Source organism: Chiloscyllium plagiosum, chromosome 13 (genome assembly GCF_004010195.1).
Source record: "Chiloscyllium plagiosum isolate BGI_BamShark_2017 chromosome 13, ASM401019v2, whole genome shotgun sequence".
NCBI classification, from domain to species: Eukaryota; Metazoa; Chordata; class Chondrichthyes; order Orectolobiformes; family Hemiscylliidae; genus Chiloscyllium; species Chiloscyllium plagiosum.
In genome coordinates this window covers 60,762,412-60,822,050 of record NC_057722.1, presented here as the reverse complement: position 1 = coordinate 60,822,050, position 59,639 = coordinate 60,762,412, and the positions used below count along the sequence as shown (strand labels likewise).

Genomic DNA, 59,639 nt, shown 5'->3' with positions numbered 1-59,639 from the left:
TGAGAAAAGATTTACAAGCATGTTGCCAGGGTTGGAGGATTTGAGCTAATAGGAGAGGCTGAACAGGCTGGGGCTGTTTTCCCTGGAGTGTTGGAGTCTGAGGGGTAACCTTATAGAGGTTTACAAAATTATGAGGGGCATTGATAGGATAAATAGACAAAGTTTTTTCCCTGGGGTCGGGGAGTCCAGAACTAGAGGACATAGGTTTATGGTGAAAGCGGAAAGATATAAAAGAGACCTAAGGGGCAATGTTTCCACGCAGAGGGTGGTACGTGTTTGGAATGAGCTGCCAGACGATGTGGTAGAGGCTGGTACAATTACAACATTTAAGAGGCATTTGGATGGGTATATGAATAGGAAGGGTTTGAAGGGATATGGGCCAGTTGTTGGCAGGTGGGACTAGATTGGGTTGGGATATCTGGTCTGCATGGACGGGTTGGACCGAAGGGTCTGTTTTCATGCTGTACATCACTATGACTCTACTGAGTTACAAGTAGGTAACATGGGTTCAGGTCCTACCCCAGAGTATTAAATATAAAATCTAGGCTGGCACTCCCAGTGTTATACGACCAGAGGTGCCATCTTTTAAATTAAATGTGAAACCAGATCCTGTACATCATGTGGAGGTTAAAAAAAATCCCATGGCCACTCTTTGAAGAAGTGCAGAAGAGTTTTCCCTGGCTCCTGGCCAAAATTGATCCCTCAAGCAGCATCACAATACAAATAATCAGGCCATTATCATATTGCTGTTAATGGGAGCTTGCAATGCATTTCCTATGTTATGACAATTACAATATTTCATTGGCTGGAAAGCACTTCAGGACATGCTGAAATTCTGAAATCTGCTACAGATATAGGTGTAAGTTAGCTTGCTGAGCTGGAGGGTTTGTTTTCAGACGTTTCATCATCATGACTAGGTAACATCATAAGTGCGAATCTCTGGTGAAGCGCTGGTGATATATCCCGCCTCTCTATTTATAGGTCTTGGTTTCATAAGGTGGATGATGTCATTTCCAGTTCTTTTTTCCAAGGGAAGGGAAATTGGGTCTAAATCAATGTGTTTGTTGATAGAGTTCCAGTTAGAAAGCCAGGCCTCTCAGATAGCTTGGGTGTGTCTTTGTTTTGCCTGTCATAGGATTTGCGTAATGTCCCAGTCAAGTGGTGTCCTTCTTTGACTGTGTATATGGAAATTAGTGATAATAGGTCGTGACTTTTGGTGGCTAGTTGGTGTTCATGTATCTTGGTGGCAGGTTTTTTGCTTGTTTGTCCGATGTAGTGTTTTTTACAGTTCTTGCATGGTATTTTGTAAATGACGTTAGTTTTGCTGGTAGTATCTAATGGATCTTTTAGGCTCATTAGTTGCTGTTGAAGTGTGTTGGTAGATTTGTGAGTTACCATGATGCCAAGGGGTCTGAATATTTGGAAGTCGTTTCTGTTATGTCTTTGATGCAAGGTAATGTGGCTATAGTTTTTGGTTGTGTTTTCTCTGCTTGTTTGGGTTTGTTTCTGAGGAATCGGAGGATTATGTTTATTGGGTACCCGTTTTTCTTGAAAATGTTGTATAGGTATTTTTCTTCTGCTGTTTGTAGTTCTTGGATGCTGCAATGTGATGTAGCTCATTGAAATTATATATTGATGCAGCACCGTTTGTGTGTGTTGGGATGATTGCTCCTGAAGTTAAGTATTTGGTCTGTGTGTCTTGCTTTTCTATGGAAACTGGTTTGAAGCTCTCCATTAACTGTATGTTCAACTGTCACATCTAGGAATGGGGGTCAGTTGTCATTCCCCTCCTCTTTTGTGAATTTTATGCCGGTCAGGATATTGTTGATGGTGTTGTATGTTTCCTCTAATTTGTTCCATTTTGTGATGACAAAGATGACAAGGTTTGGGTTGGATGGATGGGAAGGCTGTTTGTTCTAGTGCCAGCCTAGATTTTATATTTAATACTCTGAGGTAGGACCTGAATCCATGTTACCCACTTGTACCCTCCTCTTTTGTGAATTTTATGCCAGTCAGGATATTGTTGATGGTGTTGTATGTTTCCTCTAATTTGTTCCGTTTTGTGATGACAAAGATGTCATCCACATAGCTGACCCAAGGTTTGGGTTGGATGGATGGGAAGGCTGTTTGTTCTAGTGCCAGCCTAGATTTTATATTTAATACTCTGAGGTAGGACCTGAATCCATGTTACCTACTTGTAACTCAATAGGTGAGAGTGCAATCAAATTGGCCAAGGTTAACAGTCCTGTAAACATGATTTGAAGATTTCAGTGTTGGACTGGGGTGTACAAAGTTAAAAATCACACAAAACCAGGTTATAGTCCAACAGGTTTAATTGGAAGCACACTAGCTTTTGGAGCATCGCTCCTTCATCAGGCTGTAGTCACTACCACAGTTGGTGTTGTGTGATTTTTAACTTAGTCCTGTAAACATTTGACATTTTGAGAATTCAAATTCATCTTTTAAAATGTATTGAAACCTAACTGCATCATCATAACTTGGAACTGTCAGTGTTGGAATGGGGTGGACAAAGTTAAAAATCATACAACACTAGGTTATAGTCCAACAGGTTTATTTGGAAGCACAAGCTTTCAGAGCACTTCTCCTTCATCAGGTGATTGTGGGGCATAAATATGTCACTGATAGACCAATGTTCCTTTCGGGAAAGAAGCATGTTGTCCCTATCCAGTCTGGGCTTGCACAAAACTCCAGTCCCACATCCAACTCCTAATTACAATTTGTAGTGGTCTAGCAAACCACTCAGTTGTAGTCAATCACAAGAAGGTTCACCACTATCTGTTGAGAGGCAATGTCCTAAGGTCAAGCCCTGAGGTAGCTGAGCTTTGTCCAAGTAAAATGTACATGGAGCAGATTAATTAATTAAAAGCATGACTAAGTCATTCAGTCACTCTAGGCTGTTGTCTCATTAGCAAAGATCATTTCTGCTCTGATGTGGCCTCAGTTCTGCCCTAAATTCTTGACTCTCTTGTCACTCAAGAATCTATCAAACTCAGCTTTTAAGAGTAGTTATTGACCTTACCTGTTCATGATTATCAGCATGAATCAGAGGCAAAACAGATCCTACAATAAGTCAGTCTCCCTTACCTTAGAATGGTAAGGAATTAACCAGGCCTTCCACAGAATTTGGCACGCTGAACAATCAAGGTGTAGGCAGGAGGCTGGAAGAACACAGCAGGCCAGGCAGCATTAGGAGGTGGAGAAGTCAGTGTTTCAGGTGTAACCCATCTTCAGCACTGTGGTGGAAGTGGGGGGAGCTGCAGATAAAGGGAGTGTCAAGGTCGGGGTGGTGAAGTGGGAATAAGCGAAGACAAGTAAAGGGTACGACCTGTTTGGTAAGTGGGAGGAATGAATCTGGTTGGTGGCGGGGGAGGGGGGGGTGGAAGGGAGGTGGAGGGACTGGGAAGGGAGTTGGGGATAGGAAGAGAGGTTGTTTGAAGTTGGAGAACTCAGTGTTGAGTCCTCCAGGCTGTAGGCTGCCCAGTCAGAAGATGAGGCGTTGTTCCTCCAATTTGTGCTGTGGTACGTTTTGGCAATGGAGGGGGCCAAGGTTGATCATGTTGGAAAGGGAATTGTCGGGGGAATGAAAATGGGCAGTGACTGGGTGGTCCGGTTAGCCCCTGCAGACCCAGCTGCGATGATCGGTGAACCGTTCCCTAAGTTTAAGTTCGGTCTGTAGAGAAGTAGGTTGCAGTAACCTACTTTACTGCATCAGGTGCTCCAGGTGTGGTCTTCCCTACATCGGGGAGACCGAATGTAAACTTAGGGAACGGTTCACCAAGCATCACAGCTGGGTCTGTAGGGACCGACCAGACCTCCCAGTCATCGCCCATTTCAATTCCCCTGACCACTCCCTTTCCAACATAACCATCCTTGGCCTCCTCCGTTGCCAAAGCAAACCACAGCACAAATTGGAGGAACAACTTCTCATCTTCCAATTGGGCAGCCTACGGCCTGGAGGACTCAACATTGAGTTCCCCAATTTCAAATAACCTCCCTCCCCATTCCCTAACTCCCTTCCCAGCCCCACCTCCTCCCTTCCATCGGTCCCTGCAACCAATTGGATTCATTCATCCCATTGACAAACCAGGTCGTTACCTTTTACCTGTCTTCACCTATCCCTACTGCATCACCCTGACCCCAACCCTTCCTTTATCTGCAGCTGCCCCTACGCCCACCCCGAGTCCTGAAGAAGGGTTACACCTAAAACATTGACTTCTCCACCTCCTGATGCTGTCTGGCCTGCTGTGTTCTTCCAGCATCCTGCCAGTCTATTTTGGATTCCAGCATCTGCAGTTTTTTCGTCTCTGAACAATCATTGTGTATCATTCAGAATAGTTTGGAAACTAGCCACTTACAGATTCAAAGAGTCAATTTTAACCTCATCCATCCATTGACTACCAAACAGTGTTGGGTACAATGTGGGTTTCATTTACACATCATTGAGGTCAATGTGTAATAAACTGCCATCCAACCCATTATAGTAATTTCCCTCTTAGAACATTTTGATCAGAATTACCCCCAAAGTGTGATGTTTGCTCCTGGGGATGATTCATGATGAATGGACAGCTGGATAGACTATCAAAAAGCATGAAATAAGTATCTTCAGAGAGGAGGTGGTAACTTGAGGGGCAAGTGTGCAGATGTTAAAATCCCTAAAAAAAGCAATATAATTACCATAATCACCTCTGAAGTAAACCTTGATTGGATGGAAATTGGAGACAAGTTGGTTGGGTTTTATCAGAAAACGTCTCCTCCTACTCACTCAGCCTTATCAACCAAGGTCATTAGTATAAGAAAGGCAGCCACTACTGGTTCATGGTTTTTTATCGGAAAATTCAGCAGGGTTGGAACCAGTCTTACAATGCCAACTTGTTTGTACACTCTTCAATACTCAGGTCACGATTCTTCCAAGATGTGCTTCCAAATTAAGTGTTTATAAGGAGTTGTGTTACATCAATACACTGGAGCTAGTGAGAACTGCAGATGCAGGAGAGTCGGAGTGGATAAAGGGTGGAGCTGGAAAAAACAGAGCAGGCCAAGCAGCATCAGAGAAAGAGGGTAGTTGATGTTTCAGATTGGAACCTTTCAGCAGTCCTGATGATGCTGCTCTGATGCTGCTTGACCTGCTGTACTCCTTCCAGCTCCACTCCTCATCCACATATTACTATGTTGACAACTTTTAAATCAATACATTTTTAAGGAACATGTTGACAAAAAGAATGTCATTAATGCTTAAGTCAAGTTTCAAAATTGAATAAAAGGGGACATTGACTGTACAGATACAAAGTTGCCTCACTGAACCTTATGCAGGAAACACCGAGTCTTTGTAACTCATGGTAAAAGATATAAAAGTAAAGATGGTGAACGTTTTTAAGAGACTGCTTTACCTCACTGGAATATTGTGTCTAAATCTGTATACTGTTACAATTCTGATGGGTGCGGTGTGCAGGTAATCAAGTCCTACTACTCCTCAAGACTTCCCAAAGTGCTGCCACAAAGCTGTTTTTTTTCCTAAAAGATGTTCTTTTACTCAAGGATACCATGTCCTTGGTTTTTTCAGAGTGTTCGTCAATGGTCCCAGCGCCAATTAGACTGGTTTGGTACAGAGATTAAAGGGTATTGAGAGGCCTTTTTGTTTACATGTAAATAGATGAGAGTTCAGGCCAAAGTGGTCATGCTTTAGAAGTGACCTGTATAATGAAAGGGGAGTGGTCAGCTCTCTAACTGGGCAGTCCAGTCCAGTCCAGACCTAGTTGGGAGTTCAACAGTGAGCTGTGTGGAAACTCTCTCTCTCTTTCTGCCCTTCTCACTTCAACCTGTAAGCATCTGTTACATGTCTTTTACTCTTTTTTTAAAGGGGATTTGCTTATCAGGACTGTTGTATATAATTGGAATAGCATAATTAAGTCTAGTTTGTTAAGACTGAGTTCTGTCGGAGTTCTTTATTTTGTTCTTTGTGTTGCATTGAGTACTTTGTGAATACATTTTTGTCTGATTTAAAATCTGTTAGTCAACCTCGCCATCTTACTCTGGATAATTTTCACTGTACACTTACTGATACAAATTGTAAAGTTATAGTCTGGGCTGCCTGATAGAGAATGTTTTGAGTTGTCTGGCCTAATCCATAACAGATTGAGGGCGCTTTGCGGGATTTTAAACAGCGAGTGGTTGGTGCTAGTGTCTTTATTTCGGGTGTTGGTATGGTTGTGTAGACAAAGCTTGGGATAGTAATGGCTCTTTCAGTTGCCAAAAGTTTACTGGACGTGGATGCGGTGACTTTGGAAATTTTGCAAATGGTGAATAAGACCAAGCTGTAGGAATTAGCAGAGAAGCTGAAATTGGAACTGCCTGCTTTGGTGAAGAAAGGAAAGATAATTACATCAGTAGCTCAGCATGTTAACTTGCTGGAGAAACCATCAGAATCTATGGAGATGGCAGGAATTCCATTACAAATGAAGCAGCTTGAGTTAGAGGTGAAAGAAAGGACAGCAGAAATGAAACAGTTTGAGTTATGATTAAAAGCAGAAGAGAGGGAAAAAGAGAGCAGCAGAACAGGGAGAAAGAGAGAGCAGCAGAACAGAGGGAAATGAGAGAGCAGAGAAAGAAAAAGAGAAAGCTTTTGAACTTCAAAAACTGACACTGAAAAAGGTAAGTCAGCTTAAAAGGCTGGCAATAAAGGCTGAAGATAACCTTAGTGAGGAAGTAGTGTGAACTCATGTGGAAGAGCAGAGAGTTAAAAGGCAAGGTTAGCAGCTGAAGTGGCTGATGATTATGAGCTGATCCACAAAATTCAGTTTGGCTTCCAGAATCAATTTCAGTCCATGAGGGCTAGAAACTGGGGCAAAGAGAAACCCTCACATGGAAAGGGAAAGGTAGATCTCAGTGAAGATCATAAGGATAATTTACCATAGGGTAAAAAAGAAACCCTTGAGGGGTACAAAGAAGTTAAACAGTTCCAGTGTTTTCAATGTAATAAAGTGCCACTCGAAATCACAGTGTTGGTGGGCTAGGAGAAAGCCAGATGTAGGAAAACCAGATAAGCCTGGAGGTTCTGTTGGAATAGCAACAAAAAGCTCAAGGGAATTTAGACAACTGCCTCAGAGTGTACAAGATGATCAGAGGTTGATTAAGGAGGAACTATTGCCAGAAAAGGCACTGGTAACAGGAATTAATGGTGAGACCAAAAATGCTAAATTATGTAAAGTGAGGTAGAGAGTCAAGAGAAGAGTGGAGAATTTGTGGTAAGAGTACTGGACAACCTCTCAACTCCAGGAATACAATTTGTCTTGCAAATGATGTAACTGATTCATGCTGCCTACTCTAATTGAAAAGCAAGTGGAGATGCAGGCAACTGAAGACATGAAGGATGTTTATCCAGGAATCTTCCTTGATTGTGTGATCACAAGATCATAGAGGCACAAGTTAAAGCAGGAGAGATCAAAAGGCACAGAAAAGGAAGCTGACATACCGTTATCCGAGACTTTTTTTGATCAGAGAAGTGGTGCAGAGCATGAGCAAATAGGTAAACATACAAGTATCTTTAGCTCTGCTAAGCTGATAGAATTGCAGCAGAAAGATGAACACTTAAAACAATTATATCAAAAGACATTTACAGAGAAAGGGAGTGAATGAATCCCTATGTTATTACTTTACAAATGATGTCTTAACGAGGAAATGGAGACCATCATACATTCAAGCAGATGAGAAATGGGCAGAGATTCATCAAATGGTTTTGCCAGTAGGGTATAGAAAAGAGTTGCTGCAAGTGGCGCATGAGCTACCACTTAGAGCTCATTTAGGGGTGAGGAAAACACAGGCTAAAATACAAAGACATTTTTACTGGCTGGACTACACAAGGATGTAGTTGAATTTTGCCAGACGTGTCATACATGTCAACTAATCACAAAACCATAGGCAGTAATAAAACCTGCACCTTTAATACCTATTCCAGCATTTGAGGAACCTTTCACAAGAGTCTAGATTGATTGTATAGGTCCCCTACCTGAAACAAAAAGTGGGAATAAGTATTCATTAACAATAAAAGATGTGTCGACTAGATTTCCAGAGGCATTCCCATTATGCACCATCACAGCTAAAAGTGTTGTAGAAGAATTACTTAAATTTTTTACTAGATACAGACTGCCAGTAGAGATCTTGTCAGATCAAGGATCAAATTTCACATCCAAACTATTCAAGGAGGTTATGGAGATATTGCATTAAACATTAAAGACCATGTTGAGGGTTTATGGTTAGGATTATCCAGATGATTGGGCTAAGGGAGCTCTGTTTGTACTTGTTGATATCAGAGATGCACCAAATGAATCAACCAAATTCAGTCCATTTGAATTAACTTTTGGGAGTGAAGTAAGAGGAGTGTTAAAATTGATTAAGGAGAAATTAATAAGTCAGAATTCAGAGACCACCCATTTGGACTATGTGTCAAATTTCTGAGAACTATTAAACAGAGCTGGAGAGTTGGCTAGACAGCATTTAAAAGTATCACAGCATACAATGAAACAGGAAGCGGATAAGAAGTAACAAAATTGCAATTTTGCAATTGGGGATAAGGTATTGGTGATACATCCAGTAACAGGTAAGCCTTTAAAAGCAAGATTTAGTGGACCTTATCAAATTGAGAGGACATTGATTGAGATGAACTACTTGATAAGAACTCCAGACAGGAAGAAATCTCACAGATTGTTTTATTTGAATATGCTCAAAAGGTATTTTGATAGAGAAGGAAAGCAATAGGAGAAGGTGTTAATGATTGCAGCTATCAAATTGAGAGGAAATTGAGTGAGATGAACTACTTGATAAGAACTCCAGACAGGAAAAAATCTCACAGATTGTTTTATTTGAATATGCTCAAAAGGTATTTTGATAGAGAAGGAAAGCAATAGGAGAAGGTGTTAATGATTGCAGCACAGAAGGAAGAACCAAGTTCAGAGGATTCTGAATTGGATATTCCTCAAATCAAATTGGACAATGAGGAAGTTGTCAAACATTGGGATAAATTAATGAGTTACCTTCCACAAGAAAATGGAAAAGACCTGAAATAGTTATTACTATCACATGGGGAGAAATGCGGAAATAAACTGGAAAGTATGAACCCAATTGTGCATGATGTAGATATAGGAGGTGCTGTTCCAATTAAGCAACATCCTTGTAGGCATAACCCTCTAATGTTGGCACAGGTTCAGAAGGAGAGAGAGCGCATGCTCCAAGATGTCAGAATCGAAGTGAAGTACAGTGACTGGAGCTCACCCATAGTTATGGTGCCAAAGCCAGATGGTACCCAACGGTTATGTGTGGACTATTGCAAAATCAATGCCGTTACAAAGACTGATGCATATCCAATTCCACGATTGGAGAAGTGTCTTGAAAAAGTGGGACAAGCAACTTAGATTTCTAAGTTGGACTTGCTCAGAGGCTACTAGCAAGTACCTCTTTCAGAGAGAGCAAGGCAATTTGAGCTTTCGTAATGCTAAATGGACCATATCAGTTCAAAGTCATGCCATTTGGTATGAAAAACACTCCAGCCACATTGCAGATACTGACTATTAAGGTAATTGCCGGATTACACAACCGTGTGGTGTACATTGATGACCTGGTGATTTTTAGTCACTCATGGAAGGAACATTTACAGCATTTATTGGAATTGCTCGATCAACTTCGGCAGACAGGCTTGGTGATAAATCTAGCTAAAAGTGAATTTACCAAAGTGCAAGTCACCTTTCTGGGCCATGTTATTGGACATGGACAAATGGTCCCACAGGATGCGAGAACGAAAATAATTGGGGAATTTCACACACTGTTGATGAAAAACGTAGTACTACAGTTCCTGGGAATAAGTGGATTTTACCGGAAGTTTGTGCTGAACTTTAGCAGTGTGGCTGTTCCACTCACCGAATTGTTAAGAAAGGGCAAAAAGTTTCAGTGAATAGCAGACTGTCAAAAGGCATTTGACAGTCTAAAAGCTGTGTTAACCACTGCCCCAGTATTAGCCACATCGATTTACATTAAACCTTTCAAGGTGGTTATTGATGCCAGTGATGTGGGTGTCTGTCTGGTGCTCCTACAGGAGGATGACGAGGGAATAGAAAGACCCATCGGGTATTTTTCCAGGAAGTTGAACGTTCATCAACAGAAATATTCAATAGTGGAGAAGGAGACTTTAAGCTTGGTGTCGGCATTACAACATTTCAGTAGTTATATTACCAGCAATGCATCTGAGACAATCGTATACACTGACCATAACCCATTTACTTGTGTGGAAAAATTTAAGGACGAAAATGCCAGACTGTTTAGATGGAGCTTGTTGTTGCAGACAATTGTGCATGTGGCAGATCATAAAAATGTGAGTGCCGATGCATTATTGAGGCTCGAATGAGATACAGAGGCATTCAGTGGCAGGGATCCAGCGGCATGAATTTGCATGTGGTTGTGCATGTTTGCATGTTTATAGTTAGTACAGTGTATATGTGTGTTTAGACTACTAACCGGGTTTTAGAAGAGTTTTAAAAGTGAAGTCATGTTTTGGTGTTGATGGTTCATTTTTTTTAAGGGGGTGAAGGTGTCACAAAGCTGGTTCCTCTTTTCTAAAAGCTGTTCCTTGGCTCAAGGATACTATATCCTTGGTTTTTTTCAGAGTTTGTAAACGCTCCCGGTGCCAGTTAGACTGGTTTGGTACAGAGACTAAAGGGTATTGAGAGGCCTTTTTGTTTATACGTAAACCTGATGAGACATCAGGCCAAAGTGGTCATGTTTTAGAAGATACCTGTAGAATGAAAGGGGAGTGGCCAGCTCTCTAGCTGAGAAGTTCAGTTCAGTTCAGTTCCGAACTAGTTGGGAGTTCAACAGTGAGCTGTGTGGAAACTCTCTCTCTCTCTGCCCTTTTAACTTCAACCTGTAAGCATCTGTTCCATTTTTTTGCTGTTTTTAAAGGGGATTTGCTTATTGGGACTGTTGTGTATATTTGGAACAGCATAATTAAGTCTAGTTTGGATAGACTGAGTTCTGTGGGAGTTCTTTATTCTGTTCTTTATGTTTCATTGAGTAATTTTGTGAATACATTTTTATCTGTTTTGAAACCTGGTAGTCAACCTCATTAACTTATTCCAGATAATTTTCACTGTACACTTACAGAAACAAATTGCAAAGTTTTGGCCTAGGTTGCCTCCTTACGAATGTTTTGAGTGGTCTGGCCTAGTCCATAACAGTGTTAATATCCAATTTGTTATGGAGCAAGCCAGAACCCTTCAAAACATTTCAAAAAGGTAGTCCAGACCTTAAATTTTCTAGTTGTTTTAAGCAGCTGTAAAGTGGATATTCCAGGAGTGGTGCAGTTGGCCCAACCACTCAGTTTTAAATAAAACAGAATTTATTTGTACACAAACAAAAGAAAAACAAATTTAAAATAACATAACTGTTTGAAAACCCAACCAACATGAAAACATAACTTAACAAAGCTGTTCCGATTTCCTGCAACATCCCATAACACTCCCTTGGCAAAAAAAGTCAATTCAAACACAGGTTCCTACAGGTGAGAGATGTTAGAGAGGGAGAGGATCGTCATGGAGCTGTTTCCTTGGGTCCAACACTTTTTCTGGGTTCCCAGCTAACAACCTGACCAGCAGTTTCAAATAGACTGCTTGCTAAAACCAAACCCCAAACCAAACCATGAACTGGGAGAACTAGCCACTCCCCTTTAATTTACAAGTGTTTAAAAAAAAACTTAAAAGCCTTTTCAAATAGACATTTCCAGACATATCAGAACCTCTGCCTTTACAGCCCCTCTCAAATAAAACTTGGACAGAATAACATTGTTAAAGAGGCAACATTGTCACATCCCCCCTCTCCCCCCCCTTAAAGAAGTGAATCATCAGTATCCAAAGATGGCTTCATTTTAAAACCCCTTAATCTTACATTGTTAGTAGCCACAACATATATACACTACATTGACTATAGACATGCAACCATGCACTACTACTCTGTTTCAGTCCATTTATTCCTGCCACCGAATGACTCTGTTTCTCATAGAAGTCTCGACAATAAGCCAGCAATGATGTTTTCTCATCCTGCCACATGTACAGTGTTCAAATTAAATGGCTGTAACAACAAGCTCCATCTAAACAGTCTGGAAATTTTGTACTTAAATTTCTCCTCAAATTTCAATGGGTTATGATCAGTGTATATGATTGTTTCAGATACGTTACTGGTAACATAAATGCTGAAAAGTTGTAATGCCAACACCAAACTAAAGTCTCCTTCGCAACTGTTGAATATTTCTGTTGATGATTGTTCAGTTTCCTGGAGAAGGACCCAATTGGTCTTTCTATCTGCTTGTCATCCTCTTGTAGGAGCACAACACCTACAGCCACATCACTCGTCTCAATAGCCACCTTAAATGGCTTTGCGTGGTTAATACTGAGGCGGGTGATTAGCACAGCTTTCAGGCTGTCAAAGGCCTTCTGACAGTCTGCTGTCCACAGAAACATTTTGCCATTCTTTAATAACTCAGTGAGTGGAGTAGCCCCACTTTAAAAATTTGATATGAATTTCCAATAAAACCCACTCAATCCCAGAAATTATAGTCCTGCTCTTTTTGTCAATGGTATGGGAAAGTCCTCAATTACCTTTGTTTTTGCATCCCATGGGGCCATTTGTCTATGTCTGATAACATGGCCCAGGAAGGCTCCTTGGGCTTTGGCACTCTTAACCACGTTTATCACTAAGCCTGACTCCTGAAGTTGATTGAACAATTCTGATAAATGTTGCAAATGTTCCTTCCATGTGTGACTAAAAATCACCAGGTCATCAATATCAACTACACAATCGGATAATCTTATTAGTCAGCATGGTGGCTCACAGTACAAGGGACCCGGCTTTAATTCCAGCCTCCGGCGACTGTCTGTGTAGAGTTTGCACATTTGTTTTGTGTCTGCGTGGGTTTCTCCTGGGTGCTTTGGTTTCCTCCCCCGGTCCAAAGATGTGCAGGTTAGGTGAACTGGCCATGCTAAATTGCCCATAGTGATCAGGGATGTGTAGGTTAGGTGCATTAGTCAGGGGTACATATAGAATGGTAGGGGAATGGGTCTGGATGGATTGCTTTTTGGGAGGGTCAGTGTGGACTTGTTGGGCCAAATGGCGTGTTTCCACACTGTAGGGATTCTATGATGATTGATGATCTCTGAAATATGGCTGGCGCATTTTTCATATCAAATAGCATGATTTTAAATTGATCCAGTTCATTCAGCATTACAAAATCCAAAATTGTCTGCTGTTTTGGACAAAGATACCTGCCAGTACCCTCTAAGCAAGTCCAACTTAGAAATGTAAGTTGCTTGTCCCACGGGTTCAATGCAATCTTCCAAACGTGGAATTGGATATGAATCAGACTTTGTAACTGTATTAATTTTGTGACAACCCACACATAACTGTTGGGTACCATTTGGTTTTGACACAGTTACTATGGGCAAGCTCCAGTCACTGTAACTCACTTTGATTAAGTCATCTTGGAGCATGCGTTCAATCTCCTTTTGAACCTGTGCTAATTTTAGAGGGTTATGCCTATAAGGATGTTTTTTAAATGGATCAGCATTTTTTATATCTGCATCATGCATAATTAGGGTAGTACTTCCCAGCTTACTTCCACATATCTTCCCATGCAATGATAATAACTCTTTCAGGTCATTTTGATTTTCTTCTGGAAAATAACTTAATAATTTATCTCAATTTTTGACAACTCCCTTACTGTCCAATTTAATTTGAGCAATGTCCAATTCAGAATCTTCTGAACTTGGCTCTTTACTCTGTGTTGTAACCAATAATCCATTTTCCTTTTGTTTTCCTTCCGTGTCAAAATACCTTTTGAGCATATTCACATGACACACTTTGTGAGATTTCTTTCTGCCTGGAGCCCTTATCGAATAGTTCACATCACTCAATCTCTGTTCAACTTGATATGATCCACTAAAATTTGCTTTTAAAAGTTCACCTACCACTGGAAGGAACACTACCACTTTATCTCCAATAGCAAAATTGCGAGTTTTTGATTTCTTCTCTGCTTCCTGTTTCATTGTATGCTGTAATATTTTTAAATGCTATCTAGCCAACTGGTTGATCAAATATTCAAATGGAAAGACACACACTAAGTAATGAAACATAATGCAGGGAGTATATATGCATATCACTGTTATACTTTATTTATAGCATAAATCAATGAAATAATAATACTTTGCCTTAAATGAATCTGACTGGCAGACAGCCTTCACTCAACTGATTACTCAGATATCACTATAATACAGTAAACCTCTGGTATTTCAGGTATATAATTTTTGCTGGGTTATCATGGGTGCCAGTTCATAAGGTGTCAGTTAAAATAAAGTTTTCTGTATTAAATACTGCTACGCAAACATAAATGCAAATGCACACATATTCATTCACAGACAGCACAAGATGGGACGTATAACTTGCAGAAATATTATAGGTGGGAAAAATCAGGCAACTAAGAAAATCCTGTGAATCAAAAGTCAAAATCTTAAAGGTGGAATGAGGTGATTTTCTCACAGTTCTTTTGGTTTCCAATGACGAAATCATGTTACTGTCAGCCGCAAGGCATTGGAAGATCTCAAATTGGGTAGGCAGCTTTTTAGGTCCAGGTATTTTATTGAGTGGGCAGATCAATCTTCAGAGTCCTTGAGCAATACTTTTACTCTCACATAAAGGGAGAGTGAGTGGGAATGCAACAGCACTGCTTCTTTGCAAACGTCTAAAGAACTTGAAGGGCTTTTTGTCTATTCCAGGAGAGAGGGAGACCTGTCTTTACTACAGGCTTCTTGACAGTCTCTTTTCAACTTCCTATGCCCATGTCTTTGGCAAAAGAAAAACTAAAGGTCCAAAAGCTGTTGCTTAGCAATCTGCAGCCTAATGCTGCTTTATAGTGGTTTGTCTAAAACAAACATATCTCTTCACTCTCTAAACAATTATGTTTTCGCAAAAGGTCACTTGATTTTATTGTAAAGAATAAAGTGAAAACAGCACAGTTCCACTTTTGAGTTCCAAAACATAATAAGGTAAACTCTTTGCACCCTGGGTCCCAGACCTCTATTGTCTTCCAGTTTTCATTCAAAGAATATGGTTCTTATAATCCCACATTTTAGGAGCATTGGGTAGGATGCAAAGAAGATTCATGAGAATGGTTCTGGGGCTGAAAGACTTTAATGATGTCTTGATATAGTTGAGACCTTTTTAAATAGGAAAGAGAAGGTTGAAAGATATTTGATAGTGTTCAAAATCATGAGCCATCTAGACGGACTAGCTAGGGAGAAAACATTCCCATTGGAAGAAGAGTGGGGAATCAGAGGACAGAGGTTTACGGTAACTGGCATAAGAACCACATATGATCACATGAATAGTCCTGCTGGCCCCTTGAGCTGGCTATGCTATGCAATAATATCATAGCTGATCTAATTGTTCCACATTCCTGCTGATTTTCAATCAACAGTTTAGCAAGAATCTATCTACACCTGCCTTAAAAATGTTCAAAGACTCTGCTTCTGCCACCTTTTCAGGAAAAGAGTTCCAATGACTCACCAACCTCTGTGAGAAAAAATTCTCTTCTCTGGAGTAAATGGTTAACCTCTTGTTTTTACACATTGATCACTAGTTTTAGATTCTCTCATGCGGAATCATCCTTACCACATCCCCCCAAAGAAGACGTCTCAAACGTTTATGCATTTCAGCAAGTCATTTCTTACTCTCCTAAACAGTGGCTATGAGCCTAGTCTGTCCAACCTTTCCTCATAAGCAGCGCTGCCAACCACCTCCACCATCACCCCCTTCCCCACTCATTCCAGGTACTAGTCTCGTAAGCCTTCTCTTTCCAACATATTTAAATCCTTCTTTAAATATGGAGACTAATACTACATCAAATTAAAAAAGATATGTTCTCACCATTGCCCTGAATAACTGAAATATATCCTCCTTTCCTTCGTACTGAACTGCCCAAGCAATAAATGAGAACATTCTACTCAATTTCCTAATTAGATGTTTTGCCTGCATACTAACCGTGTCCAGTGGACTGCTTATGATTTTAAACACTGTCAAGTATCTTTCAACCTTCTCTTTCCTATTTAATGAAGTCGCATGTGTGAATACCACCCACTACAAACATGGCAAGTACTCATGTGACTCGGCCAATGTTGTCTAACTTACATGATGTAGGCAAGGATGCCAAGGCATGGTGCATTGGCAAAACCAGGTAGACACCACGTTAACTGATGAATGGACACGGCACAATGATCAACACACGGCAGGGGTTTCCTCCCAGTGGGGGACCACTTTAGTTGTGCAGGACATTCAGCCTCTGATCTTTGGATGAGTGTCTTCTAAGGTCCCTCACAATGCACTCTCTCTCTCTCACACACACGAACGCACAAGCACACAGACACACATTCTCTCTCTCACCCACACACAAACACACACACACGGGAATTATATTATTCAAGATTCTTTCTGGCAAACAAATAAGACTGGACCTCAACTTACAAAATGGACAGATTTGAAGCGGAACCTCACACCTAAAGTCCATTGTCTAACCTAAGATATCACCTCTTGTTCATTGATAAAACCTTTAATTATCTAGGGACAAAGACTTGAAAGGAATCTGGATTTTGCATTTTAATCAGCAGCCTACCTCCTAACTGATTAAAGGATTCAACAAGGGCAGCTAGTTTTAAAGTTGTGAACATTTTGCTTATAAATACTGTGTTTTACACTTCCCTATCATACCACACCTGAGGAAGGAGTGGAGCTCTGAAAGCTGGCAATTTTATGCAAACCTATCGGACTATAACCTAGTGTTGTTTGATTTTTGACATTGTCTACTCCAGTCCAACTCTAGCATCTTCACATCTTAACCATTTGTGATTTACGCATTAGGACGTTCAGATCTCTTTATATTACATAGCTCTGCATCTGTCACCATGAAGATACCATCATTTTAAATCTTCGTGCCAAAATGGACAATTTCGTATTTCCCCACATTGTATTTCGTTTGCGAGATCTTCATCAACCTCACTTATCTTTTTATATATCCCTTCATAGCTTCCTGATGCTGTTTCTACAACTTACCTTTCTAGTCATCCTTCTGTCATCAGTAAATTTAGGTCTCTCTCTTGCTTTATCTCAGCTCATTGATTTATGACATCTTCCAAAATAAGGAAGAAGTGACATATGTTTTTAAGTAGTATGTGGTCAGGCCTGATGAGATGTCTATGGCTGGCCCTGTCTGCGTCTATCCACCTGATGAGATCCCAGTGCCAGACTCTGTCTGAGTCCATCTGCCTGATGAAATAGCAGTACCTGGCCCTGTCTGTATCGACCTACCTGATGAGATCCCAGTGGTTAACTCTGTTTGTGTTTATCTACCAGATGGCGTAGTGCCTCAACAGTTCACACTGCTGTCTCACAGCGCCAGAGACCTGGGTTCAATTCCACTCTCAACCAACTGTCAGTGTGGAGGTTGCATTTTCTCCATGTCTGTGTGGGATTTCCTCCAGGTGCTCTAGTTTCCTCTCACAGTCCAAAGATGTACAGGTTAGATGGATTGATCATGCTAAATTGCCCAAGGTGTCAAGGGATGTGTAGGCTAAATGGATTAGCCATGGTAAATGTAGGTTACAGGAATAGGGTAAGGGTCTGGGTCTGGGTGGATGCTCCTGGGGGCTCGGTGTGAATTCAAGCTGAATGTTCTGCTTCCACACAACAAGGATTCTATCATTCTAGGAGATACCAGTGTCTGGTCTCTGTCTGTGTCTATCTACCTGATGAGATCCCACTGTCTGTGTGTATCTGGTTAGAGTTTAGTGTCCAACCCTCTCTGATTTGATCCAAACCTCGCTGTAAGTCTACAGTAGTGAGTAGAGTGGGTTCTTACTTGATTATATATTTTATTGAGATCTGTCTTGATTAAATTTTAAAAGTTTAAAACATTAGTATAAAGTTAGCTTGGATCACTTTTTTAGAGCAAAACAACGGTGCTACTTTCTGGGTCTGTAGATTGTGAAGGAGCAAAGATGGCCTTTAGTAGAGTGACACGCTCTTCCTGTCGTAAGTGGGAATTTAGGGAGCATTTCCATGTTACTGATGATTATATCTGTAGGAAGTGTATTTGGTTGCGAATGCAATCAGATCACATGGTTTGGTTGGAGTGACAGTTAAAGGCAATGAGGAACTTGCAAGAGCTAGGGATGGATGGCAGTTATAGGAAGGGAGAAAAGCCACAGATACAATCAGGTAGATGGGTTAACTCCAGGAAAGGTAGAGAGCTAGACAGATAGTGCAAGTCTTCTGGGTTATCCATATTTCAATCAAGTATGCAGTTTTGGAAAATATAGGGGGTGATGGACTCTCAGGGGAATATAGCACAAACAGCCAGGTTTCTGGTATTGAGACTGGCTCTAATATAATGAGGGGTACGTTTAGTTCCAAGTGATCAATTTTGACAGGGAACTCTCTAGTCAGAGGCACAGACAGACATTGCTGCGGCCAGCAGCAAAAAGTCAGAATGGTGTGTTGCCTCCCTGGTGCCAGGATCAAGGTTATCTCATAGAGGAGAATGTTCTCAAAGAGGAGAGGGACCAGCAAGAGGTCATTGTAACATTGGAAGTAATGACATAGGAAGGGGAAAGGATAAGATTCTGAAGGGAATATAAAGAAAGTTAGGCAGGAACTCGAAAAGGAGGTCCTCAAGGGTAGTAATATCTGGATTACTCCCGGTGCTACGAGCTAGTGAGGGTGGGAATATGAGGATAGAGCAGATGAATGTGTGGCTGAGGAGTTGGTGAAGGGGAGATGCATTCATATTTTTGGATCATTGGGATCTCTTCTTGGGCAGAAGTGACCTGTACAAGAAGGACAGATTCACCTGAATTGGAAAGGGACTAATACACTGGCAGGGAGATTTGCTAGAGCTGCTCAGGTGGATTCGAACTAGTAGAGCAGGCAGGTGGGAACCAGGGAAATAGTGTGGAAAGAGATCAATCTGAGTCTGATACAGTTGGGAAAGGGAGTGAGTCAAACAGGGCAAGCAGGAACAAAGCAGAGAACAAGGTAGGACTGGTCAATTAAACTGCATTTACTTCAATGCAAGAGACCTACCAGGGAAAGCAAATGAATCCAGGGCATGATCAGGAACATGGGACAGTGATATCATAGGAATTACAGACATGTGGCTCAGGAATGGACAGGACTGGCAGCTTAATGTTGCAGGATACAAATGCTACGGGAAGGATAGAAAAGTTGGCAAGAGAGGAAGGGGAGTGATGTTTTTGATAAGGGACAGCATTACTGCTGTACTGAGGGAGGATATTCCTGGGAATACATCCAGAAGTTATGTGGGTGGAACTGAGAAATAAGAAAGAAATTATCAGCTTATTGGGATTTTATTATAACCCTTTTAATATTGAGAGTAACAAATTTGTCAGGAGATTTCAGTTATCTGTAAGAATAGTAGGTTGGTTATGGTGGGGGGTTTTAATTTTCCAAACATAGACTGGGACTGCCATAGTGTTAAGGGTTTAAATGAAGAGGAATTTGTTAAATGTGTACAAGAAAACTTTCTGATTCAGTATGTGGATGTACCTATTAGAGAAGGTGTAAAACTTGACCTAGGTCTTGGAAAATAACACAGAGCAGGTAACAGAGGTGTCAGTCGGGGAACGCTTTGGAGCTAGTGATCACAATTCTATTCGTTTAAAATAGTGATGGAAAAGAATAGACCAGATCTAGAAGTTGAAGTTCTAAATTGGAGGAAGGCATTGGGCAAAACTGATTAGGTCCAGATGTTCACAGGTAAAGGGATGGCTGGAAAAGAGAAGCCTTTAAAAATGAGATAACGGGAGTCCAGAGATAGTATATCCTGTTAGGGTGAAAGGAAAGGTTGGTAGATATAGGGAATGCGGGATGACGAGAAAAATTGAGGTTTGGTCAAGATTCTGGCTATTGAGGGAGTGCAGCGTAGGTTCACGAGGTCAATCCCTGGAATGGTGGGACTATCTTATGTTGAAAGATTGGAGCGACTGGGCTTGTATACCCTTGAGTTTAGAAGACTGAGAGGGGATCTGATTGAGGCGTATAAGATTACTAAAGGATTGGACACTCTGGAGGCAGGAAACATGTTTCCACTGATGGGTGAGTCCCGAACCAGAGGACACAGCTTAAAAATAAGGGGTAGGCCATTTAGGACAGAGATGAGGAGAAACTTCTTCACCCAGAGAGTGGTGGGTGTGTGGAATGCTCTGCCCCAGAAGGCAGTGGAGGCCCAGTCTCTGGATTCATTTAAGAAAGAGTTGGATGGAGCTCTCAAGGATAGTGGAATCAAGGGTTATGGAGATAAGGCAGGAACAGGATACTGATTGAGGATGATCAGCCATGATCATAATGAATGGTGGTGCAGGTTCGAAGGGCAGAATGGCCTACTCCTGCACCTATTGTCTATAAAAAGAAGAAAGCATACATCAGTTATAGACAGGAGAGGTCGAGTGAATCCTTAGAAATGTATAAAGGCAGTAGGAGTATACGTAAGAGGGAAATCAGGAGGGCAAAAGGGGAAATAAGATAGCTTTGGCGCATAGGAGAATCCAAAAGGTTTTTATAAATACATGAAGTATAAAAGGCCAACTAAGGAGAGACCAGGGCCCCTCAAAGATCAGCAAGACAGCCTTTGTGTGGAGCCGCAGGAGATACTAAATGAGTAATTTGAATCAGTGTTTAATGTGGAGAAGGACATGGAAGATATAGAATGTGGGAAAATAGATGGTGACATCTTCAAAAAGTCCATATTACAGAGGAAGAGGTGCTGGATGTCTTGAAATACACAAAAGTGGATAAATCCCCATGATTTGATCGGGTGTACCCTAGAACTCTGTGGGAAGCTAGGGAAATGATTGCTGGACCCCTTGCTGAGATATTTGTATCATCGATAGTCACAGTTGAGCTGCTGGAAGACTGGAGGTTGGCTAACTTGGTGCCACTATTTAAGAAATGTGATAAGGAAAAGCCAGGGAACTATAGACTGGTGAGCCTGACATTGGTGGTGGGCAAGTTGTTGGAGGGAATCCTGAGGGATAGCATTTACATGTATTTGGAAAGGCAAGGACTGATTAGGGATAGTCAGCATGACTTTGTGCATAGGAAATCATTTCTCATGAACGTGCTTGAATTTTTTTTAAGAAGTAACAAAGAGGATTGATGAGACTAGAGCGGTAGACGTGATCTGTATGGACTTCAGTAAGGTGTTCAACAAGGTTCCTCATGGCAGACTGGTTATCAAGGTTAGATCTCATGGAATATGGGGAGAACTAGCCATTTAGATACAGAACTGGCTTGAAGGTAGAAGACAGAGGGTGGCGGTGGAGGGTTGCTTTATAAACTGGAGGCCCATGACAAATGGTGTGCCACAAGAATCGATGCTGGGTCCACTACTTATCGTCATTTATATAAATGATTTGGATGTGAACATAGCCGGTATAGTTAGTAAGTTTGTAGATGACACCAAAATCGGAGGTGTAGTGGACAGCAAAGAAGGTTGCTTCAAGTACTTCATCAGAATCGCCAGTTGGCTGAGGAGTAGCAGATGGAGTTTTATTTAGTTAAATGTGAGGTGCTGCATTTTGGAAAAGCAAATCAGATCAGGACTTATACACTTAATGGTAAGGTCCTGGGGAATGTTGCTGAACAAAGAGACCCTTGAAGTGCAGGTTCATAGTTCCTTGAAAGTGGAGTCGCAGGTAGATACAATAATGAAGAAGGCATTAGGCATGCTTTCACATCACAGAGTATCAGAGTTGGGAGGTCATGTTACAGCTGCACAGAACATTGGTTCGGTCACTATTGGAATATTGTGTGCAATTTTGGTCTCCTTCCTATTGGAAGGATGTTGTGAAACTTGAAAGAGTAAGAAAAGATTTACAAGGATGTTGCCAGAGTTGGAGGATTTGAACCAAAGGGAGAAGCTGAATAGGCAGGAACTGTTTTCCCTGGAGCATCAGACTCTGAGGGGTGACCTTGTAGAGGTCTATAAAATCATGTGGGGCATAGATACGATAAATAGACAAAGTTTTTTTCACTCACAAAGTGTGAGTCCAGAACTAGAGGGCATAGGTTAAGGATGAGAGGGGAAAGATATAAAAGGGACCTAAGGGGAAACTTGTCACACAGAGGGCGGTGCATTTATGGAATGAGCTGCCAGAGGTAGCTCATTGTACAAATGCAGCATTTAAAAGGCATCTGGATGGGTATATGAAAAGGAAAGGTTTAGGATATGGGTCAAGTGCTGGCAAATAGGTCTAGATTAGGTTAGGACATCTGGTCGGCATGATGAGTTGGACCAAAGTGTCTGTTTCCGTGCTATAGATCTCTATGACTCTATCTAAGTAGTCATGATTTGGTGGTGCCGGTGTTGGACTGGGGTGCACAACATTAGATTATAGTCTGACACAGGGTAAATCCTCCTGCTTAATTTAAAGCAGCAACACAGAAAAGATTTGTCCTGTGCAGTAACCAGTGAAACTTTGAGTGGCCAAGAACTATTTAAAGTAAAAATTAACAACTTTATTTCTTAAGGCATAACAGAGAATAATTAACTAACAACTATTCATAACTCCTTCCTCTAACCTATCTTATGCTTTCCCCTTCTACAATACCAGTCCGATAAATCTCCCCGATTAAGATTTACCAAAAGTTCAAGTTTTCAAAATCAGCTAGATGTCAAATCTTGTCTTCCACTGTCTTCTTTTCTTCTTAGGGATTTCTGTTTCACAGGTCACTGATTGATAAAGGTACCTTTAAGAGAGCTATTCTCTGGGCTGTCTGCAGATGTTGGTGGCTTGGCAGTTCTCCTCTCGACTGTTCAATTTTCCCTGGTGTTATTCTCCCAAAGCATCGGATTGTGTCATTGGCTTTTAAGATAATCAATATACTAAATCCAAACTTGATTGGAGTTTAGTATTTCTTGGGGTATAATTTAAACTCATTGGCCTAATTTGAATCTGTTTTGTCATTTCCAGGCAACCAGCTACCCTAGCTACTGAACCACGTTACATTATATCTTGTTCAGAGCACTTGGTGCAGTCACGTAGTTCTGCTAGCTTTTAACTCTCTGAAAGTTACTGTATACCCATGTCTTCATAACACCTCCCCCTTAAGAAAAACGAACCACTATAACATAAAGGTGGCTTTTTTTTCTATTTTTTAAACACATTACCCTAACATACAGATAACTTGAATATAAGTTCACCTTAACTTCTTCCCATATAGCTATATAAAACATTAAATAAAAATCTCATCTACTTTATCAGATAAGTCCATGATAATGTACCTATGAAAACATTCTTACGACCCACATGTATGATTTTTAATTTAAATTCTGTAACATAAGACTCCAATGAAATAGTCTCATATTCTTGTCTTTAAAGTGTTCTAAGAATGCCGTGTACATGTTGGGCGGTATTCCCACATGTAATGGTGGTATCTGTGTTGAAGAATCTGACACGTTTTGCAGCGTCTACTGTGACAAGGTTGTATGTCAAGTATGCGGCAGGTATTCATGTCACTCGGCCCACATTATCTATCTCCTATGCTGCAGGCAAGGATGCCCTGAGACATGCTACGTTGGCGAGACCGAGCAGAGGCTATGGCAATAGATGAATGGACACCGCACAACAATCAACTGACAGGAGTACTCCCTCCCAGTCAGAGAACACTTCAGCAGTCCGGGATATTTGACCTCGGACTTTTGGGTGACCATCCTCCAAGGCGGACTTTGAGACAGGCAACAATGCAAAGTGGCCGAGCAGACGCTGATAGCCAAGTTCAGTATCCATGGGTATGGGCTCAACCGGGACCTTGGGTTCATGTCACACTACAGGTGACCCCACTACACTACAGACACAGAAAGACACATGCACAGAAAGACAGACACAGTCACACAAAGACACTCCTACAGATCCATACACTCATGCAGACCCTCTCTTATAACAAGCTCTCTCTCATAAGGTCGCACATACTCTCTCACAGACTTATACCCCTTTACACTCACACTCCCACATAAACATGTACACACACTCTCTCACACTCAGTCCCCTCCACACACACATACATGCATACACACATACAAGTGTGTGGTGTGAATTTGTACTTGCAGAATTACATGTTATTTTGCTCAAAAACTGCATGAATCCATGTAAGATTCTGTAAATCTTTTTTTAGAAATAGAATCAGTCTGAACATTGGGGCACAAACAGGGAACCTCACACCTTCAAAACATTATTGGGGCTGACATGGCACCTATTGTTAAGATTAGATTCTCTACAGTGTGGAAACAGAGGTAAAAACAATGACTGCAGATGCTGGAAACCAGATTCTGGATTAATGGTGCTGGAAGAGCACTGCAGTTCAGGCAGCATCCAAGGAGCTTCGAAATCGACGTTTCAGGCAAACGCCCTGGCACTTTGGCACAACAAGTCCACACCGCCCCTCTGAAGAGAAACCCACTACCCTACCCTATATTTATCCCTGACTAACACGCCTAACATTGTGGGCAATTTAGCATGGCCAATTCACCTGACCTGCACATCTTTGGATTGTGGGAGGAAACCCACACAGACACAGGGAGAATGTGCAAACTCTACACAGACAGGCAGGAATCAAACCCAGGACCCTGGTGCTGTGAGGCAGCAGTGCTAACCACTGAGCCACCGTGCCGCCCACTCTTAAGAATGCAACTTTTAAAAAGTTCTGTGATTTACATATGAAAGAACTGAAACCAACATGGTCATTCAATACTTAAAAAATCTAGGTCTTTTTCAATATATTATCTCAGTTGCATCACACTGTCAACTTTTGCTGTAAATTCTGTGACTTTCGATCTTATACTCCACAACCACCTGACGAAGGAACAGTGCTCCTAAAGCTAGTGCTTCCAAATAAACCTGTTGGGACTATAACCTGGTGTCAACCCTATCTAAGCAGCTGTCATTGCTGTGGGCTCACTGCTGAACGTCAGGGGGCCCGAACACTCTTGGTCAGATCCACCGAGATCTTATACCCACAACCACCTGACGAAGGAACAGTGCTCCTAAAGCTAGTGCTTCCAAATAAACCTGTTGGGACTATAACCTGGTGTCAACCCTATCTAAGCAGCTGTCATTGCTGTGGGCTCACTGCTGAACGTCAGGGGGCCCGAACACTCTTGGTCAGATCCACCGATGTCAAGCCGGTGTTCTTCTCTGACCACTGCCTCCTGCTGGCCGACTGTCACCTACAGGACGAGCAGCGGGCTGGTAAGGGAACGTGGAAGCTGAACACAAAGCTGTTGAGCGGTGGCAATATCCTGCCCGTTGTGGGTGTGCGGTGGCAATATCCTGCCCGTTGTGGGTGTGCGGTGGCAATATCCTGCCCGTTGTGGGTGTGCGGTGGCAATATCCTGCCCGTTGTGGGTGTGCGGTGGCAATATCCTGCCCGTTGTGGGTGTGCGGTGGCAATATCCTGCCCGTTGTGGGTGTGCGGTGGCAATATCCTGCCCGTTGTGGGTGTGCGGTGGCAATATCCTGCCCGTTGTGGGTGTGCGGTGGCAATATCCTGCCCGTTGTGGGTGTGCGGTGGCAATATCCTGCCCGTTGTGGGTGTGCGGTGGCAATATCCTGCCCGTTGTGGGTGTGCGGTGGCAATATCCTGCCCGTTGTGGGTGTGCGGTGGCAATATCCTGCCCGTTGTGGGTGTGCGGTGGCAATATCCTGCCCGTTGTGGGTGTGCGGTGGCAATATCCTGCCCGTTGTGGGTGTGCGGTGGCAATATCCTGCCCGTTGTGGGTGTGCGGTGGCAATATCCTGCCCGTTGTGGGTGTGCGGTGGCAATATCCTGCCCGTTGTGGGTGTGCGGTGGCAATATCCTGCCCGTTGTGGGTGTGCGGTGGCAATATCCTGCCCGTTGTGGGTGTGCGGTGGCAATATCCTGCCCGTTGTGGGTGTGCGGTGGCAATATCCTGCCCGTTGTGGGTGTGCGGTGGCAATATCCTGCCCGTTGTGGGTGTGCGGTGGCAATATCCTGCCCGTTGTGGGTGTGCGGTGGCAATATCCTGCCCGTTGTGGGTGTGCGGTGGCAATATCCTGCCCGTTGTGGGTGTGCGGTGGCAATATCCTGCCCGTTGTGGGTGTGCGGTGGCAATATCCTGCCCGTTGTGGGTGTGCGGTGGCAATATCCTGCCCGTTGTGGGTGTGCGGTGGCAATATCCTGCCCGTTGTGGGTGTGCGGTGGCAATATCCTGCCCGTTGTGGGTGTGCGGTGGCAATATCCTGCCCGTTGTGGGTGTGCGGTGGCAATATCCTGCCCGTTGTGGGTGTGCGGTGGCAATATCCTGCCCGTTGTGGGTGTGCGGTGGCAATATCCTGCCCGTTGTGGGTGTGCGGTGGCAATATCCTGCCCGTTGTGGGTGTGCGGTGGCAATATCCTGCCCGTTGTGGGTGTGCGGTGGCAATATCCTGCCCGTTGTGGGTGTGCGGTGGCAATATCCTGCCCGTTGTGGGTGTGCGGTGGCAATATCCTGCCCGTTGTGGGTGTGCGGTGGCAATATCCTGCCCGTTGTGGGTGTGCGGTGGCAATATCCTGCCCGTTGTGGGTGTGCGGTGGCAATATCCTGCCCGTTGTGGGTGTGCGGTGGCAATATCCTGCCCGTTGTGGGTGTGCGGTGGCAATATCCTGCCCGTTGTGGGTGTGCGGTGGCAATATCCTGCCCGTTGTGGGTGTGCGGTGGCAATATCCTGCCCGTTGTGGGTGTGCGGTGGCAATATCCTGCCCGTTGTGGGTGTGCGGTGGCAATATCCTGCCCGTTGTGGGTGTGCGGTGGCAATATCCTGCCCGTTGTGGGTGTGCGGTGGCAATATCCTGCCCGTTGTGGGTGTGCGGTGGCAATATCCTGCCCGTTGTGGGTGTGCGGTGGCAATATCCTGCCCGTTGTGGGTGTGCGGTGGCAATATCCTGCCCGTTGTGGGTGTGCGGTGGCAATATCCTGCCCGTTGTGGGTGTGCGGTGGCAATATCCTGCCCGTTGTGGGTGTGCGGTGGCAATATCCTGCCCGTTGTGGGTGTGCGGTGGCAATATCCTGCCCGTTGTGGGTGTGCGGTGGCAATATCCTGCCCGTTGTGGGTGTGCGGTGGCAATATCCTGCCCGTTGTGGGTGTGCGGTGGCAATATCCTGCCCGTTGTGGGTGTGCGGTGGCAATATCCTGCCCGTTGTGGGTGTGCGGTGGCAATATCCTGCCCGTTGTGGGTGTGCGGTGGCAATATCCTGCCCGTTGTGGGTGTGCGGTGGCAATATCCTGCCCGTTGTGGGTGTGCGGTGGCAATATCCTGCCCGTTGTGGGTGTGCGGTGGCAATATCCTGCCCGTTGTGGGTGTGCGGTGGCAATATCCTGCCCGTTGTGGGTGTGCGGTGGCAATATCCTGCCCGTTGTGGGTGTGCGGTGGCAATATCCTGCCCGTTGTGGGTGTGCGGTGGCAATATCCTGCCCGTTGTGGGTGTGCGGTGGCAATATCCTGCCCGTTGTGGGTGTGCGGTGGCAATATCCTGCCCGTTGTGGGTGTGCGGTGGCAATATCCTGCCCGTTGTGGGTGTGCGGTGGCAATATCCTGCCCGTTGTGGGTGTGCGGTGGCAATATCCTGCCCGTTGTGGGTGTGCGGTGGCAATATCCTGCCCGTTGTGGGTGTGCGGTGGCAATATCCTGCCCGTTGTGGGTGTGCGGTGGCAATATCCTGCCCGTTGTGGGTGTGCGGTGGCAATATCCTGCCCGTTGTGGGTGTGCGGTGGCAATATCCTGCCCGTTGTGGGTGTGCGGTGGCAATATCCTGCCCGTTGTGGGTGTGCGGTGGCAATATCCTGCCCGTTGTGGGTGTGCGGTGGCAATATCCTGCCCGTTGTGGGTGTGCGGTGGCAATATCCTGCCCGTTGTGGGTGTGCGGTGGCAATATCCTGCCCGTTGTGGGTGTGCGGTGGCAATATCCTGCCCGTTGTGGGTGTGCGGTGGCAATATCCTGCCCGTTGTGGGTGTGCGGTGGCAATATCCTGCCCGTTGTGGGTGTGCGGTGGCAATATCCTGCCCGTTGTGGGTGTGCGGTGGCAATATCCTGCCCGTTGTGGGTGTGCGGTGGCAATATCCTGCCCGTTGTGGGTGTGCGGTGGCAATATCCTGCCCGTTGTGGGTGTGCGGTGGCAATATCCTGCCCGTTGTGGGTGTGCGGTGGCAATATCCTGCCCGTTGTGGGTGTGCGGTGGCAATATCCTGCCCGTTGTGGGTGTGCGGTGGCAATATCCTGCCCGTTGTGGGTGTGCGGTGGCAATATCCTGCCCGTTGTGGGTGTGCGGTGGCAATATCCTGCCCGTTGTGGGTGTGCGGTGGCAATATCCTGCCCGTTGTGGGTGTGCGGTGGCAATATCCTGCCCGTTGTGGGTGTGCGGTGGCAATATCCTGCCCGTTGTGGGTGTGCGGTGGCAATATCCTGCCCGTTGTGGGTGTGCGGTGGCAATATCCTGCCCGTTGTGGGTGTGCGGTGGCAATATCCTGCCCGTTGTGGGTGTGCGGTGGCAATATCCTGCCCGTTGTGGGTGTGCGGTGGCAATATCCTGCCCGTTGTGGGTGTGCGGTGGCAATATCCTGCCCGTTGTGGGTGTGCGGTGGCAATATCCTGCCCGTTGTGGGTGTGCGGTGGCAATATCCTGCCCGTTGTGGGTGTGCGGTGGCAATATCCTGCCCGTTGTGGGTGTGCGGTGGCAATATCCTGCCCGTTGTGGGTGTGCGGTGGCAATATCCTGCCCGTTGTGGGTGTGCGGTGGCAATATCCTGCCCGTTGTGGGTGTGCGGTGGCAATATCCTGCCCGTTGTGGGTGTGCGGTGGCAATATCCTGCCCGTTGTGGGTGTGCGGTGGCAATATCCTGCCCGTTGTGGGTGTGCGGTGGCAATATCCTGCCCGTTGTGGGTGTGCGGTGGCAATATCCTGCCCGTTGTGGGTGTGCGGTGGCAATATCCTGCCCGTTGTGGGTGTGCGGTGGCAATATCCTGCCCGTTGTGGGTGTGCGGTGGCAATATCCTGCCCGTTGTGGGTGTGCGGTGGCAATATCCTGCCCGTTGTGGGTGTGCGGTGGCAATATCCTGCCCGTTGTGGGTGTGCGGTGGCAATATCCTGCCCGTTGTGGGTGTGCGGTGGCAATATCCTGCCCGTTGTGGGTGTGCGGTGGCAATATCCTGCCCGTTGTGGGTGTGCGGTGGCAATATCCTGCCCGTTGTGGGTGTGCGGTGGCAATATCCTGCCCGTTGTGGGTGTGCGGTGGCAATATCCTGCCCGTTGTGGGTGTGCGGTGGCAATATCCTGCCCGTTGTGGGTGTGCGGTGGCAATATCCTGCCCGTTGTGGGTGTGCGGTGGCAATATCCTGCCCGTTGTGGGTGTGCGGTGGCAATATCCTGCCCGTTGTGGGTGTGCGGTGGCAATATCCTGCCCGTTGTGGGTGTGCGGTGGCAATATCCTGCCCGTTGTGGGTGTGCGGTGGCAATATCCTGCCCGTTGTGGGTGTGCGGTGGCAATATCCTGCCCGTTGTGGGTGTGCGGTGGCAATATCCTGCCCGTTGTGGGTGTGCGGTGGCAATATCCTGCCCGTTGTGGGTGTGCGGTGGCAATATCCTGCCCGTTGTGGGTGTGCGGTGGCAATATCCTGCCCGTTGTGGGTGTGCGGTGGCAATATCCTGCCCGTTGTGGGTGTGCGGTGGCAATATCCTGCCCGTTGTGGGTGTGCGGTGGCAATATCCTGCCCGTTGTGGGTGTGCGGTGGCAATATCCTGCCCGTTGTGGGTGTGCGGTGGCAATATCCTGCCCGTTGTGGGTGTGCGGTGGCAATATCCTGCCCGTTGTGGGTGTGCGGTGGCAATATCCTGCCCGTTGTGGGTGTGCGGTGGCAATATCCTGCCCGTTGTGGGTGTGCGGTGGCAATATCCTGCCCGTTGTGGGTGTGCGGTGGCAATATCCTGCCCGTTGTGGGTGTGCGGTGGCAATATCCTGCCCGTTGTGGGTGTGCGGTGGCAATATCCTGCCCGTTGTGGGTGTGCGGTGGCAATATCCTGCCCGTTGTGGGTGTGCGGTGGCAATATCCTGCCCGTTGTGGGTGTGCGGTGGCAATATCCTGCCCGTTGTGGGTGTGCGGTGGCAATATCCTGCCCGTTGTGGGTGTGCGGTGGCAATATCCTGCCCGTTGTGGGTGTGCGGTGGCAATATCCTGCCCGTTGTGGGTGTGCGGTGGCAATATCCTGCCCGTTGTGGGTGTGCGGTGGCAATATCCTGCCCGTTGTGGGTGTGCGGTGGCAATATCCTGCCCGTTGTGGGTGTGCGGTGGCAATATCCTGCCCGTTGTGGGTGTGCGGTGGCAATATCCTGTCTGAGGGATGGGGTGTGTGTGGGTGCAATATCCCGCCTGTTGGGGGTTTGTAGGGTGACAATATCGTGCCTGTTGGGCGGAGGTGTGGGGTTACAATATCCCACCTGTTGGGGGGGGGGGGTGTGGGGGTACAACATCCTGCCCGTTGGTGTGCGGTAACAATATCCTCCCTTTTGTGGGTGTGCGGTGGCAATATCCTGCCCGTTGTGGGTGTGCGGTGGCAATATCCTGTCTGAGGGATGGGGTGTGTGTGGGTGCAATATCCCGCCTGTTGGGGGTTTGTAGGGTGACAATATCGTGCCTGTTGGGCGGAGGTGTGGGGTTACAATATCCCACCTGTTGGGGGGGTGTGGGGTTACAATATCCTGCCCGTTGTGGGTGTGCGGTAACAACATCCTGCCCGTTGTGGGTGTGCGGGGTGAAATATCCCGCCTGTCGGGGGGAGGTGTGTGGTTACAATATCCCGCCCATTTGGTGAGGTATGGGGTACAATACCCTGTCTGGCAGGGGGTGTGGGTGTGCAATATCCTGGCTGTCGGGGAGTGTGCGGTTACAACATCCGGCCCGTTGGGTGTGCGGTTACAACATCCGGCCCGTTGGGTGTGCGGTTACAACATCCTGCCCATTGGGGGGTGCACGGTTACAACATCCGGCCCGTTGGGGGTGTGTGGGGTTAGAACGTCCCGCCCGTTGGGGGGAGGTGCGGGATTGCAACGGCCCGCCCGTTTGGGTGGGGGTGCGGGGTTACCACGGCCCGCGGGGGGCTGCGGGGTTACCACGGCCTGCCCGTTGTGGAGGGGTGCGGGGTTACAAATCCCACCCGTTGGGGGGGTTACAATACCCTGCCCATTGTGGGTGTGCGGTTACAATATCCTGCCCGTTGCAGGTGTGTGGTTACAATACCCTGCCGTTTGGCGGGTACAATATCCTACCCATTGTGGGTGTGCGGTTACATTATCCTGCCTGTTGGGTGGGGTGGGAGATGTGGGATTACAACATCACGCCCGTTGGCGGGTGTGGGGTCACAACATCTCGTCCGTGTTGGGGGGGATGGGGAGTGTGGGATTACAATACCCTGCCGTTTGGGGGGTGTGGGGGTACAACATCCCACCTGTTGTGGGTGTGCCATCACAACATCCCGCCTGTTGCGGGTGTGCTGTCACAACATCCCGCCCGTTTGGGGTGGGGGGTCACAACATCTGGCCTGTCGAGGGAGTGTTGTGGTGTGGGGTTACGATATCCCGCCTGTTTGAGAAGTAAGATGTCCACCTGTTGGGAATTAGTGTGGGGTTTGGGTGGGGGTAAGGATCCTGTGTCTGTGTGGGGTGGTGAATAACCTGTGTGTGGGCTGGTGGGAGGAGAAGGTAAATTATCCCACGGCTGAGGCGGGGGATGCTTTTTATAAAGTTGCTGAACTAGGAGTGAGTAGTTTAAAAGATTACTCTGCTGATAGGAGTTTGTATAAGCGCTGGCTGGGTGGGAGTTATAAAATTACTGGGCTGGAAGCATTTATAAAAGCATTGAACTGGGTGGGAACTTTATATCACCAGGCTCTTGGGGTTGATTACACAGTCACTGGTCTGGGAGAATATTATAATATGACTCAGCTCTGAGTGTTATAAAACTGCTGAAGGTTATGTAAGTGCTAGGCTGGGGTGGTTGTCATAAACTTTCTAGGGTTTATATCAATTCTGGGAAAGTGGGTAGGAGAAATTTACACGTTTTTGCTGCAGCAACAATAGGTGTTCAAGTGAGAGGAGAGTTAATGGGCTGTGCAGCCAATGCTAGGCTCCACTCTGAGTGCCAGGAAACAGGACGGCGGTACTTGGTCCTCAGTCCTGGGAGCTGTATAAGAAGGACAGGTCGAGAAGAATATCAGATGAGGGAAGGCAGGCAGGCAGTTGCAATAGGTGCCTGTGTGCACGCTAACAGGTGGTAATGTAGAAACGAGTGGAAATGAGTGAAAAATGGAGTCAGTTAATCGAGAACATTTATGAACACCTGGTGTAGGCCACTGGACCCAGAATAGAAACCCCTGGTACCATGTTTGCAGCAAATGGAAAAAAACCGTTGCTGGCTTCAGGAGATTGTAGGCCGGATTGCTGCCATAATCTCGTCGCCAAGGTCCTCTTCAACCATCTCCTCCCTGCGGCTGAAGAACTCCTCTGGAATCATAGTGTGGCATCTGGCCACAGGCAGAAGGGACATGATTTTCACCATGTGAAAGCTGCAGAAGAAATGTGGAGAAAAGAATCTACCCCGTACATGGTTTTCGACCTTACAAAGACCTTTGACACTATTGACTGGGTGGCATTATGGAGTGGCCGCCTTCCCTTTGGCTGCACCGCGAAATTTGTCACCATCCTTTGTCGCCTCCACGATGACCTGGAAATTGTGGTAATGACAAATGGCTCCACCACCAACTCATTCCTGTTTGGACCAGTATCAAGCAGGGCTGCATCATTGCCTGAAACTCTTCTTGATCTACCTCACTGCAATGCTTTGCCTTACTGCCGACAAGCTCCCTGCTGGAGTAGAGCGCACCTACAGTTGTTCAATCTCTGCCACCTTCTTCAAGCCAAAATGAGTCATCCAACTAGCATCATTGAGCTACACTACGTGGATTATGCATGCATATGTGCCAACTCAGGACAAACTCTGGCATTGTCAGCAACTTTACAGAGGCATGACAGAGCATTGGTCTCACCCTGAACATCTGCGACACAAAGGTCCTCTACCAACCTGGCCTAGTATTGTGGAGTGAACCCCTGATCATCAAGGTCCATGGGGAGGCCTTTGAGAACATTGGCTACTTGCAATACCTTGGGACTGTCCTCTCATCCATAGCAGTTATTGATGAAGAGATCCAGCACCGCCTCCAATGTGGTAGTGCAGTCTTCAGCTCTATGAGGAAAAGGGTGTTCGAGGATAACAACATCAGATCTGACACAAAGCTCATGGTATACAGAACTGTGGTGATTCCCACTCTCCAAAATGGCTCTGTGGAAGCTGCATTGAACTATACAGCCAGCTATGGACTCTCCCTGAGAGGGGAAGAGAGTCATCCTCGTCTGCGAGGGACTGCCGATGGTTAAATATCCCACCCATTGTGTGTGTTGGTGGGGTGGCAGTAAAAATCCTACGTGTGTGTTTTGAGGTGAGGGGGGAGGGGGAAGAGGAGGTAGTTAGGGTCCACTGGGGGATGAACAAATATATTGCTCACTGAGTGGGTGTTGGTACATAGACTGCCCTTTGAGGAGGGTGGGCAAATATTCCATCCAGTGTGCGGAGAGGGGACTGAATAAATATCAGACTTATTTTTGGATGTGTGTGGGTGAGGCATTTCATTTTTGGGAAGTGTTGGTGTACGCTGCTGTTCATTGTTTGGGGATGTCGGGGTGGGGGGAGCTGTTGCCCATGGTTTGGGGGGAGGTGGTGGGTGGAGATTAGTGGTAAAGACACCGTGTCCATTGTGGAGTAAATTAACGTGTGGGTTAGCACTGGGGACTTGTCCTTTCCGTGAAGCTACCTTAATACCCTGGTCCTCGCCTTGATTACTGTGTTTACAGAGGATATTATTAGATTTCCTGTCACTTGTTCTAATTTCTTAAAATATCTATAACCAAGATCTGTTAGAATAAATTTCTACTTCCACCTTTTACAGGTGTTGGGTGCTTAAAATTTGGGAACGTTATAGCAAAAAATATTTGTTAGTAAATCCTGGAGGGTCTGTGATCTGTTAAGGAGTGAATAGTAGTTTGATATGAGGGTTTCTTACATCTTTATTAATGAGGGTTTTATTTTGAAATATCTTCTGAGAGTAATTTGTTCCTTAAGATCTGCCTTTATCAGACATTTTTGTGGCTTTAATAGAACAAATGATGAGAAACACTTACCTGTGACAGGAGGGTTGCTAGCCAGAGACAATATTTTAAGATGGAGAAAGTGAGGACTGCAGATGCTGGTGATCAGAGTCGAGAGTGTAGTGCTGGAAAAGCACAGCAGATCAGACAGCACCCCCGAAGTGGGAGAATTGACGTTTTGGGCTTCCCCAACTCAGATGCTGCCTGACCTGCTGTGCTTTTCCAGCACTACAGTCTTGACAATGTTTTAAGATGCTTGGCATTAGAACTGTCCTGATTGAAATACTCCCAATGTTACTAGATCATTGCTATGATCTAGAATGTACTGTGTAAAACAGTAGCAGAAGCTGATTGATCAATAACTGCTAATAAAGAATTGGGCAATATTTTGTATGTCACTGAAGAGAAAATTGGTGTTTGGGGTTTAACGGCATAGATTTCAAAGCCAGCTTTACTGCAGGATGCTACAAATTCAAATGTATGCGTAAATTCACATTTACGCATACCTTGCATTTGCAAGGTATTGATCTCAGTCAGCTCAATTCATTTAATTTGTTCCAAATTCTATGTTGAATTCAGTGAAGTGTCATTCATTTCGCTGTTCTTCTATCCCTTTGTCCCATCTGTGTTTTTATTACATTTGTACACTCTGCTCCTTAAGTTTGAAGGGCTTTTGCCCGAAACATCGATTTTCCTGCTCCTTGGATGCTGCCTGACCTGATGTGCTTTTCCAGCACCACTCTGATCTAAACTCTGGTTTCCAGCATCTGCAGCCCTCACTTTTGCCTCCTTAAATTTGAAACAGTGTCTCCTCGTCCTGGACTTGCTCACAAGAGTAAAACTACATTCCACATCCACCTTGTCAACATCTTTCAGTCTTAAATACATGAATCCAATGAACCCTCGTTCTTCTGAATTCAGCTTAATTAATGAATACGTTATTGTGTTATTGTTTAACTGCAGTGGAGCGGGTAGACATATCATTAACCTCCCACCCCTCCACCCCCCAAAAAAAAGGTGAAGGATGAGAAAATCAGAAAGGGTTCTTACTCATTTCACTTTTTTAATCTGGTACAAACGTTTTATCCAGTACTGTTACAGCATCACCGCTATGAATTGCCATTAATGTATCTGGATCTTCCTTGCTATATCTGATTTTTATTTATGGGCTATGTGGATGTATCTGTATTTCTTTTGCCTTTGCTGTTTAATAAGTCACTGTTCTCTCTTTAGTGTCACCACTAAACTTAAGAGCCATGGATGACAACCTAGATTTCACCACTGGAGATGCTGGGGCGTCTACCACCTATCCGATGCAATGTTCCGCTTTGCGCAAGAATGGATTTGTGATTCTGAAAGGGCGTCCCTGCAAAATTGTTGAAATGTCTACATCCAAGACTGGCAAGCATGGGCATGCCAAGGTCTCTACTCATAATTTTATTTTACTTGAGTTTGCTGACAGTCCTTATGTTAATATCCCCCTCTTCTCCCCCCCCCCCCCCCCCCCCCCCACTCTCTCTCTTTTGGTAACATGTACACCTCGATCCATTTTCTTTGGTGTCCCACTCTCAAATCATCTCTTAGTATGAAAATAGATGATCAAGTCTTTTTCATTGTTTTTCACACTTTAAAAATATATTTATGGGATGTGGGTGATGCTGGCTAGGCCAGCATTTATTGCCCGTCCCTGGTTCGTCTTGAAAGTTGGTGGTGATGTGCCTTCATGAACCACCAAAATCCTATTGATGTAGTTATGACCATAACTTTGTTAGGAAAGGAGTTGCTGGATTTTTAACCCAGTGACACAGAATGAACAGCAATATAGTTCCAAGTCAGGATGCTGAACGGTTTGGTAGACAACTTGCAATTGGTGCTTCTCCAAGCCTTTGCTGGCCACGTCCATCTTAACGGTGTTAGTTATGCATTTCGAAGGTCCTCTCTAAGGAGTCCAGGTGAATTTGTGCAGTGCATCTTGTAAGTAATGTATTTGAAGTACAGCAGTCTCTGGGCAACAGTTAATGCCCTAGCCTGGCTTTTACCTTTCTTATCTGAAGAGTTGTTGGTAGAATCTAATCTGGACTGCATTGACTCATTGTGTGTTGCCCCATCAGGATTGTACTTTCCTTTCCCCAAAGAGCAACAAAAAGTTCACTTGTGTCTGGACTATTTTATTAAATTCTAATATTTTAAATGGATTGAAGAATTTAGTCACTTTTGATGAATGTTTTGTGTAGGAGAGCTATTGAAATGTTTTTGAATGGTTGACCAAGCCAAAATAAAATTAAACATTTTAGATTGAGAAGCTCCATTTTGTAACTCAACGCCGAGTCTAGATTTGAATGGTTAAGTTCCACTTGGTGTGTTTTGTAGTCAGTTCTACCAGTATTTTCATTTTGTGAATCTTGGTCTTGCACGCAGGCCGTATTTGTTGCCCTGACCCCAGTAGCCCTGAGAAATTTAGTGGTCACTTTGTATTGCTGATGGTTTGAAATAGCAGTCTAACAAGCTATGCCACTTCAATAGTTATCCTTCAAGCTAATGTTTTGCAAACTTCCTAACCCACACAGGGATAATTCAAAGTCTTTTGAGTCTATGACTATGGAAGTTTGTGTGCGAATTGTATGGAAATAAATGTATACAATTAAGATTTGCTGCTGAGGTTCTGAGTTCTTGTATAGTTTGCTGGTCTGAACATTGTTGACTAGTAATGTTGTACAATATTGAAATTTAGTGATATGTTTGGTGTTTCTTGTTTTTTCAGGTGCACATGGTTGGTATTGATATATTCACTGCAAAGAAATATGAAGATATCTGTCCCTCTACCCATAACGTTAGTGTCCCCAGAGTCACAAGGAATGATTATCAGGTGAGATCCTGTTATTAATTGAAAAATTTTCCAATATCATCTAAGAACTGTTCTCAAAAAATGTTAACTGGTCAGATGAAATGATGTTCACTGTTCTTGCTCTCATGCTTTTCTTTGGTTTATTAGCTGTAGGAGAAAATGGTTGGCATTTGCGTTCTAGTTACAAGAATGTGATAGAGGGGTGCAGAGAAGATTTATGTAGATCTGAACAAGTGGAGAATTTTAGCCACAAGGAAAGATTGGATTGGTGAGATTTATTTAAGGAAAGAGAGATTAAACAGGCATGTAAAAGTGACAAGGGACATCATAATATGGATAGGAAGGACCTATTTTTTCTTAACAAAGAAGCCAGCAATTGGAGGAATAAATATGAAGGAAAATTCAGAAGAATAAACAACAGTTAAGAATTTATTCACTCTGATCATTGTTGGGTCTGCAATCTTCTGTCTGGAAGTATGATTGATGCAAAAGCTCTCAATCCATTTAAAATAAAAATTATTTGTCATGCCTTTGAATTCCTGTAATATAAATGGCTTGAGAACAAGAGCTAGAAAGTGAATTTACATGCAAAAACTCTTTATTCGGCATACATTCAGCTGATGGCAATCTGAGACTTGTGTTTTCTTGTTCATGAATCACTAAAAATTTACATGCAGGCACAGCAAGAAATGAGGAAGGTGAATGAAATGTTGTCCTTCATCACAAGAGTATTGAAATACAGAGGTTACACTGTCTTGTTGCAATTATATAGAGGCTTGATGAGACCATACCTAGATTAATGGGTACAATTTGGTTCTCTTAACTAAGGAATGATGCCTTTATCACAGAGGGAATGCAATGGAGATTTGAGGAAACTGGGTCTACAGTCACTCGAGCTTCGAAGAATGAGTGGTGATCTTATTGTAACTTACAAAATTGTTTACAGGAACTTACAAAATTGTTTACAGGTTGTGACAGTCGTTGTGGATCTGATGTTTCTTAGGTTGGTAAAACTAGAACCAGTGGACATATTCAGATGTAAGCAGACAATTTAAGACTGAGACGAAAAATTTCTTAACTCATGAGGGTGGTGAATCTCTGAAGTTCTCTTCTCCAGAGGGTTGTGGAATCTCTATCGTTGTAATCAGGTTCAATACAGAAATCAATAGTTTTCTGAAGACAGATGACATCCATGGTATGGGGGAATAATGGTTTAAAATGGAATTGAGATACATGATCTGTGATGAAGTGTTTGGTGGAGCAGGCCTGCTTCTATTTCCTGCGTTCTGATGTGGGTTTTCTATATTTCTACATTCATTACCTTAAAATTGGAGAAATGTAGAGAATTGAGTAGTCATTCCTCTGGATGCATAAGGGTTCTGTTCCTGAGAAACCTGCAAATAATGAAATTTGTGATTGCAAAGTTCATTTAAAATGCAGATTAAAATTTGCTGATTTGTGAATTTTTCCCATGGTTGTTACTTTTTGGCATGAATAGACAGATTTGCAAGTCATGACCTTACAGATACATAGGGTTTACAATTTGTAAGTGCATAAACAGTTTTCCTAAGATTATTCATGTGTTTCTTAGAATTAGTGCATTTCGAGTCAGGGGATGGTAATGTTTAGAGTTGTTGCATTTTCTCAGTTTTTTTGGAAGGGCACAATTATCTGGCATATGTCCAGTTCAACATGACCTTTGACTATTTCTTGTACAGGTAAGTGTTAGCTGCAGGTTTAGGCCAATTTTACAGGGTGTGGAACTAGCTAGTTAAGGAGTGACCCAAACATTACTTAAAACAAAATCTGCACTCTTTACAGAATTGCAGTATTGTTAATGTATTCAGCCCATGTCCTTGCCAGTTCTGAGCATTTTCATTTGATGCTGAACTTGCTCCTTTTCCCCATAATGCTGTATATAGTTTTTGTTTAAATAATCATCCAGTGTCCTCTGGAATGCCTCAATTGACTCTGCCTCCATCACACTTCTAGGTATTGTATCCAGGCTACTCACTATTTGAATTTTTTTTCCATCATTTCATATTTGGTTTATGTAAGATGTAGGAACAGAAATAGGCCATTCAGCACACTGAATGCTCCACCATTTAAGTAGATCACTATTTATCTGATAATCCTGAACTCCCCTTCTTCCCCATAACTTTTTGATTCCCTTGCTGATTAAAAATCTTTCCATTGAAGCCTTGAATATACTTAGCGATCCAACCTCCAGAACTCTTTGTGCTAAAGTGTTCCACAGATTCACTACCCTATAAATTTTTCCTTATCTGTCTTAATTAGAAAGTTTGTTTGTAATCTGGCCAAAACAAGTTGATTGTTCGCCTGCAAATTCTTCCAATTCCAATATAATAGAAGTGGGAGAATTTCATGATGCGTCATCTGGGGAAGGCAGTGACAAACTTTGCCCATAAGCATTGATCAATCCAATGAAAAATACCTTAATTGTTTGTTGAGTCTCTCATCTGTTCGAATGACCATGATAGTTTCACTTCTTTCATATGTAATCACACAATTTTTTTAACATTCTCAGGTTAACTGTAAAAATTGGTGTCAGCCAGATAAGATGTTGAAGGTGTTAGCCCCCTGTTCTCCCAGTCTGTGCCATAATGTTTAGACTGATTCTAATCTTAAAAAGTGAGTTAACAGAGTCTTACATGGATTCATGCAGTTTTTGAGCAAAGTACAATGTAACTCGACAGTACAAATTCACCCTATAAATGTGTGTGTGTCCGTCTGGGGTGGGGGGGTTGAGTGTGTGTACACACATGCGCACACAAAAACTCACATGCACACATATGTTTGTGGGGTGAATTTGTACTTGCAGAGTTACATTGTACTTTGCTCAAAAACTGCATGAATCCATGTAAGACTCTGTTAACTCACTTTTTAGATTGGAATAAGTCTAAACATTATGACAGACAGGGGTCACTGTGCTAACACCTTCAACATATTAACATCTTATCTGGTTGATGCCAATTGTTACAGTCGACCTGAGAATGCAAAAAAGGTTTTGTGATTCACATATGAAAGAAGTGAAGCTATCATGGTCATTCAAACAGATGAGACTCAACAAACAAGGTATTTTACAATGTATAATTTCAGTTACATCACGCTGGAAACTTTTGCTATAAATTCTGTCTCTTACAATTGTGTACTCCACAACCACCTGAAGGAGTGGCGCTCCACAAGCTAGTGCTTCCAATTAAACCTGTTGGACTATAACCTGGTGTTGTGATTTTTAACTTTGTACACCCCAGTCCAACACCAGAATCTCCAAGTCATTTATTGATGGTAAGAACACTGCACTCGGAAGTGCATCAAACTCCTCATCAAAACCAGGTCATAAGCTATCACTTGCAATCTTTCTGCGAGTGGGAACAGTTTTTCCTCATCTATGCTGTTAGAATCCTCATGATTTTGAAGACTTCTGTCAGATCTCCCCTCTGCCCTCTGTCCAAGGAAAGCATGGCCAACTTCTCCAGTCTATCCTCATTCATCAACAGGTATTGTACTGACAGCTTGCTAACTCTGCAGCAATTGTGGAAATATAGTTACATTTAACTATGAAAATACAGAAAAACACTCAGTCCGTTACAGAGCTCTGATCTTGATGAGGGGTGGATTTTGTTTGGGGGGTGGGGAAGGGGGAATGTGAGATGAATTAATGATATTCGAATTCTGACATGGTACAGATGACTTAGTGGTCTGCATTGTTGTATTGAAGGTTTCATTTTCAGCGAGGCACCTCGTCCCGAACAGTAGCAGCAGTATCACAGATAAACTCGGCCCTCGTTCATTGAGAGGAGTAAAAGTCGATGAAGCACTCTTTTTTGGAAATGTTTGCTTAGGCATTGATCTGTTTCTGGGTTGTAGCATCATGAATGTTTGCTGAATCTTGGGAAAGAATTATCTCTGATGACATTGCCAAATCTGCTTCGCAGCTACTATGTTGTGGTGGCAACTGAAAGACCATGGAATGAACAGACAGGTGGTGCTTGTAGTTTAATATTGGCATTATGAGGTAACTTCAGTTTAGAACATAAAACATAGAAAAGTACAGCACAGAGCAGGCCCTTTGGCCCATGATGTTGTTGAGCCGAGATTTAATCCTACTGTAAAATATGGTAACTTAACCTACGCACCCCTCAACTCACTGCTATCCATGTGCATGTCCAGCAGTTGCTTAAATATCCCCAATGACACTGCTTCCGCCACCACAGCTGGCAACGGATTCCATGCTTTCACAACTCTGTGTAAAGAACCTACCTCTGACATCTCCTTTATACCTTGCTCCTAATATCGTCAAACTATGACTCCCTGTACCAGTCAATCCTGCCCTGGGGAAAAGTCTCTAACTATTGATACTATCTATTCCACTCATTATTTTGTATACCTCGATCAGGTCTCCTCTCTCCCTCCTTCTCTCCAGAGAGAAAAGTCTGAGCTTATTCAACCTTCCTTCATAAGGCAAGCCCTCCAGTCCAGTCAGCATCCTCGTAAACCTTTTTTGCACCCTCTCCAAAGCCTCTGTATCTTTCCTATAGTAGGGCGACCAGAATTGGTCACAATATTCCAAGTGTGGTCTCAGCAGGGACTTGTGGAGCTGCACCAAAACCTTGCAGCTCTTAAACTCAAACCCCCTGTTAATGAAAGCCAAAACACTATATGCTTTCTTAACAACCCTATCCACCTGGGTGGCAACTTTGAGGGATCTATGTACTTGCACACCTAGATCCCTCTGTTCCTCCACACTGCCAAGAATCCTGTCTTTAATCTTATATTCAGCATTCGAGTTCGACCTTCCAAAATGCATCACTTCACATTTATCAGCTTTGCATCCTGTTTGTGTCGCGCTGCAGCTTGCAGTAGCCCTCTATACTATTGACGACACCTCCAACCTTTGTGCCAGCTGCAAATTTATTAACCCACCCCTCCACCTCCTCATCCAAGTCATTTATAAAAACTACAAAGAGCAGAGGCCCAAGAACGGAACCCTGCGGGACCCCACTCAACAATGACCTCCAGGCAGAATGCTTTCCATCTACAACCACTCTCTGCCTTCTGTCAGCCAGCCAATTCTGAATCCAGATAGCCAAATCTCCCTGTATCCCATACTTTCTGACTTTATGAATGAGCCTACCATGGGGGGAACCTTATCAAATGCCTTGAAGTCCACATACACCACATCCGCTGCTCGACCTTCGTTGACCTGTCTTGGCCCCTCCTCAACAAACTCAATAAGATTTGTGAGGCATGACCTGCCCTCCTCAAAGCCGTGCTGACTGCCTTTATTCACACTATGCTTTGCCAAATAGTCGTAAATCCTATCCCTCCGAATTCTTTCTGTCCAGCTCAGCACACTACCTCGAATTCCATACACTTTAATTTTAGACATTAATTTCTTATGCAGGACCTTTTTGGAAGCCTTCTGAAAAGTCTAATGAAGTACATCCGCTGACCCCTCACCCCCATCAACTCTTCTCGTTACATCCTCAAAACTCCCAGTAGATTTGTTAAGCATGAATGCCTTGATAACTATGGTAACTGTCATTTTACCACTATTTCCTGAGTGCTCTGTTGTAAAATCCTTGATGAACTGTAGCATCTTCCCCACTGCTGATGCCTTTGACTCCTAGAACAATATAGCGCAGAGCAGGCCCTTCGGCCCTTGCTGTTGCGTCGACCTGTGAACTAATCTAAGCTCATCCCCCTATGCTATCCCATCATGATCCATGTGCTTATCCAAAGATTGTTTAAATCTCTCTAATGTGGCTGAGTTTACTACATTGGCAGGTAGGGCATTCCATGCCTTTACCACTCTGAGTAAAGAAACTGCCTCTGACATCTGTCTTAAATTTATCACCCCTCAATTTGTATTATGACCCCTCATACAAGCTGTCGTCATCATTCTAGGAAAAAGACTTTCACTGTCTACCCTGTCTAATCCTCTGATCATCTTGTATGTCTCTATCAAACCTCCTCTTAGCCTCCTTTTTTCCAATGAGAACAGAGTCAAGTCTCTAAGCCTTTACCAATAAGAGCTTCCTTCCAGACCAGGAAACATCCTGGTAAATCTGCACCTTTTCCAATGCTTCCACATCCATTCTGTAATGGGGGCGACCAGAACTGTACACAGTATTCCAAGTGCGGCCGCACTAGCGTTTTGTGCAATTGCAGCATGACATTACGGCTCCGGAAATCAATCCGTCTGCCAATAAAACCTAACACACTGTATGCTGCCTTAACAGGACTATCTACCTTGGTGGCAGCTTTCGGGGATCTATGTACGTGAACTCCAAGATCCATCTCCACATCCGCACTACCAAGAATCTTTTCATTGACTCAGTATTCTGCCTTCCTGTTATTCTTCCCAAAGTGCATCACCTCACATTTAGCTGCATTGAACTCCATTTGCCACCTCTCAGCCCAATTCTGCAGTTTATCCAAGTCCCCCTGCAACCTGCAACATTCTTCCACACTGTCCACTACTCCACTGACTTTAGTGTCATCTGCAGACTTACTAACCCATCCACCTATGCCTGCGTCTAAGTCATTTATAAAAATGACAAACAAAATTGGTCCCAAAACAGATCCTTGTGGCACACAAGCTGAATATTTTCCATTGACCACCATTCGTTGCCGCCTTTCAGAAAGCCAGTCACTGGTCTATAATTCCCTGTTTTCTCTACCTCGCGTTTTAGACTCGCAAAATTACATTAGTTACCATCCAATCCAGCAACTGTTTCAGAATCTAAAGAATCATGGAAGATGACCACTACTTATAGTATCACTTTCTAAAGTACTCTGGGTGGCCCTGAGGATTTATCGGCCTTCAGTCACATCAATACAAGGAGCAAGGGGGTAACTAAAGAAAGGGTTGTACCACTCAAGGACAAAGGAGGAAAGTTATGCAGAGAGTCAGAAAATGGATAGGATGATTAAAGAGTACTTTGCATCGGTATTCACCGAGGAGTGGAACTTGATGGATATTGAGGTTAGGGATAGATGTTTGATTACTCTAGATCAGGTTGGCGTAAGGAGGGAGGAAGTGTTTGGTATTCTAAAAGGCATTAAGGTGGACAACTCCACCAGCTTGGATGGGATCTATCCTAGGTTACTGAGGGAAGTGAGAGAAGAAATAGCTGGGGCCTTAACAGATATCTTTGCAGCATCCTTGAGCATGGGTGAGGTCCCGAAGGACTGGAGAATTGTTATTGTTGCCCCCCCCCTTGTTTAAGAAGGGTAGCAAGGATAATCCAGGTAATTTATACACTGAGTCTGACGTCAAAAGTAGGGAAGGTACTGAGGGATAAGATCTATTTACATTTGGAAGAAAATGGGATTGTCAGTGATAGGCAATGTGGTTTTGTGCAGAGAAAGTCATGTCATACTAATTTGATGTAATCCTTTGAGGAAGTGACAAAGTTGATTGAGGTAAGGGCTGTAGATGTCATATATATGGGCTTCAGTAAGGCATTTGATAAGGTTCCCCATGGAAGGCTGACAGAGAAAGTGAGGTTGCCTGGTGTCCAGGGTATACTAGCTAAATGGATAAAGAACTGGCTGGACAGCAGGAGACCGAAGTAGTGGAAGGGAGTTTCTCAAAATGGAGAACTGATCAGTGGTGTCCCACAGGGATCGTGTTGGGACCACTGTTTTTGTGATTTACTGAGGAACCTTGATTATCCAGATGACACGAGTGGGTGGTATTTTGTTCAGATTGTTGAATGCCGGATAACACCGTTAAGCCAAGCATCAGGACCATGCAATCTTGCCTGGGTAATCTGAAATTTGGATAATCGAATACCGGATAATAGGTTTCTCTGTACATAAATGATCTGGAGGAAGGTATCGGTGGTTTGATTAGCAAGTTTGCAGATGACAATAAGATTGGTGGAGCAGCAGATAGTGAAGGGCATTGTTGGGAATGCAGCAGAATACAAATTGGAGAGGTGGGCAGAGAAATGGCAGATGGAGTTCAACCCGGGCAAATGTGAGGTGATGTGTTTTGGAAGATCCAGTTCAAGAGTGAACTATTTGGTGAATGGAAAACCCCTGGGGAAAATTGATGTACAGAGAGATCAGAGTGTTCAGGTCCACTGTACCTTGAATGTGGCAATGTAAGTAGTTAGAGTGTTCAAGAAGGCATCCGGCATGTTTTCGTTCATCAGATGTAGTATTGAGTACAAGAGTTGGCAGGTCATGTTACAGTTATATAGGACTTCGGTTTGGCCACATTTGGGATACTCGTACAGTTCTGGTCGCCGCATTCCCAAAAGGATGTGCATGCTTTGGAGAGGGTGCAGAAGAGATTCACCAGGATGCTGCCTGGTATAGAGGGCACTAGCTGTGAAGAGAGGTTGGGTAGGTTAGGATTATTTCAATTAGAAAGACGGAGGTTGAGGGGGGACCTGATTGAGGTCTACAAAATCATGACTGGTATAGACAGGGTGGGTAGCAAGTAGCTTTTTCCCAGAGTGGGGACTCGATGACTAGGGGTCACTAGTTCAAGGTGAGAGGGGAAAAGGGAGATATACACAAACTTCTTTATGAAGAGGATGTTGGGTGTCTGGAATGTGTTGTTAGCGGAGGTGGTAGAGGCAGGCATGATAGCATCATTTCATGTATCTGTCTAGATACATCTTAATCAGCAGGGAGCAGAGGGATACAGATCCTTAGGAAATAGGCAACAGGTTTAGATAGAGGATCTTGGTCGGTGCATCCTTGGCGGGTCAAAGGGCCTGTTTCTGTGCTGTAACCATTTGTTCTTTAGCAGTGAATGGCTAATCCTTTCTAATCCTGCATAATACTGCTTCACCACATAGACTGGGTCATTATTGGATGGCTATTTTTGATTGCCTGTCTAACAATTATTTTTAGACAGCTGAAGTCTTCTGGCAGTTGCTTATGAGTTGGGATGAAATTATCCACAAATTTTTTATCCCCAAGTGCTTTTTACCTCCTTCAGGAGTTGGCATTGGTATAGAGGTGGATTTGTTTTTTTGTCTAGTAGATGCAGTAATAGTCAAACTGGTGGATGATCATTTTCTTATTGGTGTGGAAGGTTGATCTTTATGATCTTTCAATAATCCTTTGCCCCAACCCCTCCCCATCAGCAACAGTCAACTAGCCTACTAACATTGATTATTGAGATTTATTTGGAATATCAGCTGCATTGAGGTTGCCTGTTTATTATCGCTGTAACACAGCAATGCCTTTGTAGTGGCAGAATTACACAGAGCTGTACTGGCAATTATCAATGATCAGTTCAAAATCTTGCTGCAGATGTTCATAAATTTTGTATTTTTCCTACTTCTCTGTTTTCTCTAGTTGATTGGAATTATAGATGGCTACCTGTCTCTGATGACAGATAATGGTGATGTACGTGAGGATCTGAAACTAGCAGAAGGTGATCTGGGAAAAGAAATAATGCAGAGATTTGAAGCTTCTGAAGACATAATGGTAAGGACAACAGGCTGATCAGTACTGTGGAAAAAAACAATAAAAATGTTAGAACCTCAAGACATTGGCAAATTTATGGATGGCACTGCAGGATGGCGAAGTCACCAGCTTTCTTCATGTTCTAGTTTAAATCTAACTTCTACGAACTGAGATTTGTGAAATGGATCATAATCCAGGATTCTTATTCCTGATTTGCTCCTATCAGCTACTACTGGGAGTGATCAGGTTTAGATTTGTTAGCTTCCCATCTGTGCTTAATGTTTAATCTCTTATTTGAAAATGTGGCCGATCCATGAGGCACTAGCCTGTGGTTTGATGATCAGCAAGGAGTTGGTGGTTTTAGGGAGTTTTAAAAAAGTGGGAAAAAGAACTGAAGAGCAATGTGGTGTTCTGTTCACTTTCTTGCAGTCAGTGACTTTTCTTTTGAAAGTTCTATTGTGTGGATCTGACCTGCCACCAATTGATTTATTGTGTGCCTTCTCATTTGTCTCGCCTCACTGAGATAAATACAACCAATCCATTGGCCGTCATCATGAGACAAATAAATGTGAAGCAGATCATGCAACAGCTGGTATTGCTCATGCAGAGTAATACAGTGGTGTGAACTACCAACTTGATGGATGAATTGGTGCTTAAGTTATTTTTTTCTGTAAAAGACCAATAGTGAGGTAGTCAGGGGGTCTTGATCCTTACCTCAAATCAAAGTTAGGCCATTCAGGCCAAGATTGGAACTACAGTTTGGTCTTCTCACCAAGATAATTTTTACTCCATCTCATATTCAGTGTAGAGTCATAGAGATGTACAGCATGGAAAAAGACCCTTCAGTCCAATCTGTCCATGCTGACCAGATATCCCAACCCAATCTGGTCCCACCTACCAGCACCCGGCCCATACTTGGATGCTTGCTGCATGGTATATTCCTAAAGCAAATCCCTAGATTAATTGACAGTAAATATTTGGCTGCTGAATGAAGCAGTTTATTCTGACAACTCTCTAATCTTGGGACTTTGACATCGTGCTTTTTAAACTTAGTTGTGTTATCTTTGTGATTATTATCAAATCCCAGAATTTAGAAACAAACTTTCCTTTAAAGCAGGCTGATACTGTCTACTGGTCCTTCTGATGAATTTCAATCTTCATAATGTGTAACGAAGCTGAAGATTTAACATATAGTTGAATAGTCTACTTTTCCTATTTCTGATGTTCTTAATGAAACCTGATCTCTATTTGTGACTAGCTTTGCTGATGTTTTATTTTTTCTCTTCTACCTAGATCACAGTTCTGAGTGCAATGAATGAAGAGGCTGCTGTTGGCATCAAGCATATGACCAAACAGTAAACAGGGATCAAGAGACCAGACCTGACCACTCAGGCCAAAACCTTGGATCTTAATTAGGTTAACTATCGCCAAAGTAATGGCCTTCACACCACGACCTCATTTCCTTCGAATTTTTTTTTCCAAATGGCACCAGACTGGACTTGACCTTGCTGTCCAATTAGCTGGTCAAGTTGTTGCTGCGGGCTGATTGGCTTTGTACTAAATCATGGGTGTTGGTGCTCCCAAATAAAAGTATGGTGATGTAACATTCGCTGCCGTTGATCCTATTTTTGTTTGTAGAAATGGCATTTAGTGTGAATTTCAAAAGCTGCCTGCCCAGTGAGTGGTTTGATGTCCAACCTCATTGCTTAATGAGCGTTGCCTACACAATACACTTAGCAGCCATGAGCAACTATTACCTCTGTTACACTCCTGCTAAGTTTTTTAAAAAAAATCTGTTGCACCAGGTGTTGGGAAATTCTACTAATACAATTTTGGTGCTTGTCCTGGGCAGATGGGGCAATTTTTCCAAATACTTCATTATAAAAGAAGTCTATATAAATCTGGAGACTGTATTATGCTGCAAAATTTCACTTGAGGTCTCAAGACTGACTAAAAATTGTTATATTCAATTGCTTATTACTTTCATTGTATTTATCATGCAGTAGGATTAAAATATGTGAATCATTTCCTGGAACTTGTCTTTGAGGTGCGTTTTGTGTTGTATTTGTCAGACACAAATTCTTGAAAGATGATTTTGTTAAACCCTTTTGTGGAAGGGACGGGCTGCTGTGTATGGAAATCTCATTACTTGCTTGTAGCTATCATACTCACCCACTCATTTACTCCAGTATCAAACTAGATCAGACTGCCAAGTTCAATGCATCACTCGCTGGTGTGACATTTTTAAAAAGTGCATGTGGTGAGAGTTGAACTTTATCCCTGAAAACTACTTTAATTTTGCTGATTTTGACCTGTACACATTTTAACAGGACACAGAATGGATTTCACAGAAGTTCCCAAAAGGCTTATTTTCTGTGTCCTCTTCCTGCTTGTCTTCTCCACCCCTTGCTCCCCAATCCCCGACCCTTTCCTGTGATGTGGGAGTATTACTGGGTTCCATCTTTTCTGACTACTCATTGCCTATTGGCTGACTTTCTTTGTGCTACCTGTATGTAATTTAACAAATACTGTTTTGTGGGGCTGCTGATCTATGTAGTTTGTATTTGACCACTTGGTTGTTTGAAATCCATTTCAAAAAGTGTAATAGAAATACTCTGGGTTGATGTATGGCTATGAAATAATATTTTCAGTTATTTGTCTTTCCAAATCCAAGATTTGTGTTCTTTTTTAAGTTTTACATCTTGGTACAGAAATGGTTGCAATTGGTTGGGCTTTCACCCAATCCTTTTACAGCAGGTTGCTTGAAATTAGAGGACAGTCGCTTTGAGAATGATTTACTAGGTAGCAAATTGGGTGCTTTTCTCACAGCCACCCAGGTTTGAGTTCAGCTTATGTGTGAAAGTTACTTGTGGAGCAAGGTAAGACTGATAAGGAGGAAGTGTAAAGCAACTACTCACAGAGTGTAGATTTGCAGTATTAAACAGCTTGTAATAAAGTGACAGTATTGTTTAAGGATTGGTATTGGGAATGCCACATTTTTGCAGTAAATGAGCTGCAATCTCCTTCTGGAATTGAATAGGCCAGCACAGATGCCAGCTGTCTGAAAGAGCTACCAGTTAATCCAACTATCAATGTTTATCTTGAGCGCTGCAATTTGGTCCTCCTTTCAAGTATTACTCCAGTATGTTCTTGACAATTATTCTTGCATCTATTTCCATTCCATGGTCACAAATTCCAATAGGAACTTAATATAACCATTTCTTCTCTCAACCTTGCTTTGCTATTTGCCAATTACCATAAATCTGTCATCTTGTTACATAGCCCTGCCAGTGAAATATTTTCATTTAGGATATCCAAATTCCTCGTTAGTTTTGGGAACAGCTATTACATCGCCCCATAATTCTTTCTTAATAGAGAACAATCGCAGCTTGTCTGGTGTTCTTTGTTGTGGGGGGTAGAAGTAGCAAAGTGGAATTGTTTCATTCATTCTTCCCCCATTGCGTGGAAAATTTTGTTTTACAAGGGGATTGTTGAGTGATTGTTAGCATCCTCGCAAACCACTACTATTTGATTTTGTAACTATAGTAAATAGTGCTTCACTGAGAATGAATGGAGTCCTTCTCCGGCCATTTGATGCATTGAGCTGGGCATAGATACTCAAGATTTGATTTCAAAAGATTTAAATCTGCGTGCACAAATCAAATAGTTGACTAAAATGCAATTGTCAAGTTATTTTAATGTAATATATTACACTTTTGATTTGCGTATATTTAAATGCATGATAAATCTTATTGAAAGTTTTGTAATGCAATTAAAACTTATTTTGCTTTAGAAATCAAATTCAGAATGGACATTTCTGTCAGCTTCCTGAAATTGTTACAAATAAAGAGCATCCTTGATATTTTATTCACAGTATATGTACTTCACTAATTCTTGCCAATTTAAGATCGCATTGGTCTCCTTTGAAGTAAGTATCAGTGTGCTTGCTGCATAAATTGAGCAGCAGATGAGTCAGGCTACTAATTTTACCTGGTTTTTTTATTTGCAACTAATAAGGGCTCAAATAGTAAAAGCTGTATCAAAAGATGTTTAAACTGAATGCCTGTGATGCCATTTATAAAGCAATGCTAATGCAAATTTGAGTTTTGCACAAAACTTGTAAACTTCGATTAAAACCTGTTCAGATAATTGCTCTCCTGACGACTAAATTTGTTTTTTTTCCCCTCCAATTCCTTTCTGCATCAGCTGTTTGAATGAATACTCAGCCAGTCGCCATACTATTGTAGAACTTGCAACACCGAACAAAACCCATTGTTTTTGCTGTATTGATGTTCAGCTGCAAAACAGATATAGTGTGGTATGTGGTAGGAGAAAATACAGTAGGATTACTTTTGTGGCTGTTGTCAGATATACATTTTAGGTAGAGAACATTTTACAAGATTAGATTAACAATAGAAAATGCAGTGGAGCACCACAAAAGGTCTCGTGGCATCTGTTGCGAGAAAAACAGAACTTTTTAAGCGAGATAGCTAGGTTAACTGGTTTGTGATAGAGTAGCACCAATACTGTAGGTTCAATTCCCACACCAGCTGAGGTTACAATGCAGGTTGTGCTTTCTGCTGAGGTGTGGTGACCCTTGGGTTAAACTTATGATCTGTGTCTCTGAGAGCTACTCTATTGTCCTTTTAGTACTGTGGCGGCAACTACTACTTGTAAAATAAAAACTATCAATGTTTTCAAAAAACAAAACCTCAAAACATCAGTTTACATCAGTATCTAAGCAGAGAACAGTTTAAAAATTATCTTTGATATTGTCTAGCATTTGTAATGGTCTAGCAGCAGTTAGGAGCCTCTGATCATATGAGGAATGATGGTGTGAGAGGTGCAATGAAGTTTTTTTTTCTTTTATGTCCTTCCCTCATCTACCTAGTTACTTTGATAGTAGTTCCATTTTTCACCACTGGGTTAAAAGAAATTCCTAAATTTATGGAAAGGGAAATCTTGTATTTATGGAAACTTTCTGTAGTCTTCAGTAATCAAGGTCTTTTGAAGTACATATTATTTGTACAACATTACAACAATGACATCATTTAAAACGTGAGTGATATTTTGAACATGAAAAGCTACCACAACCCATGAGCAAAGATAAAGTAATAGTCCAACTGCACCATAGGGTAGTGTCGGGTTTTCTAGTCTCCCAAGTGAAAATGTCTTCTCTGTATTGTACATTTATCAAAAACTTCTCATCAAGAGGATCGTGCGGGCTAATTTAATGCTGTAGGAATATGTTAGCTCGTTGAAAATGAAAATCAGTTGTTTAGAACTGGAATATAGCATACCTCAGTAACTGCTATACAAACACCACCAATTGTTTTTAAAAACATGTGCTTTACTGTTATCCTGAGCTGTATGTGACTCCAGGGTGACAGGTGGTGGACACTTATCTGAGCTCTACAATGGCTGAGCAAAACACAAAAATGGTAATTCCGGATGGGCAGCTAACACTGATCCTGCACACTTTCCAGAAAAGAATGGTGATAAAGGGAGGACTGAAGCATGTGGTCTGTCACGTGACAGGAGAACACGTACGTTGGTCGCTGGGATGAGATCTGTGGTGACGTTATGACGTCCGTGTCAGATAAGGTGGGGGGTGCGCGTGTTCGTTCTTTTGGCCGCGGCGACGGTGATCTGCGTGGTGACATCATGACGTCAGTGTCGATATAAAGTAGGGTACGACGGTGTTCGTCCTTTTACATTGTCTGCCGCGGCGGCGGCGATCTGCGTGGTGACGTCATGACGTCAGTGTCTATATAAAGTAGGGTGCGAGGGTGTTCGTCCTTTTCTATTGTTGGCGGTAGCGGGAGTAGGAGAGGAATAGGAATGGCGCCGGTGAGTGAGGAGTAGGCCTCGGCTTTTCGACAGCTTGACTGCTCCGCCAGCGCCGAGATTTTTTGTGGCCTGTTGGCAAAGGTTTAGCAGAAACCGTCCCAGATACTTGGATTTTAAAACTCTGCTCTGTCGCGGCACATTGTAGGCAGCTGGGAGCCATTGTGCATCGTCCCGAAGATTAGTTCACCTTCTGTTTCTTGCATTTTTAAACGTAACTCATTATATCCATCAACTTGTTGTTTGACAACCGGCCTGGACTTTATCGCCACTTGATAACATTACAGTGATACAGCATGGAAACAGACCCTTCGCTCCAACCAGACCATGCCGACCGTAATCCCAAGCTAGTCCCACTTGCCTTCTTCTGCTTCCCCCCGCCCGCCCCAAATCTTTCCTATTCACGCCCTTAACCAAATGTCTTTTAAACATTGTAACTGCCTCCAGAAACTACATCCTATGGTAGGTCATTCCACACACTGTTTAAACAAAAGGGGTTGCCCTTCATGTCCTTTTTAAATTTTTCTCCTTTCACCTTAAAATTGTGCCCCCATTCTTGAAATTCCCCCACCCGACGAAAAAGACACCTACCATTAACCCAATCTGTACCCTGCATTACTTTATAAACCTCTATGAGGCCGCTCTTGCATCCTGGAAAATCTCCTCTTAACTTTCTGCAGAGTCATACCCTTTCAAAACAGGGCGACCAGAACTGGACACTGATCCTAAAGAGGCCTCCTGTACCTCCTCAACATAACATTCCAACTCCTATATTCAAAGGTCTGAGCAATGAAGGCAAGCATAGTAAACACCTTGCCCTATTGATATGTGATGCGAATTTCAAATAATTTGTTATTTGAGCCCCTAGGTCTTCGTTCTAAACACTGCCCAAGGCCCCACTTTTAATTGTATAAGACTTGTCTTTGTTTGTTTTACCATAGTGCAATACCTTGCATTTATCCAAATTAAGCTCCATTTGCCATTCTTCAGCCCATTGATAATTGATCAAGATCTCTTTGTAATCTTAGATAACTTCCTTCACTGTCCACTATACCACCAACCTTGGTGTCATTTTCAAACTTACTAATCATGCTTTCTATATTCTCGTCTAAATCATGTATATGAATAACAAGCAAAAGTGGACCCAGCACTGATCCTTGTGGAAGACCGCTGATCATAACCCTCCACCATCACTCTCCTGTCTCCTGAATGTCAGAGTTTGTAGTTGAGATGCGGCTATTTGGTGCTTGTATTTTCTCATATGTTCCTTTCTGTCCACAGAAGAAGTCATCTGTACACCTCAAGGCCAAGAAGAAGCCTGTTTGGAGATTCACCCTCAACCTCTCTAACCCAGTAGAAGATGGCATCCTTGACTGCAGCAACTTTGTAAGGAATTTAAAACCGACATAACTACTGGAGTCACTGGAAGTCTTGAGTTAAAAACAGAATTTGCTCAAAATGCTTGCTTGCTTGTTTTGCCAGCACCTGGAGAGAGAAACAGAGTTAATGTTTCCAATCTGCAATCTATTGTCAGAACATTTGTTGAAGATGCTAATGTCAACCCGAAGCATTAATTCCCTTTTTCTCTCCCAGGTGTTGGTTGACCTGCTGGGTATCCCCAGCACTTTTGGGTCATTATCATAAACAACAATTTGCCCTCTTTATTTTCTGCCTGCCTTGACCCCAAATTCTCTGGATTCCGAGGTGGGAATGGCAATTTTCCTTTGAGTGTTGATGGATTGATTGGGTATTACAGTAGTGTGTGGCCTATCATCTTGTGTGTCATGGAACAAGTCGATTCAGAGTGGGATCTCCACAGCTTCTACAGGAGGCAGTTAGAACTGTGTTTTTACCCTGTATAATAACTATTGAACCTTATAGGTAGTGACACTGGGAATTGGTATACTTCCAAGGATGGTCAAAAATCCCCCACCCGTACAAATTGGCCATGAGAAAGGCTGATGAAATGAAGGTGGTTTATATTAGTGTGACTATTCACAATTTAAGTGGAGGTGGGTGCCTTAAGTGACATGGATCGATTTAAAATATATTAGGTATTAAATGGGTTATGCCCCCGTGCCCCAATCTTGCATATGGCAGTAGATATTGCTGTGTTCTGTTCATGACTTCTGTTCACTATAGTTTGTAACAGCTGTGTTTCGTTAGACTCTGTAGAATGTTACCAATAATGACTGCCTTTTATGTTGTTGCTGTACTGATCCCTTTGTGAGTATTGGTTTAAATTCAGCACTTCATTCTGATGGAATGATTTCCACAGAAACTGCATGCTTTTACCAGGTGTTTCAGCACCTCCATTCCCATCAAGATGACGGAGTCTTAACTGCAGAAAAAATTGGCACTACCCTTACTGTGACATCCACAAACACCTTTTAATGTTGGAAAAAATCCCAAGGCAACATTAATTGAGTTAGTTGTCCTGTTACGTGTCTGAGTAGGCTTAGAATTTTAACGAGTATAACTTTGGAGAAGGAGGCGGCTTTGAATTTAGTCTGGTTTTGTTGTCTAAAATGAAGAGGGCAACTAGCAGCTGCAAGGTCCTAGAACTTGAGTTTTTGACAAACAATTAAATTTCATTCTGTCCCACCCTTTAACTCTTGGCCCTTCTAACTGCTTTGTTTTGGCTAGGGTCCTCGTCCCTAGTCTGTGCCTAGGGTTTCCTTCCCTAGTGTCCCATGGTTTTATGTTCCATAACAGGAGCAGTTTCTGCGGGAGAAGGTGAAGGTCAGTGGGAAGACTGGAAACCTAGGCAACATTGTCCAGATTGAGAGCCTGAAAAACAAGATCACTGTCACGTCGGCCAAAAAGTTTTCCAAAAGGTAAACATTTTGCTCCTTGTGTCATTTCCGGAGGTGGAATGGGAGGTTGAGGCTTCTGAGTTCTGACTTTGTGCCATTACCTCAAGGACGGAAGTGGTTTAAGAATGTGTTCCCTGCCAACAATTATTTTGAATAGTTTTATTTTTATAAAAAATGCTTAATTTACATGTTGTACAGAGCATTGAAAGAGTCATATTTGACATTTGTGCGATGCTGCTGTGGTTGAAAATCCATGTTGTCTCTGAGCAAGCTACTTGATTAATACCATCAGGTGTGGGGGTGCAACCAATCATGTAGCAAACGCATCACAGCATGGTACAGCACCAAGAATGGGCCATTTGACTGGCCTGTAAATGTTGTCGTCCCTGCAAAATTCATATATTTATCCAACTCCCATTTCGATGTGTCAGGTTTAATTTTGGATTAATTGACTGATCTTCTCTCAGCATATTGCCACTGTACCTTGCTTCACATGAGATATGATGCTGTTGGCTTGATTGTGGTGTCCTGTGCCACTTAAGCTTTTGTTGGTATCAGTGCAGACAGTTGTTAGTAAAACCATTGGACCTTTAAAACGTGCAGATATCTGCTTAAGGGCCAGATGTTTCACTGATGTTCAATCTGAAGAACTTGATTATGCTGTCACCTTGACTTAATGCAAGGAATGACTGAACTGTGTGGAATGGTGTCCTGTCCATGAGGAAGGTTTCAGCCTTCACCCTGGGCGGAATAATACTAACATTTATAGGGCTTTTTGTAGAACTTCTGAAGCACTTTATATTGTTGAATCAACTGAAGTTTAGTCACTGTAATGTAAGAAACATGCGTTATGACTGTGATGGGAGTAATCTTGACTGCATCTCTTATGCCCCCTCAGATATCTGAAGTACCTGACCAAAAAGTACTTGAAGAAGAACAACCTGCGAGACTGGCTGCGGGTTATCGCTTCTGATAAAGACAGCTACGAGCTCCGCTACTTCCAAATCAGCCAAGATGAAGAGGAGTCAGAAACGGAGGATTGAACAGAAACCTGAGTTTGGAGACCAAAGACTCTTGTACAAAAAAAGTGGTTTTCAGAGTGCATCTATATAAAATGTTATTAACTTATTAATAAATCATAATTTCACAGAACAGTTGTTTGGTCCAGAAATTTATATTTGCTGAAAAACACATTATGTTAAAGCTTTTGACCTTGCATATGTCAGGACATTATAATGTGAGAAGGGCCCTGATGAATTGGCAAATGAACTCTTGTTAAGGGCGGTTGTACCAGTTTGATGATGACTGATGTAACTGGTGTTTTTTAAGTGTAAACTAAAATGAGGAAAAACAATGCAAAGGTAAAGTTGCCATTATCCTATTGGACCATAGGCTGCTCTCATTTGAGCACAGATCTCAGTAATTTATAAATTAAATATGATACAGTAGGAATGCATGATGTGGAAACAGCGGGTTGTTGATGTGAGCACATCTGTAGTAAGTGTTGCTCAAGGAAGTTTAGCTTGGTGTTGAGTTGGAGTCTTGAGCAGATGTTTCAGGGAAAGAGCAAAGTTACCTTGACACTTGCTCCAAATAACAGTTGCACCACTTCTTTATTAAGATGGAAAGTAACATAGTTGATTGAGACTGGAGTCCTGAATCTAAAAAGAGTAAGCTAAAGTACTTTGAGATGTTGGATAAGCAATGGCAGGCATGTATAGAGAGTGTGGAGGAAGTGTGATGGTTTGTCTTTCTGGTATGAAAGTAAAGTGGAAAAGATGACCTGGCCATGGCAGATAAAGGAAATTAGGGATAGTATATCCAAAGGAAGGGACATATAAATTGGCCGAAAAGAACAATAGAGCTGAAGATTAAAAAATAAAACTGTTTCAACAAAGGATTGATGTAGTGAAAATAAGAGTAAGTGAGGAATCATAGAATCCCTACAGTGCGGACACAGGCCATTAAATCCATCAAGTCCACACTGACCCTCTGAAGAGCATCCCACCAGATCCACCTCCTACTGTAACCCTGCATTCCTCATGGCTAGGCCACCTCACCTGCACATTCCTGAGACATTATGGTCAATTTAACATGGCCAGTCCACCTGACCTGCACATTTATGGACTGTGGGAGGGGAAGAATGTGCAAACTCCACACAGACAGTTGCCTCGGGCTAGAATTGAATCTGGGTTCTTGGCACTGTGAAGCAGCCATTGCTGACTACTGAGCCACCATGTCGCCCCTTTGAGGAAGCCTGGGGGAAACAAGCTGATTGCAAAAGTTTTTATAGGTAGGTGAAGAGAACATTTATGCAATATGAATATAGATCTTTTGTAATCAACAATGGAAACATGCATAATTTTAATAGGACTAAACAGTGTAAATGCAGGAAGGACATTTCCAATGACCAGGGACTCCAGAACAAGGGCTGAAAGTCTAAGAGTACTGGGTAGACCATTTAAGATTGAGATGAAATTTCTTCACCCGGAGTGGTGAGCTTGTGAAATTCTCTCCACAGCAAGCAGTTGAGGCCAAAACATTGAATACTTTTGTCAAAGAATTGTCCAAATTCAAATCAAGTTCACGTGCAGACCTTGTGAAATTGACACGCTTGTTTATTTCACGATATTAGAAAGAGGTCAATGATGGCTCAGGTACAGAATGGCTGCTCCGCACTGATGAGTCAGAACCCCTTCCCTCAGTTTGCAGTTGATAGGTTGATCACAAGACAAATCAGGTCTAACTACGATAGATAGTTCAATAATATCAAAAAAGGCTAACAATGCCAGCATTGAACAATCAGTAGCATCCTGTGCAGAGTGGCTCATGGTCTGTGGTTATTAATATTAAGCAGTTTGGTGACGTCTTGCCTGCAGGGGCATTGTTTTAGTTAGGGTTCCCCATAGAGAAATGATTTGGAGATGCCGGTGTTGGACTGGGGTGTACAAAGTTAAAAATCACACAACACATAGTCCAACAGGTTTAATTGGAAGCACACTAGCTTTCGGAGCGACGCTCCTTCATCAAGTGACAGTGAAGGGCTCAATCCTAACAGAATTTATAGCAAAGATTTACAGTGATGTAACTGAAATTATACATTGAAAAATTGATTGTCTGTTAAGCCTTTCATCTGTTAGAATACAGTGGTAGTTTCACTTCTTTCATGTGTAAATCACAAAACTTTTTCTTAAAAAGTTGCATTCTCGGGTTAGCTGTTAACAATGGTGATAGCTAGACAATATGTTGAAGATGTTGGCCCCCTGTGTTCTCTGTCTATGCCATGATGTTTAGATTGATTCTAATCTAAAAAGTGAGATAATGGAGTTTTACATAAATTCATGTTCGCAGCAAGGTGCCCGGCTGTCAGGACAACTCCATACAACCCTGTCACGGTAGACGCTGCAAGACATGTCAGAGTGTGGACATAGATACCACCATTACGCGTGGGGACACTTCCCACCTTGTACATGGCAGGTACCCATGTGACTCAGCCAATGTTGTCTATCTTATACGTTGCAGGCAAGGATGCCCTGAGGCATGGTACATTGGGGAAACCGAGCAAATGCTACGACAACGGATGAATGGGCACCGCACAACAATCAACAGACAGGAGGGTTCCCTCCCAGTTGGGCAACACTTCAGTGCTCCAGGACATTCAGCCACGGACCTTCGGGTGACCATCCTCCAAGATGGACTTCGGGACAGGCAGCAGAGAAAAGTGGCAGATCAGAGGCTGATAGCTAAGTTCGGTACCCATAGGGAGAGCCTCAATCGGGACCTTCGGTTCATGTCACATTATAGGTGACCACCATTGCACTATACACACACACAGATACTCCTACACACACACACTCTCACACACACACAGGCACTCCTATACACACGGGCACACAGACGCGCACACAGACACCCACAGACATGCACACTCCCAAACTCACACATGCAACCCCTCACAGATTTAAGACACTCTGCACTCACTACACACACACACATACACTTTCTCACACTCACAACCCCCAACCCAGACAGACACACACACACAGACAGACAAAGACCCACATGCACACATATATTTTGTGGGGTGAATTTGTACTTGCAGGGTTACATTGTACTTTGCTGAAAAACTGCATGCATTCATGTAGAACTCTGAGCTCACAAACTGCATGAATTTATGTAAAATTCCATTATCTCACTTTTTAGGTTAGAATCAATCATGGCATAGACAGAGAACACAGGGGGCCAACACCTTCAACATATTGTCCAGCTATCACCATTGTTAACAGCTAACCCAAGAATGCAACTTT

At 43.5% G+C, this 59,639-nt stretch overlaps 2 protein-coding genes across 2 annotated transcripts; both read left to right on the top strand.

Annotated features, from left to right (window-relative positions):
* Nucleotides 1–35,577: 35,577 nt before the first annotated feature.
* On the top strand, nucleotides 35,578–50,818 carry LOC122556117 (eukaryotic translation initiation factor 5A-1-like). Its single transcript, XM_043702578.1, has 4 exons — nucleotides 35,578–35,786; nucleotides 37,127–37,231; nucleotides 46,559–46,690; nucleotides 47,963–50,818. Exons 1-4 carry the CDS (start codon nucleotides 35,622–35,624, stop codon nucleotides 48,026–48,028), a joined length of 468 nt encoding a protein of 155 aa, XP_043558513.1. The 5' UTR covers nucleotides 35,578–35,621; the 3' UTR covers nucleotides 48,029–50,818.
* A 1,591-nt stretch (nucleotides 50,819–52,409) lies between these two features.
* rpl22l1 (ribosomal protein L22-like 1) lies at nucleotides 52,410–56,484 on the top strand. Its single transcript, XM_043702577.1, has 4 exons — nucleotides 52,410–52,519; nucleotides 53,798–53,902; nucleotides 55,232–55,353; nucleotides 56,231–56,484. Exons 1-4 carry the CDS (start codon nucleotides 52,511–52,513, stop codon nucleotides 56,373–56,375), a joined length of 381 nt encoding a protein of 126 aa, XP_043558512.1. The 5' UTR covers nucleotides 52,410–52,510; the 3' UTR covers nucleotides 56,376–56,484.
* The last annotated feature ends 3,155 nt before the right edge of the window (nucleotides 56,485–59,639 follow it).

Coding starts and splice junctions, on each gene's coding strand:
- LOC122556117 (XM_043702578.1), top strand. CDS start 35,622: ATGGATGACAACCTAGATTTCACCACTGGAGATGCTGGGGCGTCTACC. Junction 35,787..37,126: donor GCAAGCATGGGCATGCCAAG/GTCTCTACTCAT, acceptor TTGTTTTTTCAG/GTGCACATGGTTGGTATTGA. Junction 46,691..47,962: donor AAGCTTCTGAAGACATAATG/GTAAGGACAACA, acceptor TCTTCTACCTAG/ATCACAGTTCTGAGTGCAAT.
- rpl22l1 (XM_043702577.1), top strand. Junction 53,903..55,231: donor TCCTTGACTGCAGCAACTTT/GTAAGGAATTTA, acceptor GTTCCATAACAG/GAGCAGTTTCTGCGGGAGAA. Junction 55,354..56,230: donor GCCAAAAAGTTTTCCAAAAG/GTAAACATTTTG, acceptor ATGCCCCCTCAG/ATATCTGAAGTACCTGACCA.